The sequence below is a fragment of the Neoarius graeffei genome, chromosome 3 (genome assembly GCF_027579695.1).
Source record: "Neoarius graeffei isolate fNeoGra1 chromosome 3, fNeoGra1.pri, whole genome shotgun sequence".
Lineage (NCBI taxonomy): Eukaryota > Metazoa > Chordata > Actinopteri > Siluriformes > Ariidae > Neoarius > Neoarius graeffei.
The window spans coordinates 101,521,882-101,593,970 of record NC_083571.1 but is presented as its reverse complement, the minus strand read 5'-3'; the positions used below and the strand labels follow the sequence as shown (position 1 = coordinate 101,593,970).

Here is a 72,089-nt window from a genome sequence, read left to right as displayed (position 1 = left end):
AGCAAAATGAAAATATATCCCATCATCAAATTCATACTTCATATTCCATTTCCCTAGATGTTCATAGTCTACTACACAACACAGAGTTCTATTCACATTTCATCACATAACTATCGACACAGACTCACTGAGGCCTTGGTTTCTCTGCCCCCAGACTGGAGGAGGAGGAATGAGGATGTAAGGAGGACGTGTGGGAGTATACACAGGAACTTCGTTCAGCTCCTCTTCACTGTCTTCTTCATCCTCTTCAGAGTCATCCCCATAGTCATCCTCTTCATCCTCATTCTCTGGATAGTAAAGGGTAAACAATTTGAGTAACAAAACAAGGTTTATTTGTGAAAGAGGAGATCTATAAGAACAAACCTTGAGATTCCAGTTCCTCCAGCCCTGACACTGGCTTCAGCACTGCAGAGTGAGTCGACTTGATGTCTGCAACCTTCTGAGTGGTGACTGACACAGAAGAAGGTGTCAACCAAAGCACATCCACAGATGTTGCGAGGACACCTGCATCTGCAAGAACAAGTCTTTTTTAAATTATTTTAAACTATTATTCTTCATGAAACTATCATTCTTCTTGAAATTTGGTTATGGCTGATATTAAGCCAATCACTTATAAAAGCCATGCAGCAACTGCATAGCATAAATGTTGAATTAATGTGATGCTTAAAGATAAAATTCATCCTGACTGATTTGCACATCAATATTTATAGTCAATCTGTCTTCTTCAACAGTGTAAGATCATTACTTTATTATTAAATTCTGAGTTTAATTTTTGGGTTAAACTTCTTTCATTGACATGCTGGCCTATTTTCACTTTGATTAACCATTCCTACACTAGCTGCTGATAGCGTCACCCATGGAAATTCATTCAAACACAAAAGTTTCCAAAACTTCCATGCTAACAACACATTCCTCCATCAATACCAGTGTTTTTTCCCCATCTCCTAGATCACTGCTTGACTCTTGTTCTTTTGTATTTAATGACTAACAGTAGTGTTGTAGTCAAGACCACAATAAACCAAGACCAAGTTATGCCCAAAACCAGAATGTATCGAAACCAAGACTTTGAGGGGTTGGGATCAAGTCAAGACCAAGACCAAGGCAGAGCGAGACCGAGTCAAGACCAGGACCAGACCAGTGGGTGTGAAGGGGGCGGGGAGGGGTGACGGCCGTTAACAGTAATGAAAATTTCAAATTATCAATGAGTCACGTTATCGGTTGCGTCTGAGGCAAGAAGTTTTCCGTCCAATCACATTAACAATGTTAACAAATAAACCAGAGCATCAGCGACCCAAGTTGCTTTTCATGAGAACAATTAGAACAATCTGATCTTCCAGACAAAACAAATCAGACTCAAAATTCGTTGAACTCAGTAAGAAGCAATTTTCCTCAAAGTTTGTTAATCGGCTTAATTATCAACTTGTTAATGAGAAATCACAAAACTAGGAAGTAACTTTTGTGCAGACTGATTAGATCTTCCAAACAAAACAATCAGAATCAAAATCCATTGAAAACTCAGGGAGGAGTAGAAATTTTTATGAATTGTGGACGGACGGACGCTGCGTGATGGCAATGCATAGGCAATTTCGTGAAATCCTGACACTTGTGGTCTTGAAATAAAATCCAGAGTCCTCCATTTCTGAGACTGAGACAAGACCAAAACCTACAAAAAGTGGTCTTTAGACCGATCTCAAGTACTACAACACTAGCTAACAGCAAAATCTGACATGTTTGTGTGTCTTGTGTTTTGAGATTATTAAAATGTTTTCTCTGATTAAAAGTCATTGTACCTCAACCAGCAATGTCCCCCTGTGACATCAGCGCAGGAGACATCAGTTAACATTTCACAGGAATAAAAATACAGTACCAACCAACAAACTAGCACCAGAATCACTAAATACATTGTAAATACGTTAAAGGAGAACTAAAGTCATTTTTAAAACTTGCTTTATGTATTAATTAACGTGTTATTCAATTACATTTTCAGTTTCAGTAACCTTATATCGTGACTCGTATTGGCAACTAATTGCAATTAAATATTATACTTATCGGCTTATTCGGTTTTTAGCCATGTTGAATTTAGTTCGTTTGGTCCACGGCAGGCGTCGCTTATCCGCGCGATCTTCACGAGACTTGTGCGAGACTTCGAAACGTCAAGTGTCAGCCAGGTGTCAGTGCCGCCATTTTGAAAGCTGTTTTCCAAATGAAATATTGCACAAAAATAAGTTTAAATGATGATTACTGCCTATTTTTTTTCAAACTTTCCTGATTGCTATCAAAACAAACAAAACTTCCGGCTTGATTACATCAGCATTCGAAAGAGGGCGCGCGCGTCTTTTGACAACGCTGGCAGATGTCGGTCGCTTTGATTTCCGCTGTACGTTTTACTTCCGTCCTACGATGTCTCGCACAGGTCTCAACGAATCTCGTTTACGGCCATTGCTTTGACATATGGACTGATATATTACATAGCATATTTCAAACACTCATAACTTGCTATAGCAGTGACAAAATAGCTATCAAAAATGCGTTCATATATTTAATAAAATGAGAGAAATAGAATTTTGATCATAAATTTGCCTTCAGTTCTCCTTTAACAAACATATTTCTATGCTTCAGGGCTTTTCTTTCAATGGTCAGAGAGATTCGGACACGTGGCTGAGCTTTAAATCTGAACCCTCAGTGGTTTTGCTCATCTGTACAGTGCCAAACAGTGATGTTACCAGTTGTAAAGCATTTCCTACATGTATTATACAGTATCATGAATCAGCCATACCTTGCAAACATTACATGCATGATATTAATTTTATAATATAGAGAAATATTATACATCACATTACATGTATACTATACATACAAGAAATATTAGACAACATTTATGTACTCTCACTCTGTAGCCTCTCTGTCCTCTCATTACGATCCACGTCCGCTTCAGAGAAAGGCCCGCTGATTGGCATTTGAGATGACGAGACAATATCCGAATTCTCAGCACCTGACATCTGCCATGGTGAAGGCCAATCCGAAGGCCCCAGAAAAGACTGATGAGGACTGTGGTCTGTATCCATGGAGCGTGTTTGCTCTAACTCTGCCTCCACGAACATCCCCGTTGAGGGTGCCATGGCGACAGACAGCTCAGATGCCAGCGCTGAATTACTGGACGGTGTGACATCATCAAGAGGCTCAAAGATCAAAGGGAGGTCTTCAGAAGACATGGTCGCTTCTGTGCCCACTTCCTGTAACAAGGGCAAGACACTCGCTTCTTCTACTGTTTCAAGAAAGATGAAACAAACAAGAAAGAAAGATGCATTTTATATTTCATGTTAAACATGCGGCGGCACGGTGGTGTAGTGGTTAGCGCTGTCGCCTCACAGCAAGAAGCTCCGGGTTCGAGCCCCGTGGCCGGCGAGGGCCTTTCTCGCATGTTCTCCCCGTGTCCGCGTGGGTTTCCTCCGGGTGCTCCGGTTTCCCCCACAGTCCAAAGACATGCAGGTTAGGTTAACTGGTGACTCTAAATTGACCGTAGGTGTGAATGTGAGTGTGAATGGTTGTCTGTGTCTATGTGTCAGCCCTGTGATGACCTGGCGACTTGTCCAGGGTGTACCCCGCCTTTCGCCCGTAGTCAGCTGGGATAGGCTCCAGCTTGCCTGCGACCCTGTAGAACAGGATAAAGCGGCTAGAGATAATGAGATGAGATGAGATGTTAAACATGCTGGGTGAGTTTCCTAACTAAAATACTCATGAAGATGATCCAAATAAGCTCTACAAAAAAAAGAAGGCATTACAGTTAACCTTAAAATTCATGTCTGATTATACAGTACATTCAGTTAACTAGCTATGAAGGCACGGAGACCCAGACTCACTGTAGTTGAGTTGACAAATTCAATACAGAAACAAGGATACCCTGCTAATGTGATGGTAAAATGTAGCCTACTGATGACTCTCAACTGACCTCAGAGCTGAAGACACTGTATGCCTATAGAGGATCTTCACATGACATCATCACAACTGCGGATTTGTTTACGCAACCATGTTGCCGGGTGAGCTTTGTGTTTGCCAGCGACTGGCACAAGTGTACGCGAGTGACTATAAGCTCAATTCAGTAAACATCTACAGATAAACTTGTAGGAGTTACATCTAAAAAGAACAATGCTAGAGACCTGTATTGCTTTTGGATGTAATAACAGACGTAGAGATAAGCCTGTTTTAACTTTTCACCGCATCCCGGTGAACCCAGAAAGATGAGAAAAATGGTGAGCTGCAGTTAAACAGGAACACTGGATGATAAATCCATGACTTAATCCCCATTATGTTTAACTCTCATGGGATGCTACACAGCTAGACTTAAATTTGTTGAGAGGTATGCAAAGGACATATTATAGGCGAGAATCTAATATAGCTATATCAGATACGCCAGAACATATGATATACACAAAAGTGTTTATGGGAGCAACTGGCAGTTTGTAAAACGTAAACCTCATTTATTACCTTACCCAGGACGGAGTTCACCAGGGGGCGAGGTATTGTTTTCGGTCGGGTTTCTTTGTTTGTTTTTTTTGTTAACGATATTACAGAAAATGGCTGGACCAATCTTCATGAAACTTTCAGGATAGATGGGCATTGGTCTCAAATAGAACCGCCAACATTTTGAGGGTCATCCGGTCAAGGTCACCAAAAAGGTCAAAATTGTTTTTGTTGTGGCTACTGCCTCACATCGTGGCGCTAGCGACTACATCATCATGCTGTAACAATCGCACACTGTGCATGCGCATACACGTATTCCGATTAAAATGGCCGGTGAGTGTATACAATTCGGTTCACCATTCGAAATAAACAGACTAGACTAAAGAAATCGCTTTCAGACATATGTATGCTTATTACAGAGGGAAAGTGCATTCCACTGAGCTCTAGCGCTGGGCCATTTCCGGGAAATAAGAGTTTGGGTCATGGCGACAGTGTGTGTATGTCAGCCTCGGTTCAGAGGTTTCAGTTTTGAAAACCATAAGAGGTAAGAGTAGAATAATATAAAGTACAGACACTTGGTATATTTTACTTCTGTGATTTTTAAATTGTTCATTTTTGGATTACGCTTCATTTTTGTGGCTACTGCCTCATAGAGTAAATATATATGCTATATTTACTGTATGGACATGGGATCAGAAAACAATTTTATTTATAAGCAGTAGCCACATGGACCCATAGGGTACCTATTTTTTTTCACGATATCTTCCTTCATATTCATCATAAGTGCTACCGGACGAGGTTTGTTTTGCCTGGCAACACTTATTATTATAAGTTCACAGTCTCGGTGTAATTGACTGGTCTATTCGTACTGCTGCATGTCCATCAGGTCCCCATGACCTCAGATCGACAGCACCTTCTGCATGATATTTATGGTTCCAAGCAATGTAGATTTCTGAAAAGACCCCTTCGTTGTACTTGATCTTCAACTGGTTCAAGAAATATGGAAGTCTGTGAGGAATTAAGAAGAAGAAGCCTTTATTTGTCACATGTACACTCAAGCACAGTGAAATTCCTCCTCTGCATTTAACCCATCTGAAGCAGTGAACACACACATACCCAGAGCAGTAGGTATGCGTGTGCACTACAGCGCCTGGGGAGCAGTAGGGGTTTAGGTGCCTTGCTCAAGGGCACTTCAGCCATGATACAGAGGGAGGGGAAAATGCTGTTCTGTATCACTCAACTCCCCTTAAAGTTCTCCTGCCGATTCCGGGAATCAAACCAGCAACCCTTTGGGCCCAAAGCTGCTTCTCTGACCTCCAGGCCATGGCTGCCCCCAGTGCTCCTATTACTATTGGAGTTACTGTCATTTTCCTGTTCCACATCCTTTCAATTTCCACTTTGAGACCAGCATAGTTACTGGTCTTTTCAAATTCTTTCTGGTTTATGTTGCTATCTCCGGGCACTGCAACATCCGGTTTCCCCCAAAGACATGCAGGTTAGGTTAACTGGTGACTCTAAATTGACCGTAGGTGTGAATGTGAGTGTGAATGGTTGTCTGTGTCTATGGTGGTGTTTACATTAGACCGTATCAGCGGATCATCAGATTAACGTTTTTAAGGCTACGTTTACATTAGACCGTATCTGTCTCGTTTTCTTCGCGGATGCACTGTCCGTTTACATTAAACCGCCTGGAAACGCCGGGAAACGGGAATCCGCCAGCGTCCACGTATTCAATCCAGATCGTGTCAGCTCCGGTGCTGTGTAAACATTCAGAATACGCGGATACGCTGTGCTGAGCTCTAGCTGCCGTCTCATTGGACAATGTCACTGTGACATCCACCTTCCTGATTCGCTGGCGTTGGTCATGTGACGCGACTGCTGAAAAACGGCGCGGACTTCTGCCTTGTATCACCTTTCATTAAAGAGTATAAAAGTATGAAAATACTGCAAATACTGATGCAAATACTGCCCATTGTGTAGTTATGATTGTCTTTAGGCTTGCCATCCTTCCACTTGCAAGTGGTAAGTGATGTGTGCTGGGATCACACACACAGCGGCTCAGTCCCGAATCATGGCTTGTGCACTTCACTCGCGCGCTGTGTGAGCTGCGCAGGGCCGGAGTGCGCACCCTCCAGAGGGCACTCGCTGTTCAGGGCGGAGTGATTTGGAGCGCAGGATGCCTGCGGAGCCGAGCGTATCCGTGTATTGGTGTTGCTATGTGCACGCAAATCGTGTATTGGTGTTGCTGTGTGCACACTAATCGTTTTAAAAACGTTAATCTGATGATCCGCTGATACGGTCTAATGTAAACATGGGCTAAAACGATTCGCGTACACACAGCAACGCCAATACACGATTCGCGTGCACACAGCAACGCCAATACACGGATACGCTAATCACATGACTAATTAGACGGCACGTCACATGATCCCAGTGCATATTGGGCATGCGCAAGTCACTCACCACTTGCAAGTGGAAGGATGGCAAACGAACACCTTCTCCAGCAGATAAACACACCTGGCTGTGATGTTCAAGTTCTCACTGAGTTTAAGCGCCTGAAGGAGGTTGAAATGTGTAAATAAACGTCAGTGCGACTCAGCGCTTCCTCCTGCGCTCCAAATCACTCCGCCCTGAACAGCGAGTGCCCTCTGGAGGGTGCGCACTCCGGCCCTGCGCAGCTCACAGAGCGCGCGAGTGAAGCGCACGAGCAGTGATTCGGGACTGAGCCGCTGTGTGTGTGATCCCAACGCCAGCGAATCAGGAAGGTGGATGTCACAGTGACGTTGTCCAATGACGACGTCAGCTAGAGCTCAGCACTGCGTTTCCTCGTATCCTCAATGTTTACACAGCACCGGCTCACATACGAACTGGGTTGAATACGTGGGCCCTGGCAGATTCCCGTTTCCCGGCGTTTTAATGTGAACGGACAGTGCATCCGCGACGAAAACGAGACAGATACGGTCTAATGTAAACACCACCTATGTGTCAGCCCTGTGATGACCTGGCAACTTGTCCAGGGTGTACCCCACCTTTCGCCCGTAGTCAGCTGGGATAGGCTCCAGCTTGCCTGCGACCGTGTAGAACAGGATAAAGCGGCTACAGATAATGAGATGAGTCTATCTGTTGCTATTCACATTTAGTTCAACGATTTTCAAAGCACAATATAAAGATAAGTAATATATTTAGAGACTCTAAGTCCTTTTATTGTACTATTTGTGCTAATTCCCAAAGCGAATTATCCCTTCATCACGGTCAAGTTCCTGACCAGAGTACCAGTATTGGCTAGATATTTTTTATCTGGTGGTTTATATGCAACCCAGCAGTAAAGTTCATTCATTCATTCCCGGTAATTGCTCTATCCTTATCCACTGCCACTGGAGAATTCACCCTGGATAGGATGCCAGTCTACTGTAGGGCATCATGCACACATTCCTTCTCACTTATGGGCATTTTAGCATAGCCAATCTGCCTGTCTGCATGTTTTGGGTCAGTGGGAGGAAACTGGGAAGAACATGCAATACACTGCACAGACAGTATCCCAAGCTCACAATCAGTGTTACTCCATCAACACTGTTGATATATATTCATACAGTGCCACATAACCTCTAAAGTGTCATTACTATGTCAGCATCACTGCTGTGTTGAGAATGAAACACAACCCATATAATGTGGTTACTGCTGTTTCAATGTTTCCATTGATGGAAGATTAGAGAGTAAATCAAAATATTTAAAACATATAGTGAGATGAGATGAGTTTAACAGTACTTCCACGTCTATAAGTCACATCTGGTCAGTAGGAGAAGTAGCACATTTTGGTAAACACAAACATAATGACAGAACCAAAATACTGGCAGAGGTGGCGGCAGGAAGTTTTGGATGGGTGTGTGTGTGTGAGACATGTCGCACGCTAAAGGCATGTCAAATCTAGGGGGGTCCAGGGGCATGCACCCCCAGGAAATTTTGGAATTTTTAACCCTCTAAAACGCTATTTCCTGCATTTTAAGAGGCAAATTTTAGTGGAGTAAGGCTAAGTTTAATGTCTCTATTAGAGTGCATTTCGCCTATGTATTTTTTTTTCCTATATGAAACAGAACCAATGATACTATAACGTAATTACATCTACTTAGTATTGTTGAGAGGATAACACCCTCTTACCATGGGTTTGGTCAGGGCAGCAAGCGAATTCATGTAGATCTAGAGCAGCATCAAGTTTTTGGACGCCCAAAACTACCTATACACCTCGTGAACACTATCTAGCCATCCAGACAGGACACGAGTTATCAGTCAGATACAAATGTAGCGACACTGTCATAGCCTTGCTGTCACAGGGTCCCCGCTTTGGCGCGAGTACCCAAGGAGACCAGACATGTCTAGACAGTTGCCACAGCAACGGGTTAATCAGTCCACAGAATATTCATACATCAGCTTGTCTACTAAAAGTGATGGGTTTTGCGTAAGCCAAATAAGGAAAATCACGGAAAGCGGAGGCAATCGGTGACGTCAGGGCCAGGCTAATTTGCATCGGCTTTGGTGCAAATGGGTGCTACCAACCTACAGTACGAAGGGATGCCGCTGGGGCGCCGGGATGAAGGGACGCAGCGGGATTTAATAAAGGAATTTGTAAATAGTCAAAGGTCTCCCATCGTAACTTGGGGGCATAATTTTAGGGGGGCGATCACCCCCCCGTCGCCGCCACTGACTGGTCATATACTGGTGGAATATTGCTGTTTGAAACTGTAATGTCAACTGTACCCCAGTACACAAACTAATTAGGTTCATGTTCTTTCCTTTTTCCAGCTTCTCCTGTCTGTTTGGCCTGATTCTCTTTTCACTGGTTTCATATCTTCTTCACTTTGCACTACCTGCCTGCTTCCTCAGTTCAGTGGGGCAGAAAAAAGTAATTTGTTCAATATGAGACTCACTATAGAAGTTTTAAATCATCCATCTGTACTAAACCAATAGGACAATCTGTCAATGTTTTGCTTTATTGATTCAAAGTTGTCCTTTTTCTTTTGCCATCTCCCTTTTGCTTATATGCACATCATTCTTAAAAGTTAAACTTTGCAAATTCAGTTTTTTTCCTAGTATCTTTGGTAAATTATTGAGCTAATATAGTGGCACAGCAGCATTTCTGTCTCACAACTCCAAGGTCCTCAGTAGGATCCTGAGTTCTGGTTACTCAGTGCAAAAAATGACTTAACAAGTAGAAATATATCTTGAATACAGTTAGATTTATCTTGCATTTCATGCCACAAGATTACAATAAACCAGTATAAAAATTAAACTATTTCTAGACATTTTAATCATTCAACGTAAGCTTTAAAATTGTCTTATTCCATCGAAAGATCATTTTGCTTCTTTCTAGAAGGAAATATTTAACCTCCTAAGGCCCAAGCTGTTTTTTTACATGCATTTTTTATTTCTCTTTGCTATTTGGGCTTATTAGAACCTGATTAGAATAAAAACTAAGCATCATCTTTTGATAAGATGTACTTTTAGAGAAAAAGTATGTCCACATATGTGGATTCTTGTTCCGAATTTCTAAAAAGTGCTGTCCACGCATGTGACCGCTAAGCCCTAGGAGGTTAAAACAAGTAAAATTATGTGCCAATCAAACAAGACTATTTCAAGCTTAGAAATAGCTTTAACCCTCATCCTACCATGCTATTTTACACCTTAATCTTACCATGTGGGGTCCGTTTGGACCCCAATACTTTTCTTTAAAATTAAAGCTTATAAAGACAAAATCACCAGATAAGTTTTGTTCAGAACATCTTGTATTAATAACAGCAATACACTAAAGGGCCCAAGGCATAAAGAACACACTTAACCTTCATCCTACCAGCCAATTTTACATACACAAACTACCAGGCGGGGTCCGTATGGACCCCAGGAGGGAATACCTTGAAATCAATGCAGTAAGAACCAATTCAATGCAGCAAACAGGCATAACTTTATTGAAGAACAAAATCCACTATGGCTGAATATCAATGATGTATTATAAATGCAATAACATTGCAATAATATTGCAATAACTAGCATACATGTAGCAAATTATAGCGCCACAAAAAAAACTGGCATTATATACATGATTTTTGCAGCTCATGCAGCTGTAAAACATTCTGGATTACAACTTAGGTCTTTTCTTACAGAATTTAAAACAAAAAAGTAATTGTAAAATAATTTAGGGCTTTTGTTTTGCAGCCTGTGCTTATTGCAGCAGTGGGGTCCACACGGACACCAAGAAGGAATGCCTTGGTAGTTTCATTATGGAACATAAAAGAAATAAAAGAAGTTAACTTTCAGTGTGCTATTCAATTATAAAATGAAAGACAGATAAACTTTACTCTGGGGTCCGGTTGGACCCCAGTAACAAATTAATTATACCTTCACAATGCAAAAAGCTGATCTTCCGGTGCTTTAGTGTTTTAATTAAGACATAAATTCCGACAAATTCATAAAACGGTGAGGCAGTATGTCACATATTTTTAAAATGGCAAACAAACATATAGGTGCGGGGTCCAGATGGACCCCACTTGGTAGGATGAAGGTTAAGAATTTTCTATTTGGTTTATTGTAAACTTATAATAGGAATTACTTGATAACTTGGACTATATCCAAAGTATTTTTAATGTCTTTTTTTTTGCAGTGCTGTCTGTTTTGAACGTTCACCCCATGTTCATGCAGGTTCCCTCTGGTTTCTTGCCACCTCCCAAAAACATGCCAGTAGTGATTTGGCTTTGCTAAATTGCCCCAAGGTCTGAAAGAAAGAGTGTATATGAAGTGTGTGGACCAGTGTCCCATCCAGAGTGTGTTCCTAATCAGCCCAGTGTTCCTGGAACAGACTCAGGATACACCGCAATCTTGACAAGGATAAAGCAGTTGCTGTTACTAATGATGATGATGATGCCAGTACAGTGCTACTGGTAGTATCCACTTGGATTTAAAGTGCACATCTTGGGTATATTTAGGAGCAAGATCAATGTAATTCTCCTATTTTATATTAAACTTTGGTCAAATATCTGTCACATTTTGCATTTTGTGCAATTATTTTACCTTGCGCAATACCAGAAAAATTCAGTTGGAATCAAGCCATTTGAGGCGAATTGGTCCGCCTCTGAAAAAACTTGGCATTTGGATTTCCCGGCAAACACTGATTTGTGACGTCACGTGTGGGACGCCTCCTTCTGAATCCCATGTCAGCGTTGGTTTGTTTATGAGAATACGACCTGGTGGTTTTCTGCAAATTTCTTCAACGTTATCACGTAATTATTAAAATGATTAACAGATGTATCATAGGAGGGTGTAGCAACACCAATCTTGATGGGATTAGTACTCATAGTTTTCCAAAAGACCGGACAATGAGAGAGAAATGGGAGCGCTTCGTGCGAGGCACCCGGAAAAACTGGCAACATGCAACAGACCATAGCAGCATATGCAGGGCTCACTTCATAAAGCCCGACGACTTTGAGAACTATTTGCAGTGGGAAATGGGCTTCAAGAAGCAACTTAATCTGAAAAAAGACGCAGTTCCATCTGTTAGATTGCCCAAAGCAACACCGTCTCCATCTGTGTCAGCATCACCAAAGGAGCCAGCCGTGTTCGTCTCCCCTGACAGAAGGCGAAGTGCCGCATCCACTGAGGCCCTCGAAGCCGAGAACCAAGCAGAGCCGAGAAAAAGACCAAGAAAATCGGCATTTCACAAGTTGACCGTTGCCAGGGTAAGAAATAAGAGAGAGACTATACTCTAAATTCGGTGTTCCTGTGTTTGTGTGGAACACGGATAATGTTATTTATTGACACACACAAAAGTAAACAATACGAAAGCGCTGGGCGATAATACACTTCACATGTATCAAGGGATATGCGTGTCAGGGCTTGAGATCTTGGGACCTGTCAAACACATTAAACGTATATACAACCCTGCTTAGCCGATTCCATGTGTGTAGCTTATGAAATCTTTCTCCTACAGTAGCCAGTACTCTTCTAAATGAAGAAATATATAAATGCATAATAGTAATTAGAAAAAATATGATTTATGTAACAATAGATAGATTAGCAAAATCGCTAGCTGCTAAACTTGGTCTACACAGACTGTGCACTGAATCCATGCAGGATATCTCAGCCTGTTGGCGGATCCACACGTGACATCACGAATCTGGATCAATATGGCTCCAGACTCCCTTGGGATTTTTCCAGACGCGTTTTGTTATTTTATATTTTTCTGCTGTAGACAGATGGCCTTGTGCAAAATTACCCTTCTGGATGAGTGTGTAAAGGGACATTCTTTCATATTAAAAAAACACTAAATTGGTCCAGGATATGCCCTTTAAGTTCTTCATCTTTGATTCAAACCTGGTTTGGTAAAGAGTGGGGCTGACAAACAGTAAACAGGAACAACTAGACTACAGACAGTGCATGTACACAAATCGGACCTGTGGATATTATAAAATGGCCAATGAGTGTCAATATTATAATCAGGGCTTTGAACCGGTTCAAGGAACGAAAACGAAAACCAGGAACTTTTTCTATTTCACATGGAACAGAAACGAAACCAGAAACTTTATTATTTTTTATGTTCCGGAACAGAAACGCTTATTAAAAATAATGGTAACCGGTTAATACCGGTTTTTATTTCGTTCCTCAAAGTTTCCGTAGCCTACAAATAAAAAAGTCATTCTTCTCCTGCGCAAGTTTCTATGACCCGCTGGGGTTCACTTCCTGTGTGACGTTCGCTGACTGAATGGAGAGAGCGGGAAGGTGGACTACTATCACGTCTCCACGTGATAATAAGTGAGTAAGTGCATTACTGAGTGTCTGAGCAAAGAAGAGCCTGAACGTTGCAAACTCCCTATTGGCTGTTTGTAAAAATGTATCAATTGTTGCCCTTCCCACGGGAATCATCGCGGGCTCGAGAGACGAGACCTGACGAGTTAGTTCGTTGGTAGCAGAACAAAGTGTCTGGACACAAATCGGGTTTTCAGAAAAGGAAAGAAAATAAACGGAGGGTCGAAAATACAAAAAAGGAGGCAGAAAAAGCAAAACGAGTTTTAAGGTAGGACAAATGGTTACTTTTTAAGGCAGCCCGCCATGGCTGCAGGCTTTCAGTTGTGTCATTGAATGGTCACTTTTTAAGGCAGCCCGCCGTGGCTGCCTGCAGGCTTATTTATTATAGCCCATTTAGTTAAAATAGTTGATATAAAATGTTTATAGTTATGTGATGGTTGTCCTGATTTTGACTGTTTTTTTTTGGGGGGGGTTGCGCGATGTTGCACCCGGGTCCAGATTAGGGCAGAACCGGCCCTGGCTACATTTCAGGTGTAGTTTGTTTTATGTATGTATGTACTTGCATAGATGTGTACTTGGTCTTCCAATATGGCGCCTAACAAAATCTCGCGGCGCGGTGACGTCATGCGGTAGCCCTCTATAGGGCCTGACTAGCCTTTGGTAACACACTAAACGAATTATCTTTCATTTTTGGCACTTTTCTGTTTGTGTAGATGGGAAAACATACTGAGAATCCAAATCGCCAACATTTGAAATAATAATTGTTTTGAATTATTTCTTGTCTTATTTAATGAAGGTTGTAATAGAATTAGCCTACATTTGGCTTAAGCTGGATGAGACAGAGACATAATTTTATAGCCATTTGTTAAACAGCTGACAGGGAACGTAATTAACCGTTCCGGGAACGAAATTTTTTTGTTCTAACCGGTTCGGGAACGTCTATTTAATGGTGGAACCCAAAACCGGAAACGTTAAAATTCCGTTTCTGTTCGGAACGAACCAATAGGAAAAAAATTCTGGTTCAAAGCCCTGATTATAATAAGGATTTTGTTTATTACAGGATTTGATTTTTTTTCATAGAAATTCCACATAAAATTATCTTTCCTTATGCAAATTCCTCAATTACAATGCCTATAAAAGCTTACGATTTTTTTTTTTAAAGGAAGAGGAGTTGGAAGGAGCAACACACCCCAATATCCATCTGTACGACAGAGGTGAAGAGGGTGTTAACCTTTAGATTCTTCAGAACCTACATCAGCGAGGACCTAAGCTGGTCTCATAACACTTGCCAGCTTGTAAAGAAATCAAAGCAGAGACTGTACTTCTCGAGAAGGCTGAGGAAATTTGGCACGTCAGCCAAACTCGTACAGACATGCAGTTGAGAGTGTCAAGACCAGCTCAATCACAGTGTGGCATGGAAGCTGCTCTGTTCAGGACAGTAAGGCTCTCCAGCGGGTGATAAAAACGGCACAATTCGTCTCTGGAACAGTCTTCCCTTCACTTCAGGACATTTATACTACCAGGGTAATTAGGAGGGCCAACAACATTATTAGGGACGGTACATATCCACAACATGGTCTCGTCACACTTCTGCCATCAGGGAGACGCTACAGGAGTGTGAAATCAAGGACAACAAGACTCAAGAACAGCTTTTACGACACAAGCCATCAGACTCATGAACAATACATTCAACACTACCTCCTCCACTCTCCATCACTCCCATTGACTGTAATTCTATCTGTAGCATGAAGCACAGAGCACTTTATTTTTTAACTCAGGTTTTTTTTCCTATTGTAGTTTTCCCAATTCTTATTATTACTGTGTGTTGTTTTGCGTAAAGGGAGAATAACAAAGTAAGAATTTCATTGCATTGTCTTACCATTGTGCATATGACAAACTCCTTGAAACTCTAAGGCCCTGTTTACATTATTTCGAATCAGCGAATCATCAGATTAACGTTTTTAAAACGATTCGCGTACACACACAAAATTTCTGTGCCCACAACAAAACCGTTCCCCGTGCACACAGCAACGCCAATACACGGATACGCTAATCACATGACTAATTAGACGGCATGTCACATGATCCCAGTGCATATCGGGCATGCGCAAGTCACTCACCACTTGCAAGTGGAAGGATGGCAAGCCTAAAGACCATTTTTTCATGGACGGATGACGAGGTCCAATTGTTACTAAACGTAACATTGGATTATAAAACAACGTGGCATGACCAACGCCAGCGAATCAGGAAGGTGGATGTCACAGTGATGTTGTCCAATGACGACGTCAGCTAGAGCTCAGCACTGCGTATCCTCGTTCCTCAATGTTTACACAGCACCGGATCAGATACGTACTGGGTTGAATACGTGGGCCCTGGCGGATTCAAATTGTTCCGCCTGTGGAGTCGTTTCCTGGCGTTTTAATGTGCACGGACAGTGCATCCGCAACGAAAACGATACGGATACGGTCTAATGTAAACACCACCTAAATGTACACAACCATTCGGATCTAGCAGAGGCATATCCATCATTAGTCTTACCCCAATTTGTATAGACACTTTTTTTTATTACAAGGTGCATGCATGACAAAAATAGAAAGTAATTAGGCTGCCTTCAGTTTCCCACTGTGGTTCAAAGTAGAGCAAGTAAAACTTATGCCTGCTACATATAATCAAAGTCTGTCTTTCTTGCTCTCTGTATTTCTTTCATTCCTCCTTCAATAATACCAGAGGCTTACAAATGCTTGCTAAAAATACAGCAGCTACTGTGATAGACACTTGGAGATTTACTGGAGCAAGCGCATTAGTAGCAAAGAATATAAAAAGCATTTTTGTTGTTACTAACTTCAAGAACATGAAAAAAACTAGATAGAACTCGACGCCAATGGCGTCAATGGGGATGCCTCCGCCCGGTAGACTACACGCCTTATTAAGTTGTGATTTGGGGATGGACATTTGACCTCACAGTAATTGTGACCTGGTGAAATTACTTGCATCAGCCTTGGAGACATTGTGTTCACAAGGTTTTCGGACAGACATTTGACCTCACAGCGACCTTGACCTTAGACCTTTTGATCTCAAAATCTAATCAGTTTATCTTTGTCCCCAAATGCACAAATGGTGAAAGTTTGGTGAAATTCCTTTCATTTGCCTTGGAGACATTGTGTTCACAAGGTTTTCGGACAGACATTTGACCTCACAGCGACCTTGACCTTAGACCTTTTGATCTCAAAATCTAATCAGTTCATGTTTGTCCCAAAGTGCACAAATGGTGAAAGTTTGGTGAAATTCCTTTCATTAGCCTTTGAGATATCGCGTTCACAAGGTTTCGGGATGGACGCATGGACAGACGGACAACCCGAAAACATAATGCCTCCTGCACCTTACGGTGGTGGAGGCATAAAAAAAAAAACCTCCAAGATACATGAATATATTCAAAATCATAAATGATTGACAATTATTAAAGAAAAGTACTGACCTCCTTGTAAATGAACTGGTTCTGTCCAGGTGTCTCCAAGCTCTGCCAGTCTGGAACTGAGGGTCAGGTCAGGCTGCACTAGTCCAGGTACCAATGCTTTATCTTGCTCTATGGCTGTAAACAGATTTACCTGTACTACTCTCTCACTGTCCTGTGTAAATCCTCCAGTCTGTCCATCATAACTGCCTGAAGTGGTCACAGGTGTAACAGCTGGGTTGATGTTCCTGGGAGATTGGCTCACAGAGGCATGGGCAGAGAATAGGGGTTCAGTTGCGGGTCCTCTCGAAATCTTCAGCTCATCATATTGGTTCTGGATCGTCTTTACCTCCCATCCTCCCTCAGGTTTCATGTTCAATGGGCGAGGTTTGGTGAGAGGCTGTACAGTCCCCTTATCTTCTTCTATATCACTGTAATGTAAGCTGATGTAGTCAGTGTGTCCCAGTGTAACTCGTGTCTGTGCAGGTCTGTCTGTCCTCAGCCGTACTGGCAATATAGATGGCCCTACTTTCTGCTCGGCATAATTCTCTGGAGATGTAGGTGGCTCCTTCTCTGCATTATCATAATTTCCAGGTCCCACTGTGTGATCCATAAGAGGAAGGGATTCATATGGAAATGTAGGTAAAAGCTTCTGTTTCTTTTCCTCAGCCGAATTCTCATCAGTAGACTCGGTGCTTTCTTCATGGTATTGTGTAGAAGATTTAGTGCTTCTCGGAAACAACTCTGTCTGTCTAACGTGTCCCAGGATGGCATCTGTCACTGCAATCTTCATCTCTTCATACCTGGCACTGGATACGGCATCTGCTGTTTCTCCAAGTTCTGGTACAAGGGGGGTTGATGCCAGGTGTATGGAAGAGATTAGACACATCTTGTCATCATGGTGGCTTGCTGGATGTTCACTGGTGTCTCTTGATCGTTGCTCTGTTCTATCACAGCGTCTTTCCTGTGGTGAAGAGCTGCTGCTTAATGGGGCAGCCCAAGTAGAAAAACATGCCCCAACCAACAGGAGAATTTGGAATAGTACACGGTGCGGCATTCTTACTTGATTGTTGAGTACATAAATCTAGGGGCTTCAAAAGAGATTACGTGACTTTCAGGGCTCCTAAGGATTGATAGGTGGACACATCCAGAACTCACCTTGGGGGGAAAAAAATAGTTAAAAATGTTTACGTTTCATAGCAAGATACCACTGACTTCCTTTATAAAACTACAGTGGCATGCAAAAGTTTGGGCACCCTTACTGAAAATATCTGTTACTGTGAATAGTTAAGTGAGCAGAAGATGAACTGATCACCAAAAGGCATAAAGGTAAAGATGACATTTCTTTTCAGTGTTTTCTGCAAGATTTGTGTATTATTTTTGTTTTGTACAATTGGAGAGTGAAAAAAGAAAAGGAACACCATGCGAAAGTTTGGGCACCCCAATACATTTGAGTTCTCAGGGAACTTTTACCAAGGTTCCCGACCTTAATTAGCTTATTGAGCTGTGGCTTGTTCCAATTCTTCGTTAGGAAAGGTCAGATGATGCAGATTTCAAAGTTGTATAAATTCTCTGACTCCTCAAACTTGTCCCTAAAATCAACAGCCATGGGCTCCTCTAAGCAACTCCCTCGCATTCTGAATAATAAAATAATTAATGCTCACAAAGCAGGAGAAGGCTACAAGAACGTAGCAAAGTGTTTTCAGGTAGCTGTTTCCTCAGATTGTAATGTTATTAAGAAATGGCAGTTAACAGAAACAGTGGAGATCAAGGTGAGGTCTGGAAGATGAAGAAAACTTTCTGAAAGAACTGCTCGTTGGATTGCTAGAAAGGCAATCCCCTGTTTGACTGCAAAAGAGCTTCAGAAAGGTTTAGCAGACCCTGGAGTGGTGGTGCACTGTTCTACTATGCAGCGACACCTGAACAAATATGACCTTAATGGAAGAGTCATCAGAAGAAAACCGTTCCTACGTCCTAGCCACAAAATTCAGCGTCTGAAATTTGCAAATGAACATCTAAATAAGCCTGATGCATTTTGGAAACAAGTCCTGTGGACTGATGAAATCAAAATAGAACTTTTTGGCCACAATGTGCAAAGGTATGTTTGGAGAAAAAAGGGTGCCAAATTCCAGGAAAAGAACACCTCTCCAACTCTGAAGCATGGGTGTGGATCGATCATGCTTTGGGGTCGTGTTGCAGCCAGTGGCACAGGGCACATTTCATTGGTCGAGGGAAGCATGGATTCGAATAAATACCAGCAAATTCTGGAAGCAAACATCACACCATCTGTAAAAAAGTTGAAGTTAAAAAGAGGACGGGTCCTACAATAAGACAATGATCCAAAACACACCTCAAAATCTACAACGGAATACCTCAAGAGGCACAAGCTGAAGGTTTTGCCCTGGCCCTCACAGTCCCCTGACCTAAACATCATTCAAAATCTGTGGATAGATCTCAAAAGAGCAGTGCATGCAAGACAGCCCAGGAAACTTGTAGAACTGGAAGCCTTTTGCAAGGACGAATGTGTGAAAATCCCCCAGGCAAGAACTGAAAGATTATTAGCTGGCTACAAAAAGTGTTTAGAAGCTGTGATACTTGCCAAAGGAGGTGTTACTAGGTACTAACCATGCAGGGTGCCCAAACTTTTGCTTCAGGCCCTTTTCCTTTTTTGTCATTTTGGAAATGTAAAAGATGAAAATAAAAAATTGTTTTTGCTTAAAATATAAAGAGAATGAGTCATCTTTAACTTTATGCCTTTTGGAGATCATTTCATCTTCAACTTGTTCAACAGCAATTTTGACCAGGGGTGCCCAAACTTTTGCATACCACTGTATAAGATGTGAGGTAGAACTGACAGAATGGGGGGGGGGAAACATTTTGTAATGCAGTGTAAATTTTACGTAACATTCTGATTTAAATATATATATCTTTACCTCATATCTGCAAAAGACACACAGCTCCCCTGCAAAACCTGACACAGCACACTGCCGCACTCCTCCACTCACAAACCCCTAAAAATAGCACTATTCCTTCTGCATGACAAAGCGCCCTAGTGCAGGCTGTGCAAATCAATGTGCTGTCAATTAATAATGCTAAATTATTGTAACACAATCTGTTTTTTGCTCGTATCAACCTAAAAGCCAGGAAACCCTGCTTTTCAGAAAGCATTTTCAGAAAGTGCGTGGAAATCCTATTCATTGGTGTTTAATGCTTTCTCTTTTCCAACTCATAGTCTTTTGATTTCATTTTTATGCATATGAAATGTCCATATGCCATGATCATCAGAGTGGAGTGGATCTATAGCTCAGATGATCATCTTTGCGCAGTAGAAAGCAAACTGTGACTCAAGTGCAAAAGACAGATCTCTCACAAACTGGGTGATGAATTTGTAAACATAGATATAGATATATAGATATAGACATGGGTTATGCAGTGGAGCAATGGGAGTCTAATGATTATTCAGCAAAGCTTCTTAAAATGTTTGTAATTTTACCTGATCAGCTTGTCGACCTCATTCTGTAGAAGTACACAAACACCTTTGATCCAGTGTTATCATATGCCTCTGGCTCTGGACACGTAAACAGGATAGGCAGTGTTGTTGTTGTTGTTGTTGTTGTTATGGTTTATGAGCTCCGGATGCTGCGCCATGCCGAGAAAAACCCCAACGCAGGTCTGAGTCCTGTTTTAAGATTTCCCCAACGCCCCCCAAAAAGTTCATAATACATGCAGCATCTTGCTTTTAATAAGACAACACCCAGTTGTTTGTATCCATCTTCTACACCTGTATTTTTCCCCAATTTAAATTATTATTCCTATGATTGTTAGGATACATTTCTACTAATCAAAATATAAACCAAGCAAGTACAATCTATTTTTTTAATTATTAATATTTTCTACGCAGCTTCCTGACACGTTGGACCAATTTGATTAAACCATCACTATTGCACAAGCAATCCCTGGTCAACATCAGCACCAAGCAGTCTTGCTGATTTCAAGTATTTCATTACATCTGATCTCGGATCAGCTTCTGTACCAATCCCACCTCCTAAACCATAAAACAATAAACTGTGTTAAGCTGGTCTCTGATCAGCACTAACAGCGCTGCTGGGTCGTACCGTCACGGCTGACTTTATATTTGCCTTTCGACGCTGTCGCTTTTTTCTGCTAGAAGAAAATATAACATTTTACTCGAGAATATATTAGTGAAACGTAATATCATTTAAGTTGATCCAGGAAGCTAAATCTTATTTGTATGAACTGATTTTTAAAATTATTTATTTTATTTTAATCAGGCATATGCTAGGTCTGCTAAGTCGAGGTCCTCTTCCCCGCCCTGTAATAGCATCAAGCGCTAGCTTGTTGTTGTGAATATTTTTTTTCTGTGTTCTGGTCGGGAAGCGGCTGTGTTATAAATCCACTCGGTGAATTAAAATGCCCTTGTTTGAGGTTTTGGGGAGCGGAGGAGAGAAAACAGCTGTTGTCATTGATTTAGGAGCTGCGTATACAAAGTGAGTGATGAAATTAAAGAGTGTTAGCACTAAACTGTGAGCTGGCTAATGGGCTGAGTCACACTTCAGCTGTAGTGAAGGAGATAATAGTCAGGAGGCTAGTTGGCAAAATTTGCCAAGTCTTGTTTTTGGTAATAATACACACTACTGTTCAAAAGTTTGGGGTCACTTTGAAATGTCCTTATTTTTGAAAGAAAAGCACTGTTCTTTTCAATGAAGATCACTTTAAACTAATCAGAAATCCACTCTATACATTGCTAATGTGGTAAATGACTATTCTAGCTGCAAATGTCTGGTTTTTGGTGCAATATCTCCATAGGTGTATAGAGGCCCATTTCCAGCAACTATCACTCCAGTGTTCTAATGGTCCAATGTGTTTGCTCATTGCCTCAGAAGGCTAATGGATGATTAGAAAACCCTTGTACAATCATGTTAGCACAGCTGAAAACAGTTGAGCTCTTTAGAGAAGCTATAAAACTGACCTTCCTTTGAGCAGATTGAGTTTCTGGAGCATCACATTTGTGGGGTCGATTAAATGCTCAAAATGGCCAGAAAAATGTCTCGACTAGATTTTCTATTCATTTTACAACTTATGGTGGTAAATAAAAGTGTGACTTTTCATGGAAAACACAAAATTGTTTGGGTGACCCCAAACTTTTGAACGGTAGTGTACAAGTCCAGATATAAATTCATAAGCCTGGGCTTGTTGTAATGTTTGTAGGCTGCTGTTTCATAGCTCATTATGCAGGGAAACTTTGTGCATAAAAAGAGCCCTGAAACCACATATAGGAAATTGGTATAGAAGTATTACATCATTAATATGCAATTATTATATCCATAATGGGTGTTATTTGTGGCACACGACCTTTTTTTTTTTTTACTCAGGTTCAAAGCATGGTTCATACATTAGATACCCATTTAACCCTAAAAGGACCTCAGTTACTGAGGCCAAGTTTACATTAGACCGTATCTGTCTCGTTTTCTTCGCGGATGCACTGTCCGTTTACATTAAAACGCCGGGAAACGGGAATCCGCCAGCGTCCACGTATTCAATCCAGATGGTGTCAGCTCCAGTGCTGTGTAAACATTCAGAATACGCGGATACGTTGTGCTGAGCTCTAGCTGGCGTCGTCATTGGACAACGTCACTGTGACATCCACCTTCCTGATTCGCTGGCGTTGGTCATGTGACGCGACTGCTGAAAAACAGCGCAGACTTCCGCCTTGTATCACCTTTCATTAAAGAGTATCAAAGTATGAAAATGCTGCACATTGTGTAGTTATGATTGTCTTTAGGCTTGCCATCCTTCCACTTGCAAGTGGTAAGTGACGCGCATGCCCGACATGCACTGAGATCTCACACACAGCGGCTCAGTCCCAAATCACTGCTTGTGCACTTCACTCGCGCGCTCTGTGAGCTGCGCAGGGCCGGAGTGCGCACCCTCCAGAGGGCACCTGCTGTTCAGGGCGGAGTGATTTGGAGCACAGGATGCCTGCGGAGCCGAGCGTATCCGTGTATTGGCGTTGCTGTGTGCACGTGAATCATGTATTGGTGTTGCTGTGTGCACACTAATCGTTTTAAAAACGTTAATCTGATGATCCGCTGATACGGTCTAATGTAAACCCCACCTGAGTTAGAACCTCAGAGGTGGTGTGCTGCTCAGTCTATTCAACTGACCTAAAGGTTGTTTTACAATCAGGGTACGCAAGCTAAAAATCACATTTAACACTTATTATCTTCAATATCAAAAGGCTTGACTAAATAAACTTGGTTGTTTATTGTAGCCCTGTGATAGCTCTATTTACCATGCAAAAAAAAAAAATTGGTGATAACGTTATTTTTGGTGAATGTATGGCAATATATGTCATATTTAGCAAAATTACTCGTGTCATATTTAGAAAAAGTGCTTTTTTTTTAACCACAGGTAGCTCCAAAAGGGATGCACTTAAATCATTCTTTATACCATAAAACAAATATTTGGCTCCATATCATTGGAAACATAGTTAAGTTTTAATGTTGAATGCCAGTAAGTTTTCAGACTATTTTGATCAAATTAGTATGTAATTGTGTAAAAAAAAAATCCTCTCCGAGACAGCTAATTTTTCAATATAAAATAACATATATCTAAAATGATTATTTTCATCCTAAAATGTGGTCAAGATATTGGGACATAAATATTAGAGACAACTAACACAAAGCTTACAGCCTTATATTTAAAAGCACTATGGAAGTATTGGATTCTGAATTGTCCAAAAAAAAAAAAAAAAAAAGTCCTCTCCGAGAATCACTTTATTTGTTTCTCCCATCTTATAGCAGATTACACAAAACTACCATACACATGTCAAAAAATGACCTGAAATCTGTTCTTTAACTTGTCCTTCACTTAAAAACTGATACAAGAACCAGTTTGAATCAATTTGAATTTTGGACTCCTGTGACACAAACTTTGTACCCTGATCGTAAAACAACCCTTAAATTAAAGACTTTAAGTAATGGTAAAACACAGACTATTAATAAGAACAGTATAAATACCTGCGTCATTGTTTTTAACCATCTCTTATTAGTGTTTCCATTTATGCATTACATAATGTGATATTTAATTTACTTTAAGTGGGTTTGTGGAAATTATTTGTATTTGAGTATATAAATGAGATCCTTTAAGACTATCCATAAATTGATCTACTGCAATCATTATTTAGATTTATAAAATTTATAAAAATGATTACTAATAGAATTTATGTTGAATGCCAGTAAGTTTTCAGACTATTTTGATCAAATTAGTATGTAATTGTGTCAAAAAAATGTCCTCTCCGAGACAGCTAGTTTTTCAATATAAAATAACATATCTAAAATGATTATTTTCATCCTAAAATGTGGTCAAGATATTGGGACATAAATATTAGAGACAACTAACACAAAGCTTACAGCCTTATATTTAAAAGCACTATGGAAGTAGTGGATTCTGAATTGTCAAAAAAAAAAGTCCTCTCCGAGAATCACTTCATTTGTTTCTCCCAGCCCTGCTTAAAGCTACACTTAATCTTGTTATAATACAAACTATTACACATGCCTATCTGTTCTTTAACTTGTCCTTCACTTAAAAACTGGTACAAGAACCAGTTTGAATCAATTTGAATTTTGGACCCCTGTGACACAAACTTTGTACCCTGATTGTAAAACAACCCATAACTTTTTGCTTTTAGGAGTTTGTTACTGGGTCCATCTCAGAAACTGGTCTCTCATTTGGGACATTATGGTCAAAAAAATTCATTTTCTAATTTTTTTTTTTTTTTTTTTTTGCATTTACCTACAGGGTTCCTACGCAGTATGGAAAAGTATGGAATTTGATTTTAGTATTTTCCAGGTCTGGAAAAGTATGGAAAATGGAAATTAGGGTATGGAGAAATATTTGTGTTTCCAGACCTTTGCCGCTACATAGTAAAATGAAGCTCAACATTCCGACATTCAGTTGAATTTTGCCAAAGAAATGTGTTGAAATGCGGAGGGAGGGAAACGGGTGTTCTGTTGTACTGGCATGCGCTCCGCCACACCTCCTGAACCTGCTTGCTTCTTGCAAGACTTTGGACAAGACGCAGGAAAACCCCCTGCTACAAAACGCCTCTTGAACACGCGTGAGCACACATCATAGCTCCAGTCAGTGTAAAAATGCTTATGGCTTATTTGGCAGTGTTGCCAGAATTTGCTAGAAAAATAAGGCACATGGACCCTGAAAACAAGCGACCCAAGACAAAAAAAACTGCCAACAAAAATATGAAAGCTGTGTAAGCAAACATACATATAAACTGAACAATGCTGTTATTACATTATTATTATAATTACATTACGTTTAGTTGTCGCTTTTATCTAAAGCCACTTAGTTATTACAGGGTACAACATGGTTACAACCTGGAGCAATGTGGGGTTAAATGCCTTGCTCAAGGGCACTGCAGCCATTACATACTGGTTAGGGTGGCCACGTCTGCCATCTCTTGGTATGTGGACAAAATGTGATCTACAGTGGAACTAACACAGGGCCTTCATAAAACACAATAGTAAATACAAAAAATGCCATAATGACTGTTTTCAAATTAGAAGCTTCAGTAAACTTGTGTGTGCGCACAACATACAGGGTGTCCCGAAAAAATGTATACACACTTTGAATCATTGTGAAGTAGGTGTTTATTCAAATTCATTTCATTTTCAAGGTGTAATAGAATTTACAGACATCACTTTATTGTTTTATCACTGCCTCTAACTGATGTTTATAGTCTACGCTATGAGACCTGCAACAGTCACTGAAAGTGAACGTCCAAAAATACCAAGAGAATTGAATGTGATTTGCTTTGTCAGCAGTGACTGGACCAGAATGGATATCAGTTTGAGAACAGGCAGTGACTAAATAATAAAATGTCTGTAAATTCTATGGATTTTAATAAACACATACAGTACTTTACAGTGATTAAAAGTGTGTATACATTTTTTTTTCGGGACATCCTGTATGTGCTTGACATCTTCACACACCTGTGTTTTAATGTCTTGAAGTGTGCATCAGATACGTGTGCGTCAGAGTGGCATCCTGCATTTTGTGTAATGTGTATATATATTTATGACAAAAACAGGGCACTGATGCAAATTTTAGGCCAAGCTAAATATGGTATGCATTTTGGTGGTATGTCATAATGTGAGTACCTGTTTGATTTTCAAGTAATTCTTTTAAATATGAGTAGTTGTTTGTTCGCTGAAGTCTCCAAACCTGAGAATTTGAGTATGGAAAAAGTCTGGAATTTTAAATTTGAAAATGTGTAGGAGCCCTGTACCTAACACTCAATGTTTCTTTTGTCATGTTTAATAAGAATAAAGATAGCACATACTTGCTAACTTTTTTCAAAATTCTCATGGGGGAGAAACGTGCATGAACGACATTTTCAATTGGACGAGGCTGTGATGCGCAGTTGAAATGATAAAAACAGTGGATCCCAATTAATTGCGAACCATTTGAAATGTATACAATTAGAGTTTTTGAATTGTTGATTTTGTTCCATCACTTACTATAGGTTATGGGATTCGTGTATCAGGGATGAGAGAGCTCAGCTCAGAGTGAAAAATCTGAAATAATACTCGTCTTGAATTTTAATATAATAACAATGAAAGGGAAGTCTAAATCAGATTTTGAGCTGAAAAATCTCCTGCCTGAATATTGTATACATACAGAGACCCACAGAAAATAGCACAAGTGATGCTTTAGATTAGAAGAATGTTTATCATTTCTTAAAATAGTCACAGTGAATGAAAGTATGATTGGATTGCATCAAATGTGTTTTCCTTCTGTAAGCTCATGTAAAAATACAGAGAAGCGGCTAGAGATGATATGAGGAGTAACCACTCAATTAAATAAATACTGCACTGTCTTAGTACTACTAAAATGCATCTCGCTCACTAAACACTTTCCAACAGAATTTTTAAAAAGCACTAGAAATCCTATCGGAATGCATCAGAGGAATTTGCTCATTTGCAAACTTTTGAAAGTTTTCAGACAAAATTTAAAAATGGCACTATAAATACTACCATACTATCAAAATATACTCCACAAAGAAATTCACTCGAATGCAAAATTTTAGTCCTACCAAAATACACTCACTAGTAATCTTTCACTTAAAACCTCAAAACTCTATCACTTAAAACTTTCAAACATAAATTCAAAATAGCACTAAGACACGACCACTGGCTATTCAAATACATTCACCAAACAAATTCGATAGTTGCGGCCACCTGATCCAGCGTTAAAAATTTTCCAACTGAAATAAATTCACGAGATCCGGATGTAAACATACAGACTTCTAAACTTTGACCCGTGTGGTCAGTGAATCGCTTACCTTGCAAAATGCATTGGTCTGGCTGGTCGAACATTTGCTTATCCATGCACCCCTGCCAGAACACCGAGATCCTCTAATCAGCTGCTACTGGTCGCCCCTAAAACAAAACTAAAAACTAGTGCTGTCAAGCAATTAAAATATTTAATCGCGATTAATGTCGCGACTGTCATAGTTAACTCGCGATTAATCGCAATTTAATCGCACATTTTTGTCACATGAAAAACCATTGTAATTCTCTTATCAGCATAAAAAAGTGAATGGGCTTGCTCACCGTTCGAACTACGGGGGTACACGGGGGATCTGAGATCCCCTGAAACAGACATGAGATCCCTTGAAAACATGATTTGGGAAATGTTGGGGGGTCTCTAAAATATTGGCAAAATGATGTTTATTGACATAGCAATCGTGTGTAACGGGAAGCATTTGCATATCCGAAGTGAGCACGCAATGGAGAGCCGCGCTCTGAGACAAGCGCAAGCACCCCCCCAAGGGAAAAAAAGGGACCCCCCGAAAATATCGGCATAGTTCGAACACTGGTTGTACCAATGTTTTTTTTTTTTTTTTTTTTATTGCAGAGCATAACACGTCTTGTCACAGCCACTGCAAAGTGGGGCTGGAGCCACGGATGGGAAAACGAAACCTAAGCCGAGCACCGTGGCTCTTCGGGGGAGGGCAGAGGACTCTGGCTGTGCGGGGCGTGGCATTACAGTCTAACTGCTATCGTTTTTCTAAGCAAAGTCTCTGTTCCAAGTTCCTGGCAGTTTCAAAAGCTTATGAAAAACCTACATCATGTCAGAGCGTTAATCTCGCGATTAAAAAAAATTATCGCCGTTAAAATTGAGTCAAGTTAACGCATTAATAACGCAACATTTTTGACAGCACTACTAAAAACCAAAGGTGACCGAGCCTTTGTGGCGGCGGCCCCTAGGCTCTGGAATAACTTGCCCTGGCACATCCAATCTGCAGGATCATTTGAGGTTTTTAAATCTTCTCTAAAAACACACTTTTTCTCCCTGTACAGCACTTTGGTCAACCCCGGTTGTTTTTAAATGTGCTCTATAAATAAAGGTTGAGTTGAGTTATCCATGGAAATTCATTCTCCCATGCAACCTGGTATTTGCATTCGTATTTTTGCCGTTTAGTGGCCATGATGAATGACTGCTTGTAAAAAATGTCGGACAGCTTGGGTGAATCCTGCATTACGGAAGTGACTGTCGTTCTGTTTGTTGATTTGGTTAAAAATCAGTTGACGTCAAGTGTTTCTCATATGATTCTGATTGGCCGTAATCGGGAGTATTTTTAACTTGGCAGTAGGGATTTCCCAAAACCGGGAGATTATCCAGTTTTTAGCAAATACGATCGGGAGACAGAGGCTAAAATCGGGAGCCTCCCGCCGAAATCGGGAGGGTTGGCAAGTATGATAGCATCTTGCTTTATCTGGCCTCCACTGTGGAAATTTTTTTTGATTACAATTCAAATGTTTTTGTAAAATTGATTTACATATAAAATAACTACGGCGGCACGGTGGTGTAGTGGTTAGCACTGTCGCCTCACAGCAAGAAGGTCTGGGTTCGACCCCCGTGGCCGGCGAGGGCCTTTCTGTGTGGAGTTTGCATGTTCTCCCCGTGTCCGCGTGGGTTTCCTCCGGGTGCTCCGGTTTCCCCCACAGTCCAAAGACATGCAGGTTAGGTTAACTGGTGACTCTAAATTGACCGTAGGTGTGAATGTGAGTGTGAATGGTTGTCTGTGTCTGTGTGTCAGCCCTGTGATGACCTGGCAACTTGTCCAGGGTGTACCCCGCCTTTCGCCCGTAGTCAGCTGGGATAGGCTCCAGCTTGCCTGCGACCCTGTAGAACAGGATAAAGCGGCTAGAGATAATGAGATGAGATGAGATAAAATAACTACATCATGAAGAATTAAAGCCCCTCCTTCACAGATAAGTGAAAATATTGAATAAATTTCCTCTTTTTGATTGCTTGGATTAAAAATGCCAAGTTATGATGACTGAATTGATTATTCACTTAAATATGAATAATATGATACATTTTGGGTATTTGATATGGCGAAATAGGACACAATGGAAAAATCAAGAACGCACCGGAAAGATGAGAATAACGGTGGTGGTAAAAGAACAGCGACTGTACCGGCTGAAGGTCGCGCGGGTCTCTGCTGCGGCGCGCGAGCAACGGGACATCACTACCGCACCGGACGGAGAGTGAGGCGGGGGCGGGGCAAAATGACTGGCCATAGATTCTATCAAAAGTTCGATGTAAATTGACCATGGTTGCAAAATATTGGCCAAAAATATGCAAACGCTACGAAATATGAAAGTAAGCTGAAAAAGAAACATTCTATTGCCTTATACTGCAAGACTAAAACAAAATAAAACTGTCAAAACTCACCTTTCCAGTGATAACGTCCGAACAGATCACTCGCGTAACAGAAAGGCCACAAATGGAAGCACGATCAACTTCTAACTGTTGGAGTGGAAAATTCCATTCTACACATGCAAATTGTTAATGCGTGTCCTTCCCCGCACACAAATAACACGCTACGGTAAAAAAATAGACCACAGCTCATTTTATAGCTCAGAAATTCATACAAGACCAGCTACCATTGTAGCATATTCTGTAAGAAACATATTCTATACCTAACTTTCAGCTTTCGTTTAAAAAAACAAAATCGCAGATTTATAACTCAATTTTTATATGGCATAGTGATTTTAAGTTACTACTTTTGGTGAGGTCGTGACCTTGACCCTGAGGCTTTCCATTTAGATCAAAACACACGATCGTATTGGTTTTGGGTTTGCGGAAAATGGAGTTACAACGGTGATCAAATATTTTGCATGATGTTTTATTACGGTTATGATTATTCTGTGAGCGCACCAATCCTTAGGTGGATAAAGTTACAACTTAAAATACAATTAGTGATAACTGTAGACTTTTCAGTGGACTACAACCTTTTTAAGGGAATGCGATGTAGTCAACCATTTATCATGTCCCAGATCAAGCCGCCATTTTTCCACAAATTTGCAGAATTTTTGCCAAATTCTGAATATTCACATCAAATTTCGTTTTATCTGTATTATTCCTTTCATTTTATTTCAAATTAAAACCAACATCACGATTCAAAACCATATAGTTTATTGACTGAGTATATTTAGTGGGGGACCCCCACAGTACCCAGTTTCTGAGACAGACCCTACTCTATAGATTCTTTATCTAAAAATATGTTTGTTTCAAGATTGATAGTGTTTAACAAGCTGACTGATTTTCTATTGGGGTCCCATAACTCTGTTGCAAAAAATATTTCAGCAAGTTAGTCGCTTCTTTGTGTGTCTGTCTTTTGCCTATCTGTGTGTCTGCCATAATTAAGAATATAACTAGAGCTGGGCGGCATGACCAAAATTCTATATCGCGGTATTTTTCAGAGTTACTCCGGTTTCACAGTATTTGACGGTATTTTTTAAATTTTTTTACGAGTCGGTGATTTTCCACTGATTGAGAGAAGATCTACTGCATATTGGCTAAGAATAGCCTATTCCATGGTCGTGACTATTGTGCATTGCGCATAAGTATTAATAGCCTACAGGTTTGCATGGCCCCATAAAGTGCTACAGTTTTCAAGGGGCGCTATGAAAGGAGGGAATCACATGCATTGCATGAAGCAGTCAAACATTTACATTCATCTCTGAATATCTTATTAATATCAGTGTTTCCCCTAGAAAATGTTTGAAGGTGTGGTGGCAAGTAGGGCTGCACAATGTATCGAAAAAGTATCGATATCGCGATATCATAGTTTGCGATACACATACCGCAAAAATTACTTAAATTTCGATAAAAGGCACATTTTTCTGTGCCGTCCAATCACATTTGAATGTCAACAAGCGCCGCGGGATAACTCCGCCCCCTATTGCAAAACAAGTAAAAGCCTCGTGGTGATGGCGGAAGGCGGGAGCAAGTGTGGTGAGACAAACTTGTGTGAGACAAACTGGTTTCCAAAAAAAAAAAATGCACGTCTGCTATTTGGAAGTACTTTGGATTCAGGAGGGGTGACGTACTGCAAACTCAGGTACTTTGCAAGACATGTACCTGTAAAACAGTGGTGGGGCGGCTCACTGGGACAAACACTGCTGTACAGAAGCATAAAAACATAAAACCGCGCTCTCTCTCTCACACACACACACACACACACACTACCGCGCTCTCTCTCTCTCTCTCTCTCTCACACTCACACACACGCACTACCTCTCACTCTCTCACACACACACACACTACCGCTCTCTCTCTCTCTCTCTCTCACACACACACACACACACACACACACACACACACACTACCGCTCGCTCACTCTCACACGCTACCTCTCTCTCTCTCTCTCTCTCTCTCTCTCACACTCACACACACACACCACTGCTCTCTCACCCGCATGTGTTATTAACAGATTGTGTTTGAGTTTATGGTGAATCTGTGTCGCTCACCTTCATCTCCCGGGAGCCGCTGAAATTGCCATTTTGAATGCTTTATGTTAATGTAATGTAGTTTTCAGTTTTTTGTTTACTTCAACTTAAGACATTTTCTGCTGCGCTCACAAAAATTAAGAGATTTAAAGATGATTGATGGACACCATTGCAGGTGTAGCCATGTTTTTCCAATAAAAAATAATGTTGGAATGGAAGCGATGCATTGGGTGTTTTTTTTTTTAAATGCTAGATACAGGGCAGAACGGCGAGTAGAGGTAAGAAAAACATTATATATTTAATTATCGTGATACATATCGATATCGAGATATTCAGTCATGTTATCGAATATCGCATATTTTTCTGATATCGTGCAGCCCTAGTGGCAAGACCTGCACTCAGACGTCCCACCCCAGTACGAGGATAAAAACAGCCAACAGCACAGAAGGCTATACATAGATTAATCCATCGGTCATGACTTTAGCCCACAACATGCCAGCACATAACTGTGCAGAATAAAATGCTAAAACAGCCAACAGTACACAACAAAAGCACCTCGGTAGTAGGCTAACTCAACTTAAACAACTTGCTTGTATCAGTGCCAATGCAGTATAGAAACATTGAAAACAGAGGAAGCAGTGCACTCGGCGGTGCTAATAGAAGTAACCAATGACTTGCACGTAAAACTTCCCAAAGGCCTGCCTGCGTCCGTCATTGGCCTGCACGAACTCCTTTGTGATGGCTGTCATGTCAGTTTGTTCCAGAATGTCACGGTGAATATGGCAGTTCATCAAGTCATTCAGTCTCTTGTGTCATTGTGGATCGGAGGTATGATTTCAGTCGAGGAAGTGTGGAAAACAAACGCTCTGCTAATGCCGAGGGCACGAAGGCCAAAAGCCAGGGCACCGAGGCCATAAAATAAAACAATGATTTTAAGTTCATGTCTATAATGAATTTAATTTAAGGACTAATGACTCTTCTGAGGAAGATTCGAGTCCCAGTCAAAACTATCAAGCAGGTAAAGAAACGTCTACAATATTTCTGAAGATAAGAAAATATTGAACACATCTAAACTCATCAATCCATCACTCACTTCAAAAATTGTAAAACTTAAACCTATATCCTCCCATAATTTTTGTTCAATTGACACCGAATGTGCAAGAGCATCTTCAGACTGGACTACTACTACGCAGATTTTTGATTAATCAAAATTGAGCCTGGAGTCCATCAAAATGTTTGACTGTAAATGGAACATGTACTAGCATGCAGGCTACTGATTAACCCGTAAGAGCCCAGACCGATTTCTCAATCAAGGAAAATTATTGAGGAAATAAAATGAACTAAATAGACGACAAAGAAAACATTTCTGACCTTTTATTTTTTAAAATAGCACTTTCATGTGTCAAGATCTGAAATATTAAATTGCAGATTTGCAGAACACTGCGACACTATTACACTGTTAACCCCAAAGTTCATTCTATGCAAACAGTTTGAGTAAATTCCACTTCTAAAGATTAGTTTTATTGCATTACTTAAACAGTATATGAAGAGTATATGAGACAGTCATTGGGTGTACTCATCTCATCTCATTATCTCTAGCCGCTTTATCCTTCTACAGGGTCGCAGGCAAGCTGGAGCCTATCCCAGCTGACTACGGGCGAAAGGCGGGGTACACCCTGGACAAGTCGCCAGGTCATCACAGGGCTGACACATAGACACAGACAACCATTCACACTCACATTCACACCTACGGTCAATTTAGAGTCACCAGTTAACCTAACCTGCATGTCTTTGGACTGTGGGGGAAACCGGAGGAAACCCATACGGGGAGAACATGCAAACTCCGCACAGAAAGGCCTTCGCCGGCCACGGGGCTCGAACCTGGATCTTCTTGCTGTGAGGCGACAGCGCTAACCACTACACCACCGTGCCGCCCGAGTCCGTTTCTGTTCGAGCTATTGAACAGACCAGGGGCTCAGTCCAGTTTTCCTGAGGCTTGTATTTTATTTTATTTTTTTTAAGGGAGATTGGCATAGATAGATCGGCGAGGTTATATCTAACTTTACAAGAAATATCATCACCCACACACATTCACAGGTTACAAACTTTCTCATCTCATTTATCTGTAGCCGCTTTATCCTGTTCTACAGGGTCGCAGGCAAGCTGGAGCCTATCCCAGCTGACTACGGGCGAAAGGCGGGGTACACCCTGGACAAGTCGCCAGGTCATCACAGGGCTGACACATAGACACAGACAACCATTCACACTCACATTCACACCTACGGTCAATTTAGAGTCACCAGTTAACCTAACCTGCATGTCTTTGGACTGTGGGGGAAACCGGAGCACCCGGAGGAAACCCACGCGGACACGGGGAGAACATGCAAACTCCGCACAGAAAGGCCCTCGCCGGCCACGGGGCTCGAACCCAGACCTTCTTGCTGTGAGGCGACAGCGCTAACCACTACACCACCGTGCCGCCCAAGATTGATTCAAGTATTGAAAAATAACCAGTGCAACTTGGCTTGCAGTATTACCAGTATAGAAACAGTATTCACACATGAACATAATGAACAAGGCACTAAGTAGGCCAAATCTCAGACATCACAAATTTTTGGCAAGGAAAACCAGACTGTCAACAGTATCTGGTTTGAGTGCTGCCCTGTGGCACGTGACAATGTCCCCACCAGTGCTGAAAGCTCTCTCCGATGGGGAACTGGTAGCAGGGATGCATAGATATCATCGGGCTAGGTTGGCAACTCGGGGGGGGGGGGATTCGCTTGGTAGCGTTTCCACCACTCCAAAGGGTCTGCATCACTGTCAACCTCTATAGTGTTAAGGTACGTTCTCAGCTCCATTCTGATGCTTTCCTCATCTGACAGTCTAACACTGCTGGAGCTCATGCTGGGCTTTTTAAAAAAAGCTGGACAAAGGTTTTTTTTTTTTTTTTTTTTTTTTCCTTAGGAGGAGGGACAGGCTCTGCTGCTGCACCATTTGCCATGCCAGTGCTGTCTTCATCTTGTAGGGACTTAATTTCGTCAACTGCTCTGGATATAATCTGTTCCACCTTTTCGTTCTTTATGTATGTTGTTCTGAATCGAGGATCAAGAAGAGACGTGATATCTAGAAGGCCATCAAAGATGGGTTCTGAATATTTCTCATTCAAGTAGGTTAGAACGTTTTTCTTTACATCGTTGGTCAGTTGTGTGTCATTCTCCTCTGCAACGAGAATACTTGTGTTGAAGAGATGGAGCACAGGCTTGAGGTAGGAGACACTCAGTGCGTTTACATGCACATAGAGAAAATTGAATTTCTGCCGTAGCTCGACTGAAATCGAAGTTCTAAATGCCATGGAAACACCTTAGCTCAGCTGAAATCGAACCAAACTGGATTTCTCGTAATCGAGCTACGCGACCTAGATTATGCGATTGTAGCCGAGCTACTTAGTGCATGTAAACCCTGTCGAGCTACTTACTTCAGCACTGCCCCTTCCGGAAGTGACGAGACCACAAGCGGGAAACACAACAGCCTCGGTCGGCATGACAACAGTAGTAGAAATGTGCACTTCTGGAGCAATGAGGAGATAGAGTTCATGCTCATTCAGCTTAAGGAGTTGAGAGAAATATATATATATATATATATATATATATATATATATATATATATATATATATATATATATATATCGATGTTGCTGTCCTCATCAACGTTCTTCTTGTGAACACAGAACTGATAACTTTGTTTATACTCTTGAATAGCTCTTCTTCATGACGACAACCGGAAGTGTACCAACACGATGGGGCGTGTAGCGCCACCTGTGGCTCGGGTGCACAATGTACCTCACACAATAGCTCGATTTCCTTGTGTGCATGTAGGATTGGATTTCTCTGGCACCCCTGCTGGGACCCTTAGCTCAATTACCGACAGACAAGAGGGCTCTGATTGGTCCACTCTACATCCGTTGTACACGCACTTTCGCTTCCCTACTTTCCTGGTTTTTGTTTTCACGACCGCCATTTTTAAAAACACGAGCGAAGATGGAGCAGCACGAAGAGCGGTTGATCGAGGAAGTGAGGAAGTACGTACATCTATACGACTCCAGTTCAAGTCATTATAAGTAACTGGAGGATAAACACTCCACTAACCACACCCACCAACTACTCCTAGCAACTTCGCGCCCCCTTGCGTTGTGGCGGTGAGTAACATCGCGCACGCCTATTACTCCCCGCTCAACGATAAATTACAACTGTCTGCGAAAAGCTATCTGCGAAAGCCTTGTAGCAAGAGCATGCAGAGGCCTTAAGGGGGAGCAGGAGTTGGACAGACGGATCGGGGCAGCGTCTGCAGTGATGCGGACGCTAAACCGGTCTGTTGTGGTAGAGAGCGCGGAGCCAAAAGGCAAAGCTCTCAATTTACTGGTCCAGCTATGTTCCCACTCTCACCTATGATCACGAGCTGTGGGTAGTGACTGAAAGAATGAGATTGCAGATACAAGTGGTCGAAATGAGTTTTCTCCGCAGGGTGGCTGGGCTCTCCCTTAGAGACAGGGTGAGAAGCTTGGTCATTCGAGAGAGACTCTGAGCAGAACCACTGCTCCTCCACATCGAAAGGAGTCAGTTGAGGTGGTTTATGCACCTTGTTAAGATGCCCCCGGATGCCTCCCAAGGGAGATTTTCTGGGCATGCCCTACCGGGAGGAGACCCCGGGGCAAACCCAGACACGCTGGAGAGATTACATCTGTCAGCTGGCCTGGGAACACCTTGGTATTCCCCCGGAAGAGCTGGTGGAGGTGGCCGGAGAGAGGGAAGTCTGGGCTGCTCTGCTTAGGCTGCTACCCCCAAGACTCGGATCTGGATAAGTGGTAGAAGATGGATGGTATGTCTGCTTTATAATTTATCTGCAAAAGAAGTCTGTCCATCCATCCGTTATCCATAACCGCTTATCCTGTGCAAGGTTGCGGGCAAGCTGAAGCCTATCCCAGCTGACTATGGGCGAGAGTCCAGGGTGTATCTCACCAAGTTGCCAGGTCATCACAGGGCTGATGCATAGAGACAAACAACCATTCACTCTCACATTCACACCTACGGTCAATTTAGAGCCACCAATTAACTTAACCTGCATGACTTTGGACTGTGAGGGGAAACTCGAGCACCTGGAGGAAACCCATGCAGATACGGGGAGAACATGCAAACTCCACACAGAAAAGCTTCTGTTGGCTACTGGACTCAAACCAAGGACCTTCTTGCTGTGAGGCGACAGTGCTGACCACTACACCACCGTACTGCCCGAAAGAAGTCTAGGAATTTAAAAAAAAAATGCAGGGTGTATCCTGTAAAAAGACAACTTTCTAATTTGACAAACAGTTTGCCATGACCCACTTGATCTCTAGACATGACTTGTAGTAGGCAGTGTATGACTGAGTTAAACGTTTGACAATGACGACAACTTCCAATACAGTTCAGACCACCTTCTGGCGCATTGTCAAACTTTGTTGGTACAATTAAAAAAAAAAAAAAAAAATGTACTCATCGGTTTGTTCTGGGGGATTAATTTCTGCACTTGTCGGCCTTACCCCAGTTGCAGCATGTTCCTCCACATCAGACTCAGGCCTCCATACGATGCGATGAGATTTTAGTGCTTAAGGCGTGTTTTGGTGTTTGGTGATGCCACTGAATCTGCTACAATACCGGAGTGGGTTTCCCAAAAGCCTCTTAACGCTAAGAGCATCTTTAACTAGGAGAGAGGGTGTTCATTGTGATGCTCGCTCTACCAGATCTTTGTGCTACGATGCTTTTGGGAAACCCACTCCAGCTTGGTTTAGGGCAATTCCATGTAAATGTCAACCTCACCATGCAAAATTAAAGCAACATGTAATACATCAAAACCACTCCCAGAGAGATCACCTAGGCCTGTATTTTACAGATGTGAATAAGTTGAACCAATTTGTAACCAACCTAATATGTCACTGTCAGTCTTTCTTTCTTATAATGTAAACCCCAAGCTAAAATCAACTTTGATCATGTACAATTCTATATTATTGCCACAAGCCACAGAAATGTATGCTAAAATCCACAAAACAGCAAAACAATAGCCATCCTAAATATTATTTAAGAACTTTGATAGTTTTAGCTGATATTTAGAGAGTTTTTCAAAGGGTTATGGTGGTTAAATTGCTGATTTTCTAAACATATGCCATTATCTATTTCAGACGCGTCACATCCATAACGGAATTTCGTCACATCCATAACGCTGACTTTTCCTTCCGAAACTGCATGAAATACAAAATATTTTAAACAAAGATTTTTTTAATGTTCACCTTGGACCCCTCTATCAAATGGATATCTCCATTTCGACATTAGGTTTACGATTTCAGAGTTTGATAAAAATGTACAGTCACCCAAGAAAAGTGATACTTTTTCTGTCACATCCATAACGCATCTTTTATTGGCGTTTTCTGGCATGCCCTAGATGTACTATGGGAATTGTTCTTGTTCTATCACTTCTCCAGTATGGTACAGCCTTAAAATATGCAACACCTGTTTAAATACTGGGAGACAATAAAACATGCACTGGGTCATTTGTTGCCATTTTGAGTTCAAGTGTCACGTCCATAACGCTGGAATTGCTCTTTAGTAGCTTCTGATTATCCAGAATCGGAGCTAGGCCTGCCTCTTATTTGCAGATAATGATTTTAAAAGTATCCGCATTACAGGCAAATCACCTTACATTGTTTACACATTTTTAAAATATTAATTATTTTAAGGTGTTATTGGTCTCTTTCTTAAATAATTGATTGCCTTTTAATTCATTGCATCAATCTGAATAGTCAGATACCTACAGTTTTACCTCTACTCTCTATTAAAGCAGTACTTTTTTATATAAATAAACGTGTGACCATGCTCTGCAGATGCGGCTTTGCTGGCGAGACCGGGCCAAGGTTTATCATTCCTAGTGAGATCCAGCGTCCTGGACTCCAGCAGGTGAGCCGGATATCTACCATCAAATGCCCAGTGTGGTTACTGATCAGGTTAAAAAAAAAAACCCAAAAACTAAAGCGCAGGTATCCAATATTGGGGGGGACATAGTGAGAGGTCCAAACATCTGGCATGTGTCTAAATGACCAGTGATTTTGTCTTTTGAAACCGATTAAATATATGCAGTTTAAGAAGATGTGGAGTAGTGTTTTTTCTTTTCCTTCTCCCAGCCCATTAAGGTGGTGCAGTACAACATAAACACAGAGGAGCTGTACGCCAACCTGAAGGAGTTCATTCACACATTGTACTTTAGGTAAGAGATGCACGCCACATTTTATGTCGTGCTTCTGGATATCCGGTCGCATATCAACACAGCTTGTTGCCTGTTTACCTCTTCTGGCAGGTTCAGCATTGTGATTTGTTCTGTGTTTGTAGGCATTTGCTTGTGAATCCACGTGACAGAAGAGTGGTTATCATCGAGTCCATCCTCTGCCCTTCACACTTCAGAGAAACACTATCACGAGTCTTCTTTAAACACTTTGAGGTAACTGCTGGAGCTCATTAAAGCAGCGTCGTCAGGTGGCGAATCCTGGTTCGGCTGTGGACGCAGCAAAGTGTTTTTCATAGAACCAAAACTTGAAAAATACTGCGGTAGAGCTGATAAACATGTTGGGGAGTGGCCGTAGTTCAGCTGGGCGTCTGTAGCAGATCCTCTGTTGCAATTTATCCAGTCATACCTGAAGTCCACTCCTCAGACCAGAAACGAGCTACAGGGCACATTTAGGTCAAAATGGGGAGAGTTTTCACAGAAATAATAGATTTTTCACTTTATTTACCCTCTCTGGTTTGACTACTGAATTGATTTGCTTCAAGGTTGAGGATGAAAATGGAGTGTTTAAAGATGAATGGACACAAAAATGTCTCCCTCAAGATAGATGTCTCATTTTGTTCAGAGCCCATGGAGTTTGTCAGATGTGGTAATGCGAAGCACCACTATGAAGGAAAACGCAACCACTTCCAATTGTTGGCTCATCTGGCCAACAGGCGATGAGCTTACGCCGTCATGTTCAAGTTCAGAGTGTTTGTCATATGCACAGTAAGGGCATGTCCTCTTGCACAATGAAATTCTTAGTTTGCTGTCCACCATGAATGCCAGTTACAAATAAATAAATAGGTGGAAGAAATACTACAAAGTAAAGGCAATATAGTGCAAAATAAAAGCAAAAAAACACCCAGTATAGTACAAAATAAAGGTAAATGTAGTGCAAAATAGGTAGTGTAATACAAAAATAAGGCAATGATCGGACGTGGCAGTAATGTGCAAACATGTAAACAGTCAAGGGCAGTTTACAGGGAGGTAGTCCATGGTTATATCCTCCTGTCTGTTGTTCAGGAGTCTGATGGCGGTGGGAAAGAAAGTTCTTTAGTCTTACATTTCACACTGTGTTGTCCGGTGTCATCCACATTTCACGAAAATCGCGTCTTCTCTCTCAATTCTTCACCGATTTTTACTCCCCGCTGGTCGAAACGCCTGGGGAGGGATGTCGTGGTGATGTCCGTCTGTCGAAGGGTACTCAACCTTCTGAAATCAACTTCTCTCTAAATTTTTGGAGAAATTTCAGGAAACTTGATAGGATTCTTTGTTATATGTTGGTAATATGCATATTGCAATTTAGTTCAATTTGGTCACATTTTTTCAGAGTTATGGCCCTTGATTACCAAACTTGTGCTTCGACAATTTCATGAGGATGTATTAAGCTCTTATAGCATAGATATAGTTGCCAGCAGGGGATATTTGTGCTCTTGGAGCACTCCTGGGTTTGTTTTGTTGATTCATTCATTCATGAATTTAATGAAATTTACAACCAATATAGATACATGTTATTTACCAGCTGGGAGGTCTGTATCGTGAAATACCGTGACTGAGGTCTTGAAAGTACTGAGCGAGGCCCTCTGGGCCGAGGTCGGTATTCAAGGCCGAGGTCACAGTATTTCACCATACGGACCGACCTTAAGCTGGTAAATAATATTAATTTTTTTCTTTACCAAATTCTAACAGAAAACGAGAGCGCCCGAAAGGGAAAACTGAGCCAAGCCGCCATTTTGAATCCTCATTCACGGCTGTAATGCAAATTGCTTCCTCCTCGGTATACAAGTGCACTTCCATGGCAGGAAAAGAACTACATTTTGCCGCCTGTGTAGTCCCCTATTTATACAAATAGGAGTCATTCAGGATTCAGCCATGTTTTTGCTCGGTGTTAGCAAATTACAGGTTTTAGCTTTCTCCTAAAATGTTTTATTTTATTTCTTCTTCCTCAGGGTAGTAAAACTCGCTTTCGCTGTGAACACTGTCATTATCGCTATCCATGCTGTAAAATTAATGCTATTCTCCTGAGAAATGCTGGCAAAAACTTATAAGATTTTTGATAATCTTATAAATAAATCTTATTAAAAAAAGATAAATGTTGACAAAAAATTCTACTATGTTTGTTGTTGTGAACGAGCGAGTCGCCAGAGGTCCGTAACTGGGGTCCGTACCGTAGAATATAGACCCGCTCGCCAGCCAATCAGAGTGCAGGATTTGGACCGTGAAAAAAATAAATTACATTATTTACACATTACCATGATATCTAAGGCATAATTAACAATTTACAACAATAAAAAAAATAAAGTTCATTATGTATAAATTATAATTCAAATAGAACACACACACACACACACACACACGTACATAAATCAAAGAAAGAGAGAAAGGAGGAAAAAGGGATAAAGCTCCCCTTCTCCCCCTTCTGTCTCTCTTAGGAAACAAATTTTTTTTATATACAGTATATCATTTCTAATATTAATCAATGAATCGGTAATTTTAATTAAAATTAAACGTAATTCAAATGCAGTGCATCTCTAATGGTGAGACAGTATTCAAAAAAGCCACTGTCTTGTACTTTTTGTACTGTCTCAAATTATATTCAAGACATAAGATTAGTTGCAACTATAGAAAAATATAAGCATTCATTCATTCTTTTTGGTAGGAAGGTGGGTCTGCTTGGGCTGCATATAGCTTCTACCCAAATTTGCATAATTGCAATTAATAATGAAAATATGGAGTAATGAAGCCCTAACGAGCAGTTTCCACACACATCACTTCTCCCTCAGTTCTTCACTAATTTTGATTCTTTCTGGCATGAAGGTAGGGGAACCTAGGGTGCATATAATTCCTACCCAGACTTGCTTAATTGCAATTATTAATGAAGTTATGGACTAATTTAGCCTTAAAGTGCATATCCTGGACCAAATTCTTTTTTTTTTTTTTTTTAATATGAAAGAGTGTCCATTTACACTCATCCAGAAGGGTAATTTTGCACAAGGCCATCTGTCTACAGCAGAAAAAAAATAAAATAAAACGCGTCTGGAAAAATCCCAAGGGAGTCTGGAGCCGGGTTCGTGACGCCACCTGCGGAAGCGCCAGCAGGCTGCGCGAGCTTGCACGGTTTCAGTGCACAGCCTGTGTAGACCAAGTTTAGCAGCTAGCGATTTTGCATTGAGAAATGGAATTGTCACCTGAGCGCAATGTGGGAAACGATGAGTACTAATCCCATCATGACTGGTGTTGCTACACCCTCCTACAATACATCTGTTAACCATTTTAATAATTACGTGATAACATTGAAGAAATTTGCAGAAAACCACCAGGTCGTTTTCTCATAAACAAACCAGCGCTGACGTAGGATTCAGAGGGAGGTGTCCTGCACGTGACGTCACGAAAATCAACGTTTCCCAGGAAATCCAAATGCCAAGTTTTTTCAGAGGCGGACCAATTTGCCTCAGATGGCTTGATTTCAACTGAATGTTTCTGGTATTGCGCAAGGTAAAAAAAAAATGCACAAAATGTGACAGATATTTGACCAAAGTTTAATATAAGATAGGAGAATTACATTGATCTCGCTCCTGAATTTACCCATGATATGCACTTTAATGAGCAGTTCAACAAAAATCACTTCTTGGTCAATTCCTCGCCATTTTGGATTCTTTCTGGCAAATAGGTCGGTATTCCTAGGGTGGCTATAGCTTCTATATATAGCTTGTATATAGTGTATATACAGTTAGGTCCATATATATATTTGGACACTGGCACAAATTTGTTTTTTTTTTTACCTGTTTACTGAAACATATTCAAGTTATATAATGGACATAAAGTCCAGACTTTCAGCTTTTATTTGAGGGTATCCACATTAAAATTGGATGAAGGGTTTAGGAGTTTCAGCTCCTTAACATGTGCCACCCCGTTTTTAAAGGGACCAAAAGTAATTGGACAATTGGCTCAAAGGCTATTTCATGGGCAGGTGTGGGCAATTCCTTCGTTATGTCATTCTCAGTTAAGCAGATAAAAGGCCTGGAGTTGATTTGAGGTGTGGTGCTTGCATTTGGAAGATTTTGCTGTGAAAAAAACATGCGGTCAAAGGAGCTCTCCATGCAGGTGAAACAAGCCATCCTTAAGCTGCTAAAACAGAAAAAACCCATCCGAGAAATTGCTACAGTATTAGGAGTGGCAAAATCTACAGTTTGGTACATCCTGAGAAGGAAAGAAAGCACTGGTGAACTCATCAATGCAAAAACACCTGGACGCCCACAGACGACAACAGTGGTGGATGATCGCAGAATAATTTCCATGGTGAAGAGAAACCCCTTCACAACAGCCAACCAAGTGAACAACACTCTCCAGGAGGTAGGCGTATCAATATCCAAATCTACCATAAAGAGAAGACTGTATGAAAGTAAATACAGAGGGTTCACTGCACGGTGCAAGCCACTCGTAAGCCTCAAGAATAAAAAGGCTAGATTGGACTTTGCTAAAAAAGCATCTAAAAAAGCCAGCACAGTTCTGGAAGAACATTCTTTGGATAGATGAAACCAAGATCAACCTCTACCAGAATGATGGCAAGAAAAAAGTATGGTGAAGGCGTGGTACAGCTCATGATCCAAAGCATACCACATCATCTGTAAAACACGGCGGAGGCAGTGTGATGGCTTGGGCATGCATGGCTGCCAGTGGCACTGGGTCACTAGTGTTTATTGATGATGTGACACAGGACAGAAGCAGCCGGATGAATTCTGAGGTATTCAGAGACGTACTGTGTGCTCAAATCCAGCCAAACTGATTGGTCGGAGTTTCATAATACAGATGGACAATGACCCAAAACATAAAGCCAAAGCAACCCAGGAGTTTATTAAAGCAAAGAAGTGGATTATTCTTGAATGGCCAAGCCAGTCACCTGATCTCAACCCAATTGAGCATGCATTTCACTTGTTAAAGACTAAACTTCAGACAGAAAGGCCCACAAACAAACAGCAACTGAAAACCGCTGCAGTAAAGGCCTGGCAGAGCATTAAAAAGGAGGAAACACAGCGTCTGGTGATGTCCATGAGTTCAAGACTTCAGGCAGTCATTACCAACAAAGGGTTTTCAACCAAGTATTAGAAATGAACATTTTATTTAATTTGTCCAATTACTTTTGAGCCCCTGAAATGAAGGGATTGTGTTTAAAAAAAATGCTTTAGTTCCTCATATTTTTATGCAATCATTTTGTTCAACCCACTGAATTAAAGCTGAAAGTCTGAACTTCAACTGCATCTGAATTGTTTTGTTCAGAATTCATTGTGGTAATGTACAGAACCAAAATTAGAAAATTGTCTGTCCAAATATTTATGGACCTAACTGTAGCTTGCAATGTTTATTGTGCAAGGTGGCCCACTTTAGATCATTTCTTCTGAACTAGACAGGGCCAGAGTGAGCTGCGTTGTCACTGACGGTCTTGTCTTCTTTTTAGCCAAAAACAGATTACTAATGGAATTGGGAATAACCGTAACTGTTGACCAAATGATGGCATGCTAGCTGATTATCTTTGATCTTTGTAAGCAAGGAATTTTATGTCCCTTTACAAGTTTTCCTACACTAAACCTTTTCTGTGTGCTTTAAAACAGTATTCGTTTAGCTTAATGGAATGTTTAAATAGTACATCATGTCACAAGATGCCTTTCTTCCCACTTAGGTTCCATCAGTGCTTTTTGCTCCCAGCCACCTAATGTCCATCATGACTTTAGGCATCAACTCTGCTCTTGTGATGGACTGTGGACATACAGAAACGTTGGTGTTGCCCGTATCCTTTTTTGCACGTATTTCAGGCACAAAGAGATGAGGAGCGTGCTTTTGAGTACTAAACCTTGGAGTTGGTCAGCTGTGCCAGTTGAGGGCTGCGATGTCAATGCCATCAACAGTCCATTTATCAGACAGGAAGCCTGTTAGAAGGTTTGGAATAAATACCTGCAGACACACTGGAGTCCTCAGTGCCAGTGCAGCAGCTAAGCAATGCAAATGGACTTTAAAGGAGGCTATCAAGTAACTACTGATATGAATGTTTTCCCACACACTTTTTATTAGAGATGGTACTAAGGTAGCTGTTGCACTGCTTGTTATTGATTAAGTCTTTCACTCATGCATATGAGTATGATTTTATTTTTTTCCTAAACATTTACTAGGTTTATGAAGGCATTCCTATTCTGTCTGCATGGGAAGCCTTGCCAATGGGTGGAAAAGCCATTCACAAGTAAGTCAGGTGATCACACTGGTGAAAAGGTCTTTTGTTTTATGTGCATAAGCTTTCAGACATGATGTGGTTTTAAAATGGAGAAAGTGGGTTTTGTTAACTTGATGACTTAATGTAGCGTCCAATTAGACATGCAGCATCTAACAGCCCAGGGATGCAAACGGCGCGCCTTTTGGCGGATGCCGCCTTTTTCACGGCTGAATCGTGCAGATCTGATTTTTTTTTTTTAAAGGGGGGGCGTTGGAGTGTCTGATTATAATTTCAAAGTAAATTCTGTATTAAAATTACTAAAGCAAATGCCATTACAGTCCATGAAACATAGGAAGTATAAGTATGAGAAGAAAACAGTAAATCAGAAAGCTGCGCACATTTGCGCAGCTTTCGCGCAAACGTGCGCAACTTTCTGATTTACTGTTTTTATACTTCCTATGTTTCATGGACTGTAACGGCATTTGCTTATTTAGTAATTTTAATACAGAATTTACTTTGAAATTATAATCAGACACTCCAACGCCCCCCCTCCCCCCCCCAAAAAAAACGGATCTGCACGATTCAGCCGTGAAAAAGGCGGCATCCGCCAAAAGGCGTGCCGTTTGCATCCCTGCAGCCTTATTCAGAAGATTTTAAAGCATCGCTCAGATTTAATACAAATGGAGTGTTAAAGTGCATATCACGGGAAAATTCAGGAGCAAGATCAATGTAATTCTCCTATTTTATATTAAACTTTGGTCAAATATCTAACATTCTGCGTTCTCTGCAATTTTTTTTTACCTTGCGCAATACCAGAAAAATTCAGTTGAAATCAAACCATTTGAGGCGAATTGGTCCGCCTCTGAAAAAAACTTGGTATTTGGATTTCCTGGCAAACATTGATTTTCATGACGTCATCTGCGGGACGCCTCCTTCTGAATCCTATGTCAGCGCTGGTTTGTTTGAGAGAACAACCTGGTGGTTTTCTGCAAATTTCTTCAATGTTATCACGTAATTTATTAAAATGGTTAACAGATGTATCGTAGGAGGGTGTAGCAACACCAATCTTGATGGGATTAGTACTCATCGTTTCCCAAAAGACCGGATAATGAGAGAGAAATGGGAGCGCTTGGTGTACACAGGCTGTGCACTGAAACCGTGCAAAGCTCTCGCAGCCTGCTGGCGCTTCCGCAGGTGACGGCACGATTCTGGCACCAGACTCCCTTGGGATTTTTCCAGACACGTTTTATTTTTTCTGCTGTAGACAGATGGCCTTGTGCACAATTACCCTTCTGGATGAGTGTGTAAAGGGACATTCTTTTATTTATATATATATATATATATATATATATATATATATATATATATATATATATATATATATAAAACGAAATTGGTCCAGAATATGCACTTTAACACTTGTATACAGTCTATTGATGCTCAGAAAATGTGATTGCTGGGAACTCTGGTATTTAATGTGCTTTTTATTTCATTCCTCACCACCATATAGGGAGTTGGAAAGTCTGCTAATAGAGCAGTGCACAGTGGATACAGACTTGAGCACCGGCCAGAGTTTACCAACTGTCATAGGTAAAGGTCTGCTACTGGACATACTGGTACATGTGTCTCCAGCTCATCTTTAAATCCTTTTACTTTATCTAATTGTTACATAGAGGAAAAGACGAGGTATGTGATTTTAGGAAGCACTTTAGGAGGAAGACCAAAACAACAGACCAAATCAAACCATGTACTAATTAGGGATGTTGACCGATGACCGTTTGACCGATGGTTGACCGAATCAACGTCAACCGGTTAATTTTTTTTTGGTTGTCGGTTTAAAAAAAAAATCAATCGTTTTGGAGCGGAGAACCTGGAATTCTGTGTTGTAAACGCTTGGGGCATGCCATGCGGTGTAAGGACGACAGCTGACAAATCAGAAACACCCATTCACTCATGTCCCGCCCCAGTTGAAGACAGCTGCCACTCGGCGAAAGAAGTGTAGACACAGGCTTTTTTAGCTTACAAATTACTATTCTGTTTTTTTTTTTTATTATTATTATAAGGCACATCGAGTTTAGTCCTGCCTTGGCCAGTGCATTCTGAAAGTATGTTTCGGTCTGTCGCCAACAATGCATGTTATTGCAGATCAGATCTCTCCACACAAACTAAAGGCGCAGATGCCGACTTTTGGAGGGAAGGGGAGAGAATGAAATGACAGCGGTGTCTGGAGGGGGAGTGACAAACGCAGCTTTTATGTCTGTGAGCCAAGTCGGTGACGGCTTCAGAGCAACTTCAATACCATGCAGTAATGGCGTGTTGATATTGGTAACGGCGTTATAACGATTGTAGCTAATTAATTAGATTACCTGGCGTTATAACAGCCTTTATTTTAACGCCGTTATTCCCATCACTGAATGTTATGTACTTCTAGCACTTGACTTATTTTCAACGCCATCATGGCCAACTGAAACTGTCTCTAAGCTGGAGCCATTTGTCTTCCGCTCCAATACAAACCCCTCGACATCAGTGCCACATTTGACTAAATGTTTCACGCTGTAGAAAAGGTAATGTGAGTGGAGGGCAGCGACTGGGACTGAATGTGCAGATGCTCGCGGTTAGATTTAAAATAGATTCTAATAATTCCAATTCCAGAATCTTAAACTCCTAGGTTAACCGGCTAATGAGGCTCGGTGGTCGGTCAAGATTTTTTTTTAGTTTTCGCCATCCCTAGTACTAATGTCTGTCAGAATTGGAATGGATCAGACGCGCTTTTTTTTTGACATCTGTATTGTCTCTTTGCTTTAGGCACCATTCCAGAAGAAGTTGTAGAGGATATCAAAGGTAAGCTCCAAAGCAACAGTAGATGAGTGAAAGACTGTGATTGACAACTGTAAACAATTCTATTAACTAATCCATTTGGGTTTTTTTTGTCCTGTTCCTTTCTGTAATTAGTGAGGACGTGCTTTGTCAGTGACTTGCAGAGAGGTCTGAAAATCCAGGAGGCCAAGTTCAACATGGATGGAACTGCAGAGGTTTTATGACCTTTTCTGTTCAGTGTTTATTTAAACATTGTTTTAGTATGTCATTGTAATTGAAGCTCTGTGAAAAAAGCACTTGTGCAGGGTGTTTTTATTGTTAGCTGTACAGTGTGCTGCTTAAGGCGATGCAGGATGTGTGTAAGGAACACTGAATGATAGTTGATTGGTTCAGAGCAGTGTGTGTGGTTTTTTTTTTTTTTTTTTTTTAATATAATAGACACACAGTTGTGGTCAGGAGTTTACATACAGTGACATGAATGTCATCTTGAATATGAATGTCATGGCAATATTTGGGCTTTCAATGATTTCTTTGAACTGTTCTTTTTCTGTGGCAGAATGTACAGCATACATCTTTAATTAAAAAAAAAACCACTAGAATTTGGTGCACAAGTTTTAATTTTCTTTGGATTTTCTGAAATCAACACAGGGTCAAAATTATACACACAGGTTCAAAAATGTACATACACTCACTTCGATTATTAATTCAGAGGTGCTGAAACTTCCAAAATGTCTCTTATCTTGCCAAGGCCGAGGTCTCTTAACTTCCTGTTCGTGATCATGATTGACTACAGCTGGTAGTTTCTCTGTGCCTTCATAAAAAGGGTTTGTTTACAGCACTCAGTGGATTGACCAACACACAGTAAAATGGGAAAGTCCAAGGAGCTCAGTGCAGCTCTGAGAAAGAGGATCGCATACCTTGAACATGACTTCGGAGTTACAACAGGACAATGAACTCAAACACGCATTAGAGCTGGTTGTGGAGGATGAAGCAGGCTAGTATTGAGCTTAAAACAAGTCCTGACTTCAACCCTAGTGAAAATATATGGACTGTGCTAAAAGTCAAGTCCATGCCAAGAAAAGAAAAAACAAATTTAATTGAATTCTACCATGAAGAGTCATGAAATATCCAACCAGAATTCTGCCAGAAGCTTGTTCATGGTAAACAAAAATGTTTGGTCAAGGTGAATCTTGCGAAGAGACATTTTACCCAAATATTAGGTGTGCTGTGTGTGAGAATTTTTTTTTTTTTTTTTTTTACCCTATATGTATAATTTTGACCCTGTGTTGATTTAAAAAAAAAAACAAAGAAAATTAGAATTTGGTGCACAAGTTTTAGTGGGTTTTTTTAAATTTCTTTTTTTTTTTTAAAAGATGTATGCTGTACATTCTGCCATAGAAAAAGAACAGTTCAAATAAATTACTAAAAGCCCAAATATTGGCATGACATTCATGTCACTGTATGTAAACCTCTGATCACAAGTGTGTGTCAAAAGTTTGGAAACGCCTTCAAATTCGATGTTTTTTCTTTATTTTAATTAACTAAGACACTGTGTCTTAAAGTAATGACTGACTGTTATTTCTCTTTACTTAGTTGAGTGGTTCTTGACATAATATGGATTACTACAGTTGTCAAACAGGGAAATTTACTGTATTTTTATTATTTACTTTTTTACTGGTGTCAAATGCGTTAAGAAGGCAAGAAATTCCATTTTTGAAAAGACACACCTGTTAATTGAGAAGCATTCCAGGTGACTACCTCATGAAGCTGGTTCAGATAATGCCAATAGTGTGCAAAGCAGTTATCAAGGTAAATAGTGACGACTTTGAAGAATCTAAAAGATGAAACGTGATGTTTTTGTAACACTTTTTTTTTTTTGTTTACCATATAATTCCATATGTTCTATATGTTATTTCATAGTTTTGATGAGTTCAGTATTGTTCTACAGTGTAGGGGAAAAAAAATTAAAACATTGAATTTGAAGGTGTTTCCAAACTTTTGACTAGTACTGTGTGTGTGTGTGTGTGTGTGTGTGTATGCACACATACATTGTATGTGTTTTTATATAAATTTTACAAAAAGTGTTTTATTGATTTGTCTACAGAGACCTGCTCCTCCACCAGATGTTGAGTATCCCTTGGACGGAAGGAAGATCCTTCACGTAAAGGGGTCAATCAGGTAAACCTGCAGACGCTTAAACCAAAACGATATTCTGTACAAACACCAATATGGTTTTAGAAAGGGATACTCTACCTCAATGGTACTTATACAATTAATGGATAGAATTACTTCGACTATTGACAATAGAGAATTTACCATAGGAATCTTTCTAGGCTTATTCAAAGTGTTTGACACGGTAAACCATTCTATTCTTCTTAAAAAGCTAAAAAAAAATAAAAAATACTGCATTAACGACACGGCACTTAAATGGTTTATTAGATACCTATCTGACCGACAACAGTATGTTGCTCTTAATGAAATCACGTCATCATGCAAACCAGTAAATTGTGGAGTTCCTCAGGGATCAATTCTTGGATCTTTATTGTTTTTAATCTATGTTAACGACCTTGCTGAAGCATCTTCATTTATCTTTTATTTTATTTGCCGACGATACAAATCTTTTCCTTTCACACGCAGACTTTTTGATTCTTTAATACGACTAGCCAACCAAGAATTAGAAAAAGTCATTACTTGGTTTGAAGTCAACAAGCTGTCCGTTAATGTTAAAAAGACGCATTACCTTATCTTTTGTAGTAAAAACAAGACGTGCAATAGAAAAAATGCTAATTTTCTTAAAGAACCTTCCCCTCTCCCAAGAATGTCAGGCAAAATTCCTAGGAATACTGATTGACGATCGATTGACATGGAAGGCCCACATTGCTATGCTAGTAAATAAAATTTCAAAAGCTATCGGGATCATGGGGAAAAATTAGACACTTTCTAACACAGAGAACCCTTATTACTATATATAACAGTTTAATCTACCCTTACCTCATCTATTGTAATATTGTTTGGGGATGTGCCTACAGAACGTCCCTTCACCCTATAGTAATACTACAAAAAAAAAAATTTGTACGTATTGCCACCGGTTCCAGATACTACACTCACTCATCACCGCTGTTTGAAAAGCTTAGAATTTTGGATATTAACAGATTTCAACTAGCTCTTTTCACAGCTCAATTCATAAATCTCAATCTGCCTGAGACTTTTGACAGCTTTCTTAATTTTCGTTCACAGTTTCACAATTATCTAACTTGCCAAAGCACCCAATTACACATTTCCTCTATTCAGAACTTCCTTGGCCCAAATGAGTGTGAAATACAAATGTATTAATGTATGGAATGATCTTCCCCTCTCCCTAAAGAATTTTACCTCTGATAACTTTCAAATGTAATCTTAAAAACCATCTGCTATCCAGTCCCAACCACTTCTAAATCCTCCATTTCATCATATGTACTTGGTTAGTTTTTTGATTTTCACACATCACATCACATTATCTCTAGCCGCTTTATCCTTCTACAGGGTCGCAGGCAAGCTGGAGCCTATCCCAGCTGACTACGGGCGAAAGGCGGGGTACACCCTGGACAAGTCGCCAGGTCATCACAGGGCTGACACATAGACACAGACAACCATTCACACTCACATTCACACCTACGGTCAATTTAGAGTCACCAGTTAACCTAACCTGCATGTCTTTGGACTGTGGGGGAAACCGGAGCACCCGGAGGAAACCCACGCGGACACGGGGAGAACATGCAAACTCCACACAGAAAGGCCCTCGCCGGCCCCGGGGCTCGAACCCAGGACCTTCTTGCTGTGAGGCGACAGCGCTAACCACTACACCACCGTGCCGCCCCGTTTTTTGATTTTATAGTATGTTATTAGAATGCATTTTCGTCTTATATTATTTTTTGTTTTTGTTATTGATTTAATTGTATATGCTTATTTTGCAATCCATTTGAACGGTTTTAGATTTTTGTTACATCTATGTTCTAATTCATCTGAGAATTCTCATTAGTATTGTGATAGTATTTAGTTTAAAGGAGGAAGGCTTGGCATAAGCCTTGTTAGGCTTCTCTCCTCCTGCACTTTTTTTAATTCATTTCATTACTTCACTGTTTTTTGTGCGAATAAATAAACAAACGCCTTTTCTAAAACATGTTAATTTTGTTATATATAAATAAAACAATAATTAAATATATTTAATTATTTTGTGTGTGTGTGTGTGTGTGTGTGTGTGTGTGTGTGTGTGTATATATAAAATATAATACATACATACATACATACATACATACACTGGGTGCGATATGGTGGGGATCATACCCCCCCTCTGGTTTTTATCTCTGCTGAAAAAAATCCTCGGAGACAACCCCGTCAATAAAACAAACAAACCAAAAAAAAAAAGTTGACATGACAGGCATGTTGTGACACAGTTTTCTATGGTCTACATTGCACTCACTTTCAAAACGACCCGAAGTGGCAGCTTTGATGTTCACGAACGTCCCCAGCAAATAGATACATTGTAGATAATAACAATATCTTTGCGTTCTATGCAGGGATGCAAACAGAGCGCCTTTTGGCGGATGCCGCCTTTTTCACGGCCCCCCCTTTTTTTTTTTTTTTTTTTTTTTTTTTAGGGGGGACGTTGGAGTGTCTGATTATAATTTCAAAGTAAATTCTGTATTAAAATTACTAAATAAGCAAATCCGTTACAGTCCATGAAACAGGAAGTATAAGGATGAGAAAAAAACAGTTTAAATCGGAAAGCTGCGCATAATGTGAACAAACTGTTCATTTAGTATTCATGTATTTTAGTGATTTTCGAGTCACTGTCCATTTAATCCGGAGGGAGAGAAACATCACAGCAACGCGAAAAGCAGTGTGAACTTTGTGTTAGTGTTCATGTATTTAGTCAGAGAGATAGGAAGATGAATTTACTATCTCTGGTTTAGTGTTCGTTTTCATTTAGTGTTATCATACATGAAAATCCCTCACCTTTCGGCGAAATTCGCCGTTTTGAAATCAAAATGGGTGACCTATGTGAATTGTGTAGATCCGATGAGAAAAAAATTGGGGGGGGTTTGATATTGACCCAAAGGGCAAGGAGGTCGCTTTGCACCCATAGACAGTTCGTGCCGGTTTGCGCCTCCTCCTCCTGCTTTGATATTGATGCCATAGCGACAAGTACATCTCGCTGCGAAGGGCAAGCAGCATCATTTCGCGCCTCTTCTCCTGCTGGCCAGAGCGTGCACACATCAGTCAGAGTAGAGTGCAGACCAGACCACCAGAAGCTGGAAGCTGGATTGAGTCATCGGACTGAATTTCCTACTTTTTTCAAACTTTCCTGATCGCTATCAAAACAAACAAAACTTCCGGCTTGATTACGTCAGCATTCGAAACAGGGCGCGTGCGTCCTTTGACAATCCCTGTGTCCGAAATTGCTCGCTACTCACTATATATGGCACTGTATAGTGCAGACGCCATTTTGTAGTGCTGTCCGTGCTGAAAGAAATCAAATCAAAAGTCTCAAATTTGATTTAATAAAAGACAGCAGCAAAGAAGAAAGTATTCAGCCTTGATTTTAAAAAGAACTGAAAGCTGCAGGTACTTCCATATCTTGGCAGGCTGAGTGGTATGCTGGGGCACCTCTTGCCAGCAGACCAGGATATCCAGAGGGAACTTGTGTGGTTCAGTGTTGACCTGACCATCCCCAGCTTTAAGGAGGGAGAGAGCATCATGGAGTGGTGGGGTCATGTCTTCGACAAACCTGACAAGTACCCCTCCCTGGGTGCACTGGTTAAGCGTTGCCTCTCCATCTTTCATGGACTTAGAGTCGAGTCCTCATTTAGTCTGATGAATGATGTAATTGATCAAAGGAGTGGCAACATGAATGTGGAAACATTCAATGCAATACAGACGGTCAAGTACACGCTGATGTCCAGGGGGAAGACAGCTATGCAGCTCTTTAGAAGGGAGGACGTGAAGTTTGGGGAACTTCACGTTCTTTGTTCTATTATTCACATTTTTTTCCAGGGCATAATTTCACTATAACAACATGTATTTGAATTTGTACTGTATGTCCTTGTGCAAATGTCAATACAGTATACTTAGTAAGGAGGCTATAATATTTATTCTGGGGGAGGACCGCCCAAACCAAATAAAATAACACCAGAGGCCACGTCACCATTCGCGCACCCTTCTCACCTTTTTCGCCCCGACCCGTTTTCATGCCTGGTTATTCATTTGATATCATCGGATGTTATTGAGCTGTTAGCCTATTGTTACCTTAATTTTGTGACATTTCATGATTTAAAAAAAAAAAACAAAACCATCTCCCCCCTTCTGGTTTTTTGACAAATCGTACCGTGTGTGTGTGTGTGTGTGTGTGTGTGTGTGTGTGTGTGTGTGTGTGTGTGTGTGTGTGTGTCCTTCTGGTTGGATTTAAGTACAAGTCCATTTTAATGAAAGGGCACTGTGAATGTCCGTGTAAAGCTTCAGTGTCCGGTCGGAATTGACTCGTCCATCACGTGCCAGCTCGGATATACCAAAGATCCTGGTCCAACTCTTTGGCACAAAAGGCGTCCAATTACACAGTGATTGGTGGGAGCCCTAGCCAGTCGAGAAAGGGAGACAGTCTGAGACAGTTAACGTACCAAATACGAGTCTGAAGGAGGCTCATACTGCTACTCTACAGGAAGAAAAATGATTGAGTCCTGCTGGCATTGTGACTAATAGATGTTGGTATAAATACAGAGGTGATTATAGGAAATTGCACGCGCTGATTGGTCAAAAAATTCAGACTATTTCTCGATAAGCCCCTCAAGTGACTCGGCAAAATGGCGGCCGATCGCGGTCACCATAAATGAGGAAGAATTATAAATGATGAAAGAAAATGCTGTTCCTAAAAGCACTAAAGATGCTACGAAGTTTGGCCTAAAACTATTCTAAGGGTAAGATGGAATTGTGATTTTGTTTTGAAATGGGTAAAATAAAGTATTTCATGTGAGTCGGCGTAGATAGACACAAGTCTGCGACATGCCTTTATTACATTTGCATGCTGCTTTAAGTTTGAAATAAATTATTTTTTAAATACAGGATTTTTTGTTTGTTTTATTTATTTTTTTAAAATAATCACTTGTGTTTTTGTACTAAAAACAATTATCTGCCTCAGGCTCAGTGAATATTGGTGAAGAATAACCTCTGCTTTGTCTCCGTTATTATTCCCCGATGTTCACTTCAGCAAATAATTGTTAGTCAGCCAGTTTTGTTGAGGAGTTTATATCCTTACCCTGTTGAATTCAGTAGCTGGTTAGGGAGTAAAGGGAAGTGTTGATGTTTCTCCATGTTTTGTATTTCTGTGTCTGTTCTATCATTTGAGAGTGAGTAAGTGATTTGAGCCTCACGTTATGTGTCTGTGAGAATTGTAGTTACTGTTCTAACGCTATTTGGTTCATGCTAAACTTGTTTGCAGGCTGGAGCACAAAATCTGTGAAATTACAATAAGGCAACCCTTTTCTCTTTAGCCAGAACGTCTATTTTAGCTTTCTAGCTAATATTGTGACTTTTTATTCTTTAGCCTATGTTTTGCTTATAATCTTGCAGAAGCATGCAGAAGGTCCATGATGCATGAACGCTGCTGCTTAATCAAGCAGTCACACAAAGAGCTAACCAGCTGACTGTAGTTAAGACAAGCTCTTACTGAGAGGTTTCTCCATTTCATTTGGTACTCAGTAACTGTGACGGTCACAGTGGCGTGCACAGTAAAGTTATTTTCTTTTCATAAAAACTTCTGAGAAATAATGAGCAGCAAATTCTATGTATACTAACATATTCAACAGTATTGCACTACACCATTGAAGTCATTACTTGCTGTACCTAAACACCTTTTTGTATATTGTACAAGTGGGACAGAGCCATGAATTCTATCCAAATGTTTACACTCAGTCTTGAGATTAATCCTTGCAGCACAGGAAATGTTCTTTTGCAAGTAGCTGACAATAGAGGACTTTCACTGATGTCACAGACTTGTTTTTCATGCAGCGTCTGCCACATTGCCAGGCAAACAACCAACCATGATGGTGAATAGTGAAAATTAAGATGACTGTAGTCAGTACAATCTCTTAAACAATTAAAAGTTTAGATTATACCAGCAGATTGCATTACATCGAAAAACTAACATCCAGATATCACAGAGCCATATAATTTACCCACAAATGTATTTATTCTTAACACTGCTTGCACGCTCGCTCTGTGTGTGCGTTCGCAGCTTCAGATGGTTTAAATGCAGAGGAAGAATTTCACTGTGCTTGAGTGTACATGTGACAGAAATAAAGACTGCTTCTTCTTAATTTACCCACAATTGTATGTATTCCACTTCAAAAGTGTTCGGCAAACCAACTACCGGATTTGGGACACTACGACATCCTGAACTATTTAGTGTTTGGGACTTCTAAATATACAAGATGCCAAAGGCATACAGATGCCGACCGATATCTCGAGGCAGGTTTTGTGCCGGAAGGTTATGGGAAATTCTCAATTTAATAAAAAAAAAAAATTTGACCAAGGTAAGCTCAAATGTGGACTTCTAATAGTAATAAAGAAGCCAGGGCCTAGATCTAGCATATATTTTATGGTGTTTAGCCAAGTAACTAATGCTGTTAGTCTCACCAAGCATTAGGTCTAATAAAATGTATCGCATCCAAAGCCCACATCCAGATCTACATTTTAACGTTACACAGAGCTTTCACACTAACCTGATATAAAGTGTTCTTCTCACACACACACACACACACACACACACACACACACACACACGGGAATACTTTATCATCCAGACTTCCTGTTTAACTGCAGCTCACCATTTCTTCTCTTTCTGGGTTCACCGGGAAGCAGTGAAAAGTTAAGTTAATCCAGGCTCATCTCCACGTCTGTTATTACATCCAAAAAGCACTACAGGTCTCTGGCACTGTGCTTTTTGATGTAACTTCTAGAAGTTTATCTGTAGACGTTTACTGACTTTGGCTTACAATCACTCGTGTGCACTTGTGCTGGTCGCTGGCAAACACAAACCTTGCCAGGCAACATGGCCGTGTGAACAAATCTGTAGTTGCGATGAAGTCATGTGAAGGTTAGAGAGGATAAAATTATGTGAACTCTTCCCCACAGAGACTCGGTTGCAGAGATGTTGTTTGAGCAGGACAATGAAGAAAAATCTATTGCATCACTAGTGCTTGACACTCTTGTTAAGGTAAAAAACACCACAAACAGACTCGAGCACAATCTCAGTAATTTAGCATCACTAAAATACCAGCATTTCAAAGCCCCAAGTTTCAAATTACAGATGCGCTGTTTAATCCAGTGTTTTTCGAATATTATTGTCCATATTCTACTTTGTAATAAACGCTCTTGTCTGTGTGCTTATTCCTCATCAGTGCCCTATTGACACGCGTAAGGTTCTGTCTGAGAACTTGATGGTAATTGGTGGAACAGCTATGCTGCCTGGCTTCCTTCACCGCCTCTTGGCTGAAATCCGCTTACTAGCAGAAAAACCCAAATACCGTGACGCTCTCGCTACCAAGAGCTTTCGCATCCACAGTCCACCAGCAAAGCCCAACTGCACTGCCTGGCTAGGAGGTAAGAAGATCCTTTAGGCTTCTACCTCTAAATTATGCACAAGAATTTAATAAGCAGTCATTACTTTTTCTCCTTCTTACTTGTTCAGGGGCTATATTTGGAGCACTGCAGGACATCCTGGGTAGTCGTTCTGTGTCCAGAGACTACTACAATCAGACAGGCCGCATGCCTGACTGGTGCAGTCTCAGTAGTCCTCCACTGGAGTCACTGTATGACGTTGGAAAGACAGGCCCACCACTCATGAAGAGAGCATTCTCCACAGAGAAATAATCCACTAATAACGCATTGAGACATAGACTTGCATCATCAAATCTTCTTACCTAGACTAACTTTATCAAAAGCAGTTATGTATCTTGTTTCTGATTTTGTGTGTGTAGCTCTTCACAAAAAGAAGAGCAGTGGAGGAACCACTGGTGGCAGTTTCATCACGTAAACTCACAAAGGGCAAGCTGACTGGAATAGCATTTTAACTCCATGTCCCTTTATAATTTAAGTTTATAATGTACCACTGCTGTGACAAGAAGTCCACTGCTATTGATCTGGGGAAAATAACATTTATTAAAAATATCTGGACCCCCCCCATCATTCCGTACATCTATTTGTGTCGTATTTTCAGTGTGTTTTAAAAATCTTGCACTGAGACACAGTACCAGTCAAAGGTTTGGACACACCTACTCATTCATCGGGGTTGTTTTTTGTTCTCAACGTTGTAGAATACTGAAGACATCAAAACAATGAAGTAGCATGTATGGAATTACGTGGTAAACAAGTGTTAAACAAAATATGCTTCCTATTTTAGATTATTCAAAGTAGCTGCCGTTTACCTTGACACTTTACACACTATTGGCATTATCTTAACCAGCTTCATGAGGTAGTCACCTGGAATGCTTTTCAGTTAACAGATGTGTCTCGTCAAAAGTTAGTGCAATTTCTTGCCAAAGTCAAATAGTAAATAATAAAAATACAGTAAATGGCCCTATTCCACAACTGTAGTAATCCATATATTATGTGAGGAACCGCTCGACTAAGTAAAAGAGAAACGACGTCGTCATTTACTTTAAGACATGAAGTGTGGTTTTAATTTTAAAAAAAGATAAACCATTGAATTATTAGATGTGTATAAACTTTTGACTGGTACTGTAAGTTAAAAGAACTTGTATTTAATTTATTTGCACATTAGATACTGAAAATGCTGTTTAAAAAACATGGTGTCTTTTATGTGTACTAAATAAATGTTCCAAAATAAATATTTTAAGGTTTTGTTTTCTTTCTTCAAAATGGTAGTCATGAGACATTTTATATATTTTAAGTCTGAGATTTGTCAGAAGTGTGTGTTTACACACAGGTGTTGTTCAGTGGTGCTTGAAAGTTTGTGAGCCCTTGAGAATTTTCTATGTTTCTGCATAAATATGACCTAAAACATCATCAGATTTTCACACAAGTCCTAAAAGTAGATAAAGAGAACCCAGTTAAACAAATGAGACAAAAATATTATACTTGGTCATTTATTTATTGAGGAAAATGATCCAGTATTCAACATCTGTGAGTGGCAAAAATCTGTGAACCTCTAGGATTAGCAGTTAATCTGAAGGTGAAATTAGAGCCAGGTGTCTTCAATCAATGGGATGACAATCAGGTGTGAGTGGGCACCCTGTTTTATTTAAAGAACAGGGATCTATCGAAGTCTGATCTTCACAACACGTTTGTGGAAGTGTATCATGGCACGAACAAAGTGTATCATTGCATGATCAAAGGAGATTTCTGAGGACCTCAGAAAAAGCATTGTTGATGCTGATCAGGCTGGAAAAGGTTACAAAACCATCTCTAAAGAGTTTTGACTCCACCAATCCGCAGACAGGTTGTGTACAAGTGGAGGAAATTCAAGACCACTGTTACCCTCCCCAGGAGTGGTCGGCCAACAAAGATCACTCCAAGAGCAAGGCACATAATAGTCGGCGAGGTCACAAAGGACCCCAGGGTAACTTCTAAGCAACTGAAGGCCTCTCTCTCACATTGGCTAATGTTCATGAGTCCAGCATCAGGAGAACACTGAACAACAATGGTGTGCATGGCAGGGTTGCAAGGAGAAAGCCACTGCTCTCCAAAAAAACATTGCTGCTTGTCTGCAGTTTGCTAAAGATCATGTGGACAAGCCAGAAGGCTATTGGAAGAATGTTTTGTGGATGGATGAGACCAAAATATAACTTTTTTTTTTTTGGTTTAAATGAGAAGCGTTATGTTTAGAGAAGGCGGCACGGTGGTGTAGTGGTTAGCGCTGTCGCCTCACAGCAAGAAGGTCCTGGGTTCGAGCCCCGGGGCCGGCGAGGGCCTTTCTGTGCGGAGTTTGCATGTTCTCCCCGTGTCCGCGTGGGTTTCCTCCGGGTGCTCCGGTTTCCCCCACAGTCCAAAGACATGCAGGTTAGGTTAACTGGTGACTCTAAATTGACCGTAGGTGTGAATGTGAGTGTGAATGGTTGTCTGTGTCTATGTGTCAGCCCTGTGATGACCTGGCGACTTGTCCAGGGTGTACCCCGCCTTTCGCCCATAGTCAGCTGGGATAGGCTCCAGCTTGCCTGCGACCCTGTAGAAGGATAAAGCGGCTAGAGATAATGAGATGAGATGAGATGTTTAGAGAAAGGAAAACACTGCATTCCAGCATAAGAACCTTATCCCATCTGTGAAACATGGTGGTGGTAGTATCATGATTTGGGCCTGTTTTGCTGCATCTGGGCCAGGACGGCTTGCCATCATTGATGGAACAATGAATTCTGAATTATACCAGCGAATTCTAAAGGAAAATGTCAGGACATCTGTCTATGAACTGAATCTCAAGAGAAGGTGGGTCATGTAGCAAGACAGCGACCCTAAGCACACAAGTCGTTCTACCAAAGAATGGTTAAAGAAGAATAAAGTTAATGTTTTGGAATGGCCAAGTCAAAGTCCTGGCCTTAATCCAATCGAAATGTTGTGGAAGGACCTGAAGCGAGCAGTTCATGTGAGGAAACCCACCAACATCCCAGAGTTGAAGCTGTTCTGTACGGAGGAATGGGCTAAAATTCCTCCAAGCCGGTGTGCAGGACTGATCAACAGTTACCGGAAACGTTTAGTTGCAGTTATTGCTGCACAAGGGGGTCACACCAGATACTGAAAGCAAAGGTTCACATACTTTTGCCACTCACAGATAATATTGGATCATTTTCCTCAATAAATAAATGACCAAGTATAATATTTTTGTCAGATTTGTGTGAAAATCTGATGTTTTAGGTCATGTTTATGCGGAAATATAGATAATTCTAAAGGGTTCACAAACTTTCAAGCACCGCTGTAGATCAAGCATCTACAACACCTATGTTATGGACTAGAATGGGTCAGCTGGACTTCTGCTGCACTACAGAAACTGGAAGTCTTTCAAAATCACGTAATGCGACTTATGACACACCAAACTCTCAGACCTTGTCAAAATTGAAGATCTTGGACAAATAGCCCAATTGCCACCAATCACCTTGGTTATCAAAAGTAAAGTACTCAAACGAATGGATTGTGGTATCAGCAAGATATTTGGAAGGCATGATTAATGGAAAGAGATGGGTCAGCAACCTAAGAGATGGAGAGATAACATCACAGCATGGACAGGTCTTGATATAAATTCCCTGAACACTCTTGCCAAAGATTGAGATCTATGGAAGCAACCATCTCATGTTAGTTCGCATTCTTCCGCAGGTGGAGATAGCGGTTAGTGATGAAGCGTGTGTATTCTAAGAAGAGACTTACAGGTTGCTCACTTTCATCTGGACATATTTCCAAAGATCAAGTCCAGCACTGGTAGTCTTTGTAATACAATTAGTGTTGTGTTATTTGAGTGAAAAATTTCTGCTGTGGAAAAAGAAACCGATGTCTGTGTTAGGAAATGACTTTTTTTTTTTTTAATCTTTGTTTAACTCACTGAATTGTGTATACCTCTGCTTAATCACAGATATACCTCTACCAGCTAAAAGATATCAGGTATTGTGAAGATTATAAACTAAATTTTGTGATCTTGGTCTATTAAACAGGCGGTAAATAGGGGTGGCACAGTGGTGTAAGTGGTTTGTACAGTTGCCTCAGAGCAAGAAGGTTCTGGGTTCAAGCCCAGCAGCCGGTGAGGGCCTTTCTGTGTGGAGTTTGCATGTTCTCTCCGTGTCTGCGTGGGTTTCCTCTGAGTGCTCCGGTTTCCCCCACAGTCCAAAGACATGCTGGTTAAGTTAATATGGGGCGGCCTTGGGCCGAGGTGCCCTTGAGTGAGGCACCTAACTCCCGACTGCTCCCTGGGTGCTGTTAGCATGGCTGCCCACTGCTCTGGGTGTGTGTGTGTGTGTGTGTGCGCGCTCATTGCTTACATGTGTGTTCACTGCTTCAGATGGGTTAAATGCAGAGAGAAATTTCACAAGTGTGTGATGAATAAAGTTGTTGTTCTAAATAAGGGAATCTGGTGCTATAATTGATACAGGTTAAGTTTGAGGACATTGGATAGAAAGGCCTACTTTATAAAATTTGTTTCTTTGTTAGTTATGCAGTTTGATGTACGTCCTTAAGATAAAGAGCCAAGTAACCTAAAGAACCACCAGGTCAGAGATGCCAGGTTAAAATCTCCAGCGCAGCTATAATACAAATATCCATCCATCCATTATCTGTAGCTGCTTATCCTGTTCTACAGGGTCGCAGGCAGGCTGGAGCCTATCCCAGCTGACTATGGACGAGAGGCGGGGTACATCCTGGACAAGTTGCCAGGTCATCACGGCTGACGCATAGAGACAAACAACCATTCACACTCACATTCACACCTACGGTCAATTTAGAGCAACCAGTTAGCCTAACCTGCTTTGGACTGTGGGGGACCCAGACGGACACGGGGAGAACATACAAACTCCACATAGAAAGGCCCCCATCGGCCACTGGGCTCAAACCCAGAACCTTCTTGCTGTGAGGTGACAGTGCTAACCACACCACCGTGCCACCCAATACAAATGTATGATGCAATATTCAATGTTTAATCCTCTTGAGTCTGGAAAGAAGCTTTCAAATGATGCCGTGGCCACACCTGTAATCTGAAGTGAAGGCTATATATGGTATTTACATTATATTACATTATTGGTATTTAGCAGACGGTTTTATTCAGAGTGACGTACAACATACCCAGAGCTGCCTGGGGAGCAGTTAGGAGTTAGGCACCTTGTTCTTTTTTTTTTTTTAATTTATATTTTATTGGTAACCAGAGCATTTACAGAAGAGCATATACAATGAGAAATACTTCGTGTCTTTTTTGACAGTCAAGTTTTACAACCATATCCCATAGGATGTAATAAATACCCAGGTCAAAATAGATAGAAGAAAAAACAAATAACATATGTATACACATTCATATATACATAATATATACATATAGTAGGGGTAGGAAAAAAAAGACAAGGGAGAGTTTTCCCATACAAAATTATCTTGCTAATCATTCCTTGTTGTACTGTATTTTATCACGAGTTTCACATTAGGGTAAAGAAAAATGGAAAAAAGAAAGGATAGATAGATAGATAGATAGATAGATAGATAGATAGATAGATAGATAGATAGATAGATAGATAGATAGATAGAATAAAACAAAAACAGGGAATTCACTTGAATACATCTTTTGATGACTTGTATATTGATCTTCATTTGAGGGTTTGCCTGGTACCACAAACAAAACTATGTACATCGTGGAACTGGGAGGAATGGTAATATTTGAATATTAGATACATAAAGTATACATCATGTAAAGTCTGTTCTTCTGGGAGCTATATAAATGGTCCACTTATACCATATACTGGTAAAAATCATCTTGGCGAAGTTTGAGATGGGGTGTAAATCTATCCATTTTGTATATTTCAAAAATTGTCAACCCACTCGTCAACTAGGAGCCTGTTGCTTTAACCATTTACGGGTTATGGCCTTTTTACATGCAGCTAGTAGGATGGACATGAGCTTCTTATCTTTAGCATTTATCTCTTGTGAGAAGTTGCTTAGATATAAAGTATCAAATCTAAAAGGAATAGTTGTTCGAAAAACCTCCTGTAGTGTCTGATGGACATTCTTCCAATAAGACGTTAACATTGGACAGGACCAAAATATATGGTAATGATTAGCACCACTGACTTGACATTGTCGCCAATATTCTGAGCTGGTGGTTTAGTGTTGCTTTTGTTGGGGGATTATAAAGAAACGTACAAGATTCTTCCAACAGAATTCCCTCCAACTCAGAGAACTAGTGGTTTTCCATTGTATTTGGCAAATAGCATACCAGTCCTCTTGAGTTAGAACCTCATTGCTCTCACTATCCCAGGTACCTTGTTCAAGGGCACTTCAGCCATTCCTGCTGGTCCAGGGAATTGAACCAGCAACCTATCGGTCCCAAAGCTGCTTCTCTGACCATAAGGCCATGGCTTCCTCCATATGCTTAAAATATGATTTTTATAAAACATTCTGTATTGTAATCGGTCACATTTTGATCCAATACTACTTCATTACTTGTCATAAAAGCAAACGAAGCTAAGAAAGTACTGCTCTAAATCTGCTGAACACTAATACAAACAAATTTTACCCACCAGACAGAACTCTTGACCAATCAAACCTAGTAAACCACTGCAATCTGTGGGATTGCATGTGAGCCAGGTTGGATTAACTCAACCACTTCGGAATATAAGGACAACTACAGGATACACCCTAACCCTCACTATAGAGATCTTGCAGTCACGTGACCGGAAAGTACACAGCCGCCATCTTGTCAGTAAAAAACACAGCTGAATACTGCTGCACTCGTGTACAAAATGGATAAATTTAAACCGACGGACTACACGGCTCATTTTTCTAATGAACAGATAGCTAGATATATGTCTAAAATAAACGACCTACAGATTAGTGACCCTTATCGATTACCGGACGTAGTTTTCACGACCGTGTCAGTGGATATTGAACTGCCAGAGGTGGAATACCCAGACGTGTATAATTACCTCATTAACTTTCCCTCGCTGTTCAGTGGTGAAGCACTGCATGCTTATAAATCTCTAGACAGTTATCTTTACAGAAATTCAGGATTTGTCAGCTGCCCTCAGATGTGGCATCTTGTAAACAAGAAAATAACAATCCTCATTGGACGGGTAAGTCACTTAAGTATTGAGTATAGCACTGACCAGCCGATTATAGAGTAGAATAGAATAAGGTAATTCCAGCTGTAATTCCAAATCGTCCGTCTTGTTTACCATGGATCTGGCGTTGGAGAGATAGAGGCTTGGCAGTGGAGATTTGAGTGGCTGTTTTCTGAGCTTAGTCAACAGGCCGGCTCTGCCTGCAGCCTCGCTTTTGCTTCCTCTCCCGACGCCGCCTCCTTCGCCTGCCAGACCCGATAACAATCCACGGAGACCCCGCTGGTCTCGCTATCTCGTCCGGAATGTTGTGCATGTGATGGAAATCGCTACAAACCGTCATTTTCTGCTGGAAACCAATGTCCAATAAGTCCATACGGTTGTAGTGGATATTGAAGTCCGGTACAGACGAACAACGTGCACAGGTAGGGAGAGCTTGTAGCCGCAGCCGTTGTAGTAGAATTGTATATAGTAGGGTTTTCCAGAAGAAAAGGTAGAAGTAGAAGGCGGAAATATGGCGTTTGACCGACAAGAAGGCGTCTGTTACAATCTGGATCGGCTGTGACGTCACATGCAAGATCTCTATAACCACTGTACGTCATAGTCATCATATATGGTAAGTGTGTGACATTTCTCTCCTCCCACAGCCAATCCTCCAGGCTGCAGCAAGACATTCAAAGAGCAAGTAGCTATTGTAGGTAGCTTCATTTGCAGGAAAAACAACATTCAGTTGTGAAGGCAGGATTTACCAGTTTGATAGGAAGTTGGCAGCAATTAAAAAAAAAAAGACAAAACAGTGGTGTACAAGAGGTAAGGCCCTCTAATGATGAAGATGACAGAAATCCTGAATCAGCCCTCCATCATAATATCAGGGAGAGGGGAAAAGGCAGCACCACCAACAAAACATGCAGTGCAGTCAGCCAGCTCTGTGCAACTCTGGCGCATAGAGAAGGAGGCAGACCCCATTCCTGCGAGCCCATGATTTAAATCCCATAGGATGCTTGGAGCCCAGATAGATGCCTCAGTACAGTATTTTTTCAAGAGCATGGTCCAAACACTGTGCTCAAATACAAACAAGAAGGCAGCTATGAATCTTTCCATGAAGAAGAAGAAGTACTCCTGGACTCCAGTCTCCGTTGAAGAGTTTTACCAGTTTACTGGCATGTTGTTTTTTATGGCCAGGCTCCTCTTGCATCACCTCCAGGACTACTGGAGACAAGATCACATCTTTTCCATCCTGTTTCAAGCAAAAGTGATAGATTTAGGGCCATATCATGGAATGTCCACCAAAGAGACCCTGAACAGGACATTGTAACTGACTGAAAAAAGGACAAGTGGGTTAGGATAAATTGTTTCATATTAGGGCCTTGAAAAATCAATTGCGTACAGCATGCCAGGCCATATAACCATCCATGGAGGCAACTGGCTGTGGATGAGACGATGGTGACCGTTAAAGCGAGACGGCCTTCTGATTTCATAAAATTGGTAAAATTTAGTTCCCTCTGAAATTTGGTCGTTGTGATATATGTTTATTTCTGTAATATGTCACAAAATCTCAGGCCATTCTGTGGCTGGGAAGTTATTTAATTTGAGAGGATTCCCGAGCAAATAATGTGCATGAAATTGCTCGCTTTGCGCAGTCAAGCAGACAGAGGAAGTCCGTGTGTGTGCGCATGCACAGGTTTACCTTTGACTGTGCACTGACAGTTACATCATTTTGTCATGAAACGAACAGCTGATCACACCGAGGTGCTCGCTGACCGCCGATATTTTTTAGTTTGGTCCTGCGTTTCCTTTCCTTCGTAGCATAACGTCTTTTCTTCTCGCTTTCTGTTACTGTAGTCAGTCTTTCACGGTTCATTCACACACTCACGTCCTCCATTTTTCTCTCCTGTTTCAAATTTGTATCCCACAATGCCTTGTGCGAACGGAGAAAGCCCACCACGTGATGCATGACGTAGTATCTTGAATTGGGTCATGGTGAAGCAGGAAAAAAATAGCGGAGAATTTAAAATAGCGGAGGCCCTAAATTCATTAATTGTTCTATTTTAAAAAATAATAATCATAAAATTGGAAGCCTGTGATTCGAATTCAGTAGCTTTCGGTCCACGAAACAAAAATAATCGTGTCTCATCTCATTATCTCTAGCCGCTTTATCCTGTTCTACAGGGTCGCAGGCAAGCTGGAGCCTATCCCAGCTGACTACGGGCGAAAAGCAGGGTACACCCTGGACAAGTCGCCAGGTCATCGCAGGGCTGACACATAGACACAGACAACCATTCACACTCACATTCACACCTATGGCCAATTTAGAGTCACCAGTTAACCTAACCTGCATGTCTTTGGACTGTGGGGGAAACCGGAGCACCCGGAGGAAACCCACGCGGACACGGGGAGAACATGCAAACTCTGCACAGAAAGGCCCTCGCCGGCCACGGGGCTCGAACCCGGACCTTCTTGCTGTGAGGCGACAGCGCTAACCACTACACCACCATGCCGCCCGGTTATACTCATCTCATCTCATTATCTCTAGCCGCTTTATCCTTCTACAGGGTCGCAGGCAAGCTGGAGCCTATCCCAGCTGACTACGGGCGAAAGGCGGGGTACACCCTGGACAAGTCACCAGGTCATCACAGGGCTGACACATAGACACAGACAACCATTCACACTCACGGTCAATTTAGAGTCAGCAGTTAACCTAACCTGCATGTCTTTGGACTGTGGGGGAAACCGGAGCACCCGGAGGAAACCCATGCGGACACGGGGAGAACATGCAAACTCCACACAGAAAGGCCCTCGTCGGCCACGGGGCTCGAACCCAGACCTTCTTGCTGTGAGGCGACAGCGCTAACCACTACACCACCGTGCCGCCCTCCGGTTATACTCATTTTTAAAATATTTATTTATTTATTTGGATGCTGGAAAAGCAAGAAATTATGGTGGTCCTGTCCTATGACAGTGTCATGACATTAATAAATCCTGTTCTTGGAACCAGGATCATTTCATACACGTTCAACTCTGCACCTTATGTTGCTTGTGTTGTTTATTGTCCATTTATTGTCTATTGTGTCATTCACTGTCTGCAGTGTTGCACTTTATGTTGTTATATGTAGACTTGTAGTCCTGTGATGTTCAATGTCGCACCATGGTCCTGGAAAAACGTAGTTTTATTTTAACTGTGTACTGTACCAACTGTATATGGTTGAAATGACAAATAAAAAGACCTTGACCTTGATTTTTACAACAGCCATAAGTTATTTCAGGCTTTGCTGAAGGCTGGATATAGGGCATGTAGTACGTACCAGGACAACAGAAAAGGCAATCCCCAGACTAGGAGAAATGCCCTTACAAACAGATCCTGTAGATGAAGCATCCAGTGGATCAGAGAGGACCCTCTCCTCTTTGTGAAGCGGTTGGACACAAGGGAGGTGTCCATCTGTTCCACCATCCACCAGACCTTCTCTGGGGACATTGTGAGAAGAAACGGGAAGACTGCAGCAGACTGGTGTGTTGGTAATGTGCCAAGCCCAGCTTCAGTCATTGCTTGCAATAAGCTGATGGGTGGAGTCGACCTATCAGATTAGCTGCTGCAGTACTACACCACACTACCCAGGACTTCACAATGGTACCGGACATTTTAAAAAATCATTTCATTGCTATAGCAGCCACATTGCCTACATTTTACACCGTGCAATTTTCATGGTTAGAGGTGAGAAAGCCATGACTCATAAAGTATTTATGGAGGAGCTAACAGCCCAGCTCTGTGGCACTACTTCACAAGGAGCCCTCATCCACACTGCCTCAGCAGACCGCCTGCTTCTCCCCATTGCTTCCAGTCCCTCTGACCCCAGCCAAAAGGATGGCAGACAGTAAAAACATGAGCACCCCATGGAAGAGCAAGGCTTGCATTGTGGCTCTGTGCCTCATTTTGGAAAGAAATTGCTTTGAAATATATCATAGCAGCACGTACACATCATACCAAACATAACCCAGAAACATTTAACAGACCAAAATGACAGAAAACCTGCAGCATGACATTATCTGTCACTTTCATTCTCATAATGGACACCCAGGTGTTATTATTATTATTATTATTATTATTATTATTATTATCCTTTTTGGTGGATACTTAGTATTAGAAAAAAAATTGTCATTGAAGTTTGACGTGCATATAAATTAATGACTATATAATCTGAAAATAGTTCATTCACTATATTTTGGAGCGTTTGTTCAAGATTCAGTAAATTCACACATTCTAATTTTTGGGTGGTTTTGGATATGGTACATCAACAGTGGTGCTTGAAAGTTTGTGACCCCCTTGTGCAGCAATAACTGCAACTAAACATTTCCAGTAACTGTTGATCAGTCCTGCACACCGGCTTGGAGGAATTTTAGCCCATTCCTCCGTACAGAACAGCTTCAACTCTGGGATGTTGGTGGGTTTCCTCACATGAACTGCTCGCTTCAGGTCCTTCCACAACATTTCGATTGGATTAAGGTCAGGACTTTGACTTGGCCATTCCAAAACATTAACTTTATTCTTCTTTAACCATTCTTTGGTAGAACGATTTGTGTGCTTAGGGTCGTTGTCTTGCTGCATGACCCACCTTCTCTTGAGATTCAGTTCATGGACAGATGTCCTGACATTTTCCTTTAGAATTCGCTGGTATAATTCAGAATTCATTGTTCCATCAATGATGGCAAGCCGTCCTGGCCCAGATACAGCAAAACAGGCCCAAACCACGATACTACCACCACCATGTTTCACAGATGGGTTAAGGTTCTTATGCTGGAATGCAGTGTTTTCCTTTCTCCAAACATAATGCTTCTCATTTAAACCAAAAAGTTCTATTTTGGTCTCATCCGTCCACAAAACATTTTTTCCAATAGCCTTCTGGCTTGTCCACGTGATCTTTAGCAAACTGCAGATGAGCAGCGATATTCTTGTTGGAGAGCAGTGGCTTTCTCTTTGCAACCCTGCCATGCACACCATTGTTGTTCAGTGTTCTCCTGATGGTGGACTCATGAACATTAACATTAGCCAATGTGAGGGAGGCCCTCGGTTGCTTAGAAGTTACCATGGGGTCCTTTATGACCTCGCCGACTATTACACGCCTTGCTCTTGGAGTGATCTTTGTTGGTCGACCACTCCTGGGGAGGGTAACAATGGTCTTGAATTTCCTCCATTTGTACACAATCTGTCTGACTGTGGATTGGTGGAGTCCAAACTCTTTAGAGATGGTTTTGTAACCTTTTCCAGCCTGATGAGCATCAACAACGCTTTTTCTGAGGTCCCCAAAAATCTCCTTTGTTCGTGCCATGATACACTTCCACAAACATGTGTTGTGAAGATCAGACTTTGATAGATCCCTGTTCTTTAAATAAAACAGGGTGCCCACTCACACCTGATTGTCATCCCATTGATTGAAAACACCTGACTCTAATTTCACCTTCAATTAACTGCTAATCCTAGAGGTTCACATACTTTTGCCACTCACAGATATGCAATATTGGATCATTTTCCTCAATAAATAAATGACCAAGTATAATTTTTTTGTCTCATTTGTTTAACTGGGTTCTCTTTATCTACTTTTAGGACTTGTGTGAAAATCTGATGATGTTTTAGGTCATATTTATGAAGAAATACAGAAAATTCTAAAGTGTTCACAAACTTTCAAGATATACAAACTGTATATCTTGAAGTTTATATTTTAATAATCACATATTATGAAAGCCAATATTCTGTAAATAAAATGATACCAAACACTTGGGCCAGAAACATTTATTACTATGGTAAAATGTCAGAAAATGGCTCCAACTCCAAGGGGTAAAATAATTTTTAGTTATCTAGCTGAAAAATAATGAACATCTTTCTTTTCCCAGGTGGCATTGTTGTGTAGTGGTTAGCACTGTCGCCTCATAGCAAGAAAGTTCTAGGTTTGAGCCCAGTGGGCCTTTCTGTGTGGAATTTGCATGTTCTTTTCCTCCGGGTGCTCCGGTTTCCCCCACAGTCCAAAGACATGCAGGTTAGGTTAACTGGTGACTCTAAATTGACCGTAGGTGTGAATGTGAGTGTGAATGGTTGTCTGTGTCTATGTGTCAGCCCTGCGATGACCTGGTGACTTGTCCAGGGTGTACCCCGCCTTTCGCCCGTAGTCAGCTGGGATAGGCTCCAGCTTGCCTGCGATGCTGCACAGGATAAGCGGCTACGGATAATGGATAGATCTTTCTTTTCTCTTTTGATGTCCCAACATTATTTACTTGGGGAAAAAATACTTAACAAATTTAAAGTACCGGTCAAAAGTTTGGACACACCTACTAATTCAATGGTTTTTCTTTTTATTAATTAAAAAACACTTCATATCTTAAAGTAATGATGGATGTCATTTCTCTTTATTTAGTTGTTCGGTTCTTGACATGATATGGATTACTACAGTTGTGGAATAGGGCTATTTACTGTATTGTTATTATTTACTATTTACTGTTTGATCTCAAATGCATTAAGAAGGCAATAAATTGCACTAATTAACTTTTGACGAGGCACCTGTTAATTGAAAAGCATTCCAGGTGACTACCTCATGAAGCTGGTTAAGATAACGCCAATAGTGTGCAAAGCATCATCAAGGTAAATGCTGGCTACTTTGAAGAATCTAAAATCTCATCTCATCTCATTATCTCTAGCCGCTTTATCCTTCTACAGGGTCGCAGGCAAGCTGGAGCCTATCCCAGCTGACTACGGGCGAAAGGCGGGGTACACCCTGGACAAGTCGCCAGGTCATCACAGGGCTGACACATAGACACAGACAACCATTCACACTCACATTCACACCTACGGTCAATTTAGAGTCACCAGTTAACCTAACCTGCATGTCTTTGGACTGTGGGGGAAACCGGAGCACCCGGAGGAAACCCACGCGGACACGGGGAGAACATGCAAACTCCACACAGAAAGGCCCTCGCCGGCCCCGGGGCTCGAACCCGGATCTTCTTGCTGTGAGGCGACAGCGCTAACCACTACACCACCGTGCCGCCAAGAATCCAAAATATGAAATATATTTTTTAAACACTTTTTTGTTTACCACATAATTCCATATATATTCCATATGTTATTACATAGTTTAAATGTCTTCAGTATTGTTCTACAATGTAGAGAATTGTCAAAATACAGAAAGACCTATGAATGAGTAGGGGTGTCAAAACTTTTCACTGGTACTGTATATATAGTCTTTGAGTCTCATTTCAGACTAGAGTTTTCTCCTCAATGTGTTGAATCGTTGCAATAATTCTGACTACAACAAAAATCGCTCTGTACGTCTTAGTTACCAAGTCTACGCTTACACTTGCCATAAGTTTTTTGTTGTTTGTTTGTGAGTTAGTTTGTTTGTTTGCTGAAATGTATTAGA

General features: G+C 41.0%; 1 protein-coding gene across 1 annotated transcript; it reads left to right on the top strand.

The window, feature by feature from the left end:
- Positions 1 to 21,038: 21,038 nt before the first annotated feature.
- actr10 (actin related protein 10) lies at positions 21,039 to 58,785 on the top strand. Its single transcript, XM_060917791.1, has 13 exons — positions 21,039 to 21,207; positions 38,450 to 38,522; positions 38,747 to 38,829; positions 38,952 to 39,060; positions 44,564 to 44,671; positions 45,051 to 45,118; positions 46,599 to 46,678; positions 47,894 to 47,929; positions 48,041 to 48,120; positions 50,010 to 50,083; positions 57,071 to 57,152; positions 57,337 to 57,538; positions 57,627 to 58,785. The coding sequence occupies exons 1-13, from the start codon at positions 21,131 to 21,133 to the stop codon at positions 57,806 to 57,808; spliced, it is 1,254 nt and encodes a 417-aa protein (XP_060773774.1). The 5' UTR covers positions 21,039 to 21,130; the 3' UTR covers positions 57,809 to 58,785.
- The last annotated feature ends 13,304 nt before the right edge of the window (positions 58,786 to 72,089 follow it).

Excerpts from the sequence above, each read along its gene's own strand:
- actr10 (XM_060917791.1), top strand. The coding sequence starts at position 21,131 with ATGCCCTTGTTTGAGGTTTTGGGGAGCGGAGGAGAGAAAACAGCTGTT. Across the intron at positions 44,672-45,050 it reads CAGAAACGTTGGTGTTGCCC|GTTTATGAAGGCATTCCTAT; the intron begins GTATCCTTTTTT and ends AACATTTACTAG. Across the intron at positions 48,121-50,009 it reads ACATGGATGGAACTGCAGAG|AGACCTGCTCCTCCACCAGA; the intron begins GTTTTATGACCT and ends ATTTGTCTACAG.